This window comes from Herpailurus yagouaroundi, unplaced genomic scaffold (genome assembly GCF_014898765.1).
Source record: "Herpailurus yagouaroundi ecotype Mexico unplaced genomic scaffold, PumYag 77, whole genome shotgun sequence".
In the NCBI taxonomy this organism is placed as follows: domain Eukaryota; kingdom Metazoa; phylum Chordata; class Mammalia; order Carnivora; family Felidae; genus Herpailurus; species Herpailurus yagouaroundi.
In genome coordinates, this window is record NW_024412388.1 from 11,826,496 (window position 1) to 11,895,088 (window position 68,593).

Sequence of the window (68,593 nt, forward strand, 5' to 3'; positions counted from 1 at the left end):
TACAAAGCTGCGCTGAAAAGTGGTATTTATTGTGACATAATAAGCCCTAATGGAGATAGAATTACCCCATAAAGGCCCCAAAAAGCCCGCGGGGCCTGAGTGCCACTGCAGTAGGCAAGGCTTCGGGTACAGGCAGGTTGAGCCTGAGTGTGTCTGTGGGTGGCTGCGCGGGCCTCACCTGCCATCCCCACCTCAAGCCCAGCAGCCTGCTCAGGTGTCCACCTTTGCTAGGACTTGGCTGTAGGCTGGGGACAAGCTGACGAGAAAGAGAAACACGAGACAATAGCTTCACCCACCCCACCTTTGATCTGTGCCTGAGAGCAGCAGGAGAAAAAAATCATTGTAGCCCACGCTTCTTCTCAAGTGCTTAGGGACTCCTGGGTGGCTTGAGCTTCTGACTCTTGGTTTCAACTCAGATCATGATCCCAGGGTCGTGGGATCGAGTCCTGCATCGGTCTCTCCACTGACAGCACGGAGGCTGCTTGGGATTCTCTCTCTCTCTCCTTCTGCCCCTCTCCCCTGCTTGCGTGTGCATGCTCTCTCTCTCTCTCTCTCTCTCTCTCTCTGTCTGTCTCTCAAAAGTAAACATTTTTAAAACATAAAAAATATTTAAAAAATTTTTTTAATAAAATGCTTAAGTGCCAGGCCCAGTTCTAGGTACTTGACCCACACTGACCCCCTTAGTTTTCGTTATAGCCCCACAAGGTAGGCACTGTTACTGTCCCCATTTTGCAGAGGAACAAACTTTAAAAGTTGGAGCTGGCATTCTAGCCCAGGCAGTCTGGATCCACACACCCTCACAGGTACCTCCCTCAGCCCCTGCTTCTGGAAGCACTAAACTCCACAGAACCCCCAGAGCTGTTCCCTGGCCTGGAGTGACGTACCTGCTCTCTGCTGCAGGCGTCTCCAAGGCCCGTCTGATGACTGATGGCCTTCCCTTCAGCCCCTGGCGCCCCCATACCCAGTCACCCCCCACCCCCGCCCCGGACCCTGGCCTCAGCCAGTTGAACCTTCTGTTGTCTTTCTCAGACTCAGAACCGTCTCCCCAACCAGACTGTAAGCTCTCCAAGGCAAGGAAGGAGCCTGCTGCCCTTTGCCCTCCTGGAACCAGCTAGAACAGTGCTCTGCACCAGGAATCACTCAATAGATGCTCACATGTGATGATGACATTTCACTTTTTTTTTTTTTTTAATATCTTATTTTTAACTGATCTCTACACCCAAGGTGGGGCTTGAACTCACAACCCTGAGATCAAGAGTCGCATGCTCCACCGACTGAGCCAGCCGGGTGCCCCGATGGTGACATTCTAAATCAGTTCCCTCCATTTGTTTTGATTCATATTTCTTGAGGGCCTACTATGTGCCAAGCCACCTGCACCTAGGAGAACTCATTAATCCTCCCAGCAGCCCAGGAAGGAAAAGGTAATATCGTGGCCAGTTTTGCAGGTGAAGACTGAGGCTCAGAGAGAACTGACTTGTCTAAAGTGACACAGCTAGGACACGGCAGAGGTAGAACGAAAAAATTAAATGTGTCCATCTCACCGCAGAGCCCCGTCTCCCTGCTCTTTCCTGAATACACCATGTGTTTTCAAGCCTGCGTGCCTTTGTCCAAGCTGTACCCCTACCCCCACCCCACCCGCTGTGTTCCTGGTGCTCTTTCTTCCTCCAGGATCCCTACTCCTTCTTTAAGACTTACTTTGGAGCAACTCAGGAGAAGGAACACTGGAGCCCCAAGTGTAGGGGAGTGCCTGGTCTACAGGCACTGAGACAGATTTGGGCAAATAACCGAATGGCTGGAGGGTCCAGCAGACCTGGATTCTGCCGCTTAACCGACCGCCTGGCCTTAGCCAAGCCTTATACCCTCAGCTGCCTTATCTGTAAAATGGGCACAATAATAATGGCTTCCTCCCTCTGGTACTGTGGCGGGATTAGTTGAGAATACATCTGTAAAGCCCTTAGCACAGTATCTGGCACACAGTGGGCATGCACTGAATCTTAGCTGTTACCTTCCCAATCAAAAGTTACTTCTGAAAAGCCGCTGGGCTCCCCCAGGCCAAATTGTTTCACCCTGGAACAAACCTCAGCTCTCACACTGTTATAATTACTTCCTCACCTGCCCTCCCCTTCAGGCAGGGAGCTCCTTGAGGGACAGAGGCCGGTTTATTCCACCTTGTCATGCCCAGTGGAGCCCGGGATGCAGTAGGCGGTCAGTAAATGCTTGTGGGTTGCACACACATCGCCCACCCCCCCCCGCAGCCACAGGTGGACTCCACGTTCAGCTTTTCAGGTGAGGTTTTTGGGGTGAACCTGCCTGAGCAGAAGTTTTGCTGAGCTCCGCTGCCCCGATGAAGCGGGTTGAGGTTGGGAGAGGGGTACTTAAATTTGGAGTGGAGGCCGACAGCGTGGGAGGAGGCTCCCCTCCCCTCCCCCCACATAATTGCGGGGCTTCCCCCACTCCCAGAGCTGGGTTAGAGGCTGTGCCGCTTCCTTTGGGGCTTGCTCAAGCTTCCTGGGACCCTTTGAAGTGGCTTCCTGGCAAATCCTCCCCAGGGCCTGGATACGGGGCGGAGCTTCGGAGTGGGGCGGGGCCTCAGCCTGGAGGCGGCCAGCAGCGGGAGGGCAGGGGGCTCCCCGTGTGTCTTGGGGCCACCTCCTGCCTGGATTCAGAGCCCCTTCCTCCCAACTCTGGCTTCCGGTTGTCACCCCTCATTTTCTTGACTTTCCCTTCCCTCTGTGGCCACATCCTCCTTCTCCCCTTCCAAACAAACTCAGCTTAGATGCTCCACTCGAGGAAGCCTTCCCTGACCACCCCCGACCACTGGTATTTCTCCCTTCTCTGAGTGCCAGTTTTTAACCAGGTGTCTTAAACATCAAAGTAAAAGCAGGGCTCACTTGTGGAGTCCCAGTGATGAGCCAGGGTCTGGCTTAAAGCTTTGCAGCACAGCCTCACCTCATGCACACAAACACTCCCGAGTGAAGCAGGGATGCTACTCCCATTTTACAGATGAGAACTTTGGGGTTCAGAAAAGTCTGAGTCACTTGCTCAGGGTCAGGAGCCTAAAGGGGCAGAAGTATCTTCCAAAGCCCTTGCTTTGCTGTCCCCCCACCCCACCACACACACACACACACACACACACACGCACGCACGCACGCACACACACACACAGAAGCCCTGGACCATGCGTAACTAGTCACAGCATGTCCTATGAAAGGGAATCTTAGCAGATAAAGTCCAACCTCTGTATTTTACAAAATTGAGGCCCACATACATAGGGGAAGGATCTTGCTGGAGGTCCCAGAGACAGCATGAAGACTAGAACCCAGGCCTTCTGCCTCCAAAGGCTGTCAGATGGGGTGGAAGGTGCCTCATCAACCTTTGCAACAAGAGAATTTGAAAGATGGAGAATGGCAGGCCTGCCTCAGGGCCTTTGCACTAACCTTCCCTCTGCCTGGCACTCTCCCTCCCACCCACCCTCCCTCACCTCCTTGGGGGCTGCTTGAAGTTCAGCTCATTGTGGTCAATTGCCTGACCATTCTAGTAAAATGGCAACACCCTAAGCCATACCTAGACTCCCTATCTCCTTTCTTTGCTGCATTTTTCTCTATGGCACTTTCCCGCCCCACACTCTACATATTGTCTGTTGTCTACCCCATCAGCATGCAAGATCCGTGTAAGGACCCCCGGGTTGCGGCCTGTTTTGTTCATGGCTCACCACCCCCCAGCTTTGAACTTTGTTGAGCAAATGGGCAAAACACGTGGTGGCTTCTGTCAATCTTAAAAATAAAACAGCCAGTTATCTCACCAGCAAAATGGGTTTATTCAGGAATAGTAAAGAATCGCGATTCAGGAAAAGCAAGCCAGAGGCAAGCTTAACAAGCAAAGGAGAGGAATGTTACTTTGTCGAGAAAAAGGAGGAAGTGGGGAGGGGTTGTCCTGAACAAAATCCACTGGAGGAAATCAAGGGTTCAGGGTGGTGACGGCTTCTCATTGGCTGAGTTGCTGAGCAGGAAAGGAAATCTTCCCTCTTGCTGGAGCGGAAAGTGGTACCCATTTGCAAGGCGTGTCTCTTCCTGTCCGGGTCTGTGGCTGCCATGGGGAGGTAGAGTCATAGTGCACGAAGGCTCCCCCTTTGGGCTTCCCGGCTCCATTTTATTTTTATTTTTTTAAATTTATTTTATTTTATTTTTAATAATTAGAAAGAGAGAGAGAGAAGGAGAGACAGTGTGTGTGTGAGCAGGGGAGGGGCAGAGGGAGAGAGAACCTCAAGCAGGCTGCATGTTCAGGGCAGAGCCTGACGTGGGGCTTGATCTTGCGACCCTGAGATCATGACCTGAGCCAAAATCAAGAGTCAGACGCCTGAGTCACCCAGGCACCCTGCCAACTCCATTTTAAATGAGGCCCCCCCTTTATTAATATTTATACTTCCTACCACAGTGGTAAGAGAACTCCCTCAGTGTGATCTGGGCCATTTACTTCTCTCCCTGACTATTCCTCACTGGTACAGGTGCACCATGGGGAGAGCAGTGGCCCCTCCTCTCAGAGGTGTGTCAAGGGGGGCACGAGCTACCACACGCCACAGGGCTCAGCCACAGCCAGAGGCCCAGGATGAATCCGGGGGTCAAGGGGCCAACAGGACTAGTGGGAGGGGGGCGGATTCCCACCGCTGCAGAAGGTGGGGGCCTTCTCTGAGTCCCGGATTCCCCCCCAGATTCCCACATGCCCCATGGCCCCAGCGCTACTCAGCTAAGCATGGCCTTTGGAGATCACTCTGGTCTTTTCTCCACCCTGGTGTGAGTTGTGATGATCCAGCCTGACAACCAGGGTCCTCTGTGCCGTGGGTGGTGAGGAGCTGAGGGCACACGTCTGGCTTCCCACGGCCACACTTATCGTGAGCCCTGGATGAGAAGCCTCACCTCTCGGAGCTTCTGTTTTCTCCTTGGTCAAGTGGGGATAAAAATATTGTAATACCCACCTTGTCGGGGGAGCCATGAAAGTGTGAAAAACTCTTGGCACGGTGCCTGGCATATGGCAAGTCCTCCGTAAATGTCAGCTGTGATTATTTTTATCACTGACACCATATTTGGGGGCCGGGGCTGGCACAGTACCTGCCAGGTGCCGCCACCCCCCCTTCCCGCATCCTGACAGTTTGGCAGCTGGCCTGGTGTAGGCTCTGAGGAGGAAGGGAGGGAGGGCAGGGGAGCTGTTCTGCTTGTTTTCTGAGAACCTCCAAGTCTGACCCCAGCCCCTTCCCCCTCCTGAAGGCACGGATGAGAGCACAAGGCCCAATTCACTGAGAACCCTGCCTCTGGTCCCCTTCTGGCCATGCTCCCGGGGGATAACCCCCCCCCCAGGATCCCATCCAGCCCCAAAGGGAAGGGAGGAACCCCACACTCCAGGCCCTTATTCCCACGCCCAGCATCAGGTCTGAGCCCTCACAGTCTACATACACACTAGGAAGTGCTGTGAACACAACCACAGCCTCAGCACCAGACTCATTTGTGTGTCTATGTGTGCGAACACACACGCACGCACGCACACGCCTGTCCAGGCACACAGGTCTCTGCAGGGATCACTGCAGGACAGACAGAGGCTCCTATCCCACGGCACCCCTGCCCCTCCTCCCTACCCTGTCTCCCTCCATCTGTCTATCCATTTCCATCAGCCAGTCCCAGGGAGGCCCCGGTCAGTCGTTCCTGACTCCCCTCCCCATCTACCCACCCACCCATCCACGAGTCCATCTGTCTGTCCTGCCGTCTGTAGCCAGCCCGGTAGTAACCCCCTCCTATGCCTCATCTCTGTCACAACCTCCCCAGCAAGACCCTGTCCCCTCTCTCAGCAGGGTCTCTCATCACTCACCCCCTGCCTCACCCAGCCTTCCTCCACCCCCTCATCTGTCTCCCTCATCTGTCAGTCTGTCCATCTATCCATCCTTCCTTTCCATCACTTCCCAGACGGTCTTTCCAGCCAGGTAGTCACCTCTTGGCAGCTGCTGCCTGTCTGTCCGTCTGTCCATCAGCCCATCCATCCATCCGTCTGCCATCCTATCCATCACGCCACAGCCACTTGTCCACGCTTGCCACCGGTCACATAGTCCCTGGCTGGGGCCGCTGAGGTGCCCCTCAGCCAGCCCTGCGTAGGGGGTGTGCGTGCATCTGGACTCACGTGCTCACTTGTGTCGCCACCTCCGTGACCTGGGACACGCATTTGTGCTGAATCCTGAGGGGCCCAGAGACCTGGACACAGCCCTGCCTTGAGGAGCCTGTGCTGGTACCAGTGTGTGTGAGAGAGTGAGCAGAGAAACTAGGAACCTTGCTGGTGGCCGGGGGCGCGAAGGGGCGGCTGTGTGACTGTGGGTCCTTCCTGTGTATTGTGTGAAGTCGGCCCCTTAGGCATCAGTGAGCTATTCAGAAATAAAGTACCTAATTTGAAAGAAGTACCCGGCCTCTATCCTTCTCCCCATCGCTGAGCAGGGGCCTGACCTGGGCCCCAAGGTGAGGGGCCCAGCCCCCCACCCCCACCCCCGCGCCCGGCAAGTCCCTGGGCCGTCCACCGCCCTACACCCCCCCCCCGCCCCCCACCGCTGTCGCCGCTACTGAGGGACGAACTCGGAGACGCGCAGAGCGGGGGCCCAGCCGGCGGGAGAGCGCGGAGAAGGCCCGCGGGAGCTGGCCACGTGGCCAGGGAGAGGCGCGGGGTGGAGGGGTGGAGGGGTGGGGGGGTGGAGGGGTGGGGGGGGGGAGGGGTGGCGGCGGTGCGGGGGGGCGGGGGGGGACGGTGGGGAGTGGGGGGCGGGCAGAGGCGCCGGCGGGCAGGAGGGGGCGGGGGCTCGGGTCTCTGCCGCGCGGGCTTCCCACCTGCCCGGAACGGGGCCCGCCGACCCGCAGGCCCGCGGCGGGGGGCGCCTGGAGGTAGGGGGAAGGGGGCGGCCGCAGCCACCCCGCGCCGTCTCGCGCCCCGCCCGCCCCCGCTTCCGCCCCGCAGGTGTCCTCCTTGGAGGGTCGCCGCGAGCACTTTACGGCCGGGAGGCCCAGCCCCTTCCCCGCTGCGAGAAACCGCCCCTGCGCCTCCTAAACGGGGTCGAACCCGGGGAGGGGCAGCCCCCGTCGCCATGGAGACAGAGGCGGCCCCGGGGACGGCGGCGGGGGACCGGGGCTTCTGGGGGCGCGCGGTGGGCGACCGGCGCTCCCGTGCGCGTCTTGCCGACACTTTGCTGGTTCTTCGCCTGGAGGGCGAGCCGCCCCTCCTCCCCATCACCCCGCCCTTAAAAGTCGCCTCCTCCAGAAAGCCTTCAGCCACTACACCTGACCTGGCGGCCTCATAACAGTAATAATTAACAATAATCACAGTGGGCGTTAGCGAGCTTTATCTCGGTGCCAGGCACCGGGCTACCGCTTCTCATTTTCCTCATCGTTTGTCCTCACGCCGACCCTGGAGGGGAGGCAGACGAGAAAACTGAGGCTGGCAGACGTCTGCCTGAGGTCTCACAACTAGAAAACTCCATCCTCCTTCTGGTCTCAGTTTCCCCGTCTGTGGAAGGGGAAGGTTGCACCTGGGACTTGCCAACTGACAAGGGCAGGAGGGAGACCACAGACTTGCTTGGGGTTGGGCTGAGCGTAACACCGCGGCTTTGAAGGTCTGTAGCCGGACATGCACAGTTTGTCCCAGCGGATGTCTCGGGCACTTAGGTCCCCGCTGCCAAATTGGCATTTCCCTGGGTGCCAGGGAAAGAGCCTGCGGACCTCGCCTGGGGCTGGGCTGACTTGGGGTCCGCCCTGGAAACGGAATGCTGTTGATGGTGGATAGTGAGAGCTCTGTCTGGGGTCCTGGGAACCCTGCCGTGGCCCCCAAGTTCATATCCGCGTGTACCAGCCGCGGGGTGATCTTCCAGCTGGGATGTGTGGGCACACTGCGTGAGAGGGAGTGGGGGCTCTGAGCAGGGCTGCATGGGCGTAGGTAAGTGCCCAGGTGAGTGTGTAGGAATGCGTGCGTGCCCGTGTCTGTCTATCCTGTCCCAGTGCAAGGGCATGGGGTGGGGGAGGGAGGTGCTGGCCTCTGCACATACTGCATATCCAGGAATGCTCACTATTAGGATCCCCAGAACAGCCCAGGAAACCAAGGCTTGGGGAGGGGGAGGGGGACTTGCTCCTACAACTAAACTGTGTGTCTGCATGTGTGCGCAGGTGTGTGTGTGTCTGTGCCTGGGCGTATGTGGGGGGCAGTCAGGGTGGGGTGGGGTGGGAGGGCTGCCTGCTGTTCCAACCCTGTAATAGAGCCTCCCTGTCTCGCCGGGCCCAGAGGAGCAAGCAGTAATAATTGTTTTGTGTACGGGATTCACCTCATGTCACAGCCTGAAAATGTGCCTTGGGGCCAGTCTGACAGAGACCCCCCCCCCCCCAGCCAGGCCCTGACCCTAGGCTGATCCCTGTGGGGGTGAAGGTATGTGTCTCTGGGCCCTGCCTTGCCTTCCTCACCTTCAAATTGGCCTGATGAGGCCCAGCAGGTACAGAGCTGGACTCTCAACAGTCCTGCAAGTTAGCAGCCCTGCCTGCCTCTGTCCTCAGACTGTGAACCCCCCAGGGGAAAGGGCAGGAACTCCTCCAGCTGACTGGGGGGCTTTTCCAGGTATAGAGTGGATGCCTCTGATCCGAGTAGAGAGAGTCCCAGGACAGAGGCAGAGCCTTCCCCCATCGGCCTGGATGGGGGGTGCTCCTCTCCAAGGAAGTATCACAGACACTGCCCCTTTCAGCCCTAACCCCCCAAAACCATTGTCTTCTGTTCCAGTCGCCTCCCCCCAAGACTGACAGAGGCTCCAGGACAGTGGGACAAAGCTGCCAGGCAGGCTGGGGGTGGGACATTTTTCCCCAGCCCTGTCACCTCCCAGTCCTTCTCTTATCAAAAACCACCAAAACCAGACATTGAAACTCCCAGCTTTCTGACCCCCACACCCCACCCCGCCCCACCCTGTCTCCCCCATCCTGGCGCCCAGTGCCCACCACCCACCAGGAAGTCCCAGGGGAGCAGAGGTTAGCATCCGGACCCCTCTGAGTCCTCGGCTCCTCTTGGTGCCGGTCCCTCCACCTGTCCCTTTCTGCACCAGATGACCGAGTGGGGTGGTGCCCGGGGGCACCGCTCATAAAGATAAAGAAATCTGAAGGCAGGCGCCAGATCAAAGTCTGGCCCGGAGGGTGAGACCCGCTAGGGGAAGTGACTTATCCCTAATCTAGGAGGAGGTTGTAGGACCTTCCACTTTCTCTTCCTTCTCAGGGCTCGGGGAGACCCTGGGCTGGCGCCAGCAGAGAAGGGAAACCGAGGCCCAGGGGGAAAGCCTAGCCCAGGCTCATACAGCCAGGCCTGGAGGGTCTCTCCCCGCCCCTGGCGTGCTGAGCACAGGTCTGGTTCACAGGCCTGTCGGAGCCCTTTATTCACTAAAGACCTGGCCGCACCTCAGTTTCCCCATCTGAACAGTGGAAGATATCAGTAGTGAATCACTTTTATTATACGAGATAAGGACCTGGATGAAGCAGCCAGCCGGCACCGCTGCCTCCCTTCTAGTCTAAAGTCCCTCCCACCCCCACTGGGCCCCCCCCCCCAGCCCCACTTCCCCAACTTTCTCGAAGGGCGTGTCTTACCTCCCCCAGGCACACCTCAGACCTCCACCCCGACTCCCCCCACTATGTCTAGCCGGTGTCCCCAGATGTGAACCCTAAGGCCGCCCCTCCTCCTCCAAAGGGAAGTAGAACTTCCTCCTCCCCTCCAGCCACCACCGTGCTGGTGATTCGCTGGGAGGGACAGGGCTGCCCGGCCTGCTGACTCAGCGCCTGGAGCTGGGGCTTGCTTAGCAACGGGCACCAGCCCGGGGCAAACAGCGCCCGGGGCGGCCACACCCCCACCACAGGAATGCAGCGGCATTCCCCGGGGGTGCCGTGGCTCCACGCCTGCGGCTGGGGTGGGGAGGCAGGTGGGCACCTTCCCCTGCCACCTTGGCACCAGGAGGGAGGGGACCGCACGCTGGGGGCCCAGCCCACAGCCAGGGCCCGGCATCCTGAGGAGAGAGGGTGGGAGTAAGGTCGCGAGGCTCTGAAATCTTTACAAGCCGGATGACCTTGGACAAGGCCTCTCTGAGCCTCAGTTTCCTCGTCTGTCAGGTGGGGGAGACATAGCGGCAGCCTCCTGATGGCATTGCCAGGGGGACTGGTGGAAAGAATGCCGGCCCAGAGCTTAGCACCAGCCAGCCCCACTGCAAGGATTCGGGGAAAGGACCCTCAGTTACCAAGCCTGCGTCCCCATGACAGAACGAGGGAGGTCTTCTGAGCCTGGGGGCCTAGAGAGAGATTGAGGCCCAGAAAGGGATCTGTTCCTCCCTGAGGCCACACAGTAGGGCCACACTCCAGGGACCAACGGCCCAGTGTACTGCTCCCCCTAACCCTCTACTCCCACCCAGAGCCCTCACTAGCGAGACCCCCGTTCCCTTCTCTCCTGGGCAAGTCTGAGTCCCCAGACCCCACTGCTCTCACTGGCCCGGGGCCCCCAGTGCCCCCCTCGGGTGGTCAGGGGAAGGGGCTTCCCACAGGACACCCTCTCTCTCCTGTGTCTGCCCCTGCCAGCCAGGGTCTCGTTGTCCTCTCCGTCTGCCATTGGAAGAGGCCACGGGACAGGGGTGTCTTGGGCACAGAGGAGCCTTGTTTCGTGAAGAAAGCCCTGACTGGGAGCCAGGTTACCTGGATTCACACCCTGGTTCTGCCTCGGCCTTGCTGTGTGACCTTGGACCAGTCCCTTCCCTTCTGTAGCCTTCCTTTTCCCGTCGTCACCCACATTGCCCGTGGCCGTGAGGAGTACCCAAGACCAGGAAGGGCCCAACACATAGTAGGGAGCCCCGTGGGGCTGCCTCCAGCCCAGCTCCCCCAGCCTCCCACTGCCTCCTGTAATCCCCCTAGATCTGCCGGCCTTTGATACTCCTGTCGGGGCTGAGCCGGGGTTCTGAATAGGAAGCTGAGGGCTCAGGGGCTCTGGGGAAGCGGCAGGCGCAGAGCCTGCCAGGCCGGCCCGCGGGAGGGGGCTGCGGGCCCCTCGGGCCCCTCGCCATTCACCACTAAGCCTGGATCCGGACTCCTTTGTGCCAAGAACAAAACCCAGGGGATCAGCTGTTCTCAGACCTGCCTCTCTCAGCTCCGGAAGGGACAGGAGTCTGGGCCTGAGGGTGTGGACTGTGCCCCCTCCGCGGGCCCTGGGATGCGGGGGGGGGGGGGGGATTGGCCCCACACCCCAGAAGTTCCTCCTACCTCAGGGCATGGGACTGCATAGGTGAGCAAACCTCGGTTCAAATCCAGCGTCTTACTGGTGACGCTTGGGTAAGTGTATTAACTCCCCTGAGCCTGAGTTTCACGATCTGTAAAGAGAGCATTATAATGGCTCCAGGCCTTGTGGGGCCTGAGGATTCACTAAGACGATGCATTCAGGGCTTGGAAGGGCCCAGGGCCCAGCAGGTGCTCTACAAATACAAGCTGCTATTAAAGTACTTTTATTCTTGCCCAGGTACATGGGGTTTAGGCCAGATCAAGTCTTGGCTCTGAGTGCATAATACGTGTGTGTGTGTGTGTGTGTGTGTGTGTGTGTGTGTGTGAGAGAGAGAGAGAGAGAGAGCGCAGGAGAGAGAAAGCGAGAGCGAAGAGAGAGACAGGGGGCTCTGGGCAAGCCTGGCCAGGTGTACTGGGAGACAAGGCCCTAGACTCACCCACCTGCCTACTCTTCCTTCCAGAAGGCCCTCCAGAATGCCCATGGCGCATGGCTCACTCCCAGCCTGGTGCCCTGGGCCTGGGGCCACAGGCACTGAGAGGAGGGGTGGAGAGACCCTGAGCATCTGGGTGGTGCTGGACCCCCGCTGACCGGGCCCCAGGTTAAAGTCTGAGCTTGTTCCCTCTCAGGCTTCCCTCTGGCCCTCAGCCCCAGGCCTACTGGTGGCTGGTTGCTCCCCGCCTGGAATGGCCAAAACGCTCTGGCAGAGGCATTCCCCTCGGTGGTATCTGAGAGAGGCCTTGGGGGCTCTTCCGGCTCTGGGGCCTCTCCTGGGACCCTCAGGCCTGAACCACTGTCTGGGGACAAGGCTCTGTCGGAGGTGGCTGAGATCAGGCCCCAGGCAGTCATTATGTGAGTTCCAGGCAGGGGGCCAGGAGGCCGGTGGTCACACTCTGCCTGGGGCCTGGGCTCCGGCCAACCATCAGCCGCTGAGATTGTTGGTTCGGTTTCATTTTAAACAAGAACTTTGAGTGGAAACATGTGTCTCTCCTTCTCCCCCTCTCCCTCTCTCCCTCTCCTTCTCCCTCCATTTCATTCTCAAATATTTCTCTTTTTTTGTGTGCCTCCTGTTCTGTTTTGTTTTGTTGTTTTTTTTTTTTTTTTGGTTTGCCCTGTCTCCCCCTTTGTCTTTCTATCTCTTGACTTCTCTGTCTCTCTCTGTCTCTGTCTCTATCTCTCTGTCTTTGTCTTTCTATCTCTGACGTCTCTATCTCTCTCTATCTCTTTCTCTCCAGCCTTCCAGGAGACTGGACTAGCACCTGACTTCCTCCCTCAGGGTATGACCCAGGCTCCTGGGATCCCACCCCACCCTGCGGAAGAAGCCCCCCGTGGGTTCTGTGGTCCCATGCAGGGATTCTGCCCAGGGAGGGCTGAGGGTCCCTTCCAGGGAGTCCAAATCCTCGACCCTCCTGTGTGTCCATGTTCTGTACCAGGCATTTGAAAATAATTCTGCAGCTGAGCTGTCAACCGGTGGTCTGGGCCAAACCTCCCATTTTGCAGCCAGAGAGGCTGGTGCCAGGAGGGACTGTGACTGGCCCAAGGCATCAGGGAGAAAATGGAAGCAGAGCCGGGCAGGCCTAGCTCCCCGCTCGCGGGCAGCATCGCCCCCAAGTCGGGAAGGGGAGCGGCCCACCCCGGACTCACAGTCACCGCACTTCTCAGGCCCCAGGTGTTCCAGAAGCGGGGGGCCTGCTTCCTAGGGGGTGACAGATCTCCCCGGAGCGGTCACCAGCACCCCCTGGGAAACGGCAGGCCTTGGCTGGTCACCCCTTTGCCCCAGGACAGCCTGTGACTGGGTCCCCACCTTCTGGCCCCTCTGCCACTCACCAGGTAGCAAAGAAGAGAGACTGCACATCCAGGGACCGGGTCTGGGCTCCAGCTCAGCCTCTCAGTCCTTGTGTGACTGTGGACATGACCTTTTCCCTCACTGGCCTCAGTTTCCCCGTCTTTGTAGCAGAAGGCTCATTTTCACTAGGCATCGTCTTGCCCTAATATTTTGTGTTCTCATCTCTTTTCACGGAAAGAAAGTTCTGGAACACCTGTTCAGCAATGCAGTCTTCCCTCTCAACGGACCCTTCTCAACATGACCACCTCCCCTTAACTTCCAGGCTCACTAGTCCCTGGCTGCAAATGCCTTCGATGCCACAAGCAAGAGGAGAGATGTGGAGTGGGGACCGTCCATCCCCATGACCTGGCACCCCCTCGTCGAAGCTGTGCCCCTTTGGGTGCCCAGGGTCCTGCCAGAGCTCAGGTAGGAACAGGAGGTGCTGCCTGGGTGGCAGAGGGGAATTTCTCCCCTCTCCATGGTGCCAGGAGGTAAGCCAGGGTACATGAGGGGGATTAGCCAGACAGGGGCGGGTAAGCCTGTCTTTCCAGATTTGAGCAAACTCTGTCATCACCACTGGGCCGCTCTGCCCTCCCTCTGCCCACTTCTGAAAGTGGCCCGAGGGGCCGGGCGGGACAGGGGGGGCTACACGGTCACCTCCACTGGGCCACTCTGGAATCCTTGGGCCTGGGGCCAGGGAGGAAGATCGGGCTGCCCAGGAGCCCCGGGTGGGAAGGGGGTGCGGTGCCAGTCCCCCCAGCTGATGCTCCTTTCTGCCCTCCGGGTCCCCGCCAACATGCGCCAGCCAGGGGCTCAAAGGTGTCCCCTTTGCCTTGCTGATCCCCTCACTTCTGGGCTGGAACATGGAAATGACTCACTTTACAGATGAGGGAACTGAGGCACAGAATGGGGAAGAGTCTTGCCTGAATTATGCAGACCTGGCTCCTACTGGCTCAGAGAGAGGGGGCTGTTAAAGGCTCATGGATTTTGCAAGCCCGATTTCATTGGCGCTTTGAACTCAGCTGCAAGTGTAAGTATTTACACCACGGCAATTGGCAACTGACGCAAACCAAGATTTTGTGGGTTTTTTGTTTACTGGTTTGCTTTGTTTCTTCCTTTCAGGCAGCCGGTGGTGAAACATTTACCAGCTCACCACTGACTGGAGGCCAGCCACAGCTTTTAGGGACAGTGTCTCTAGAAGGGTCCCTAGCTTAGAAAGTTGCAGAGATTTGCAAGACCGCACCCTCGTCTCCAGATCTGTCACGGATCTGAGGCTGACGCCAAAGCCAAAGAAATTTCTTCCTTCTCTCGTGATGCCAACAGCTAGCTTCTCTCTCTACTCCACCATAATAACATCCCATCCTGTGCAAGAAGACTGTCCCGGCTGTCCCTTGGGGCAGGGATTAAAGGTATGACAGGGTTCAGAGCGCCTGGCCAGCTTGCCCTAACCTCTGACACCGTGTGATCAATTCCATAAATATTTACCAAGCTCCTCACTTAACCTCCCTGAGCCTGTCCCTTCAGCTGTAAAAAAAAAAACAAAAAAAAACCAAGAAAAACTCATCAGCCTGTGGGGTGCTTGGTGGCTCAGTCGGTTGAGCGGCCGACTTCTGCTTAGGTCATGATCTTATGGTCCGTGAGTTCGAGCCCCGCAACAGGCTCTGTGCTGACAGCTCAGAGCCTGGCTCCCGCTTCTGATTCTGTGTCTCCCTCTCTCTCTGCCCCTCCCCTGCTCGTGCGTTCTCTCTCTCTCTCTCTCTCTCTCTCTCAAAAATCGGTAAACACTAACAAAAAATTTTAAAAAGAAAGGTTCATCAGCCTAACAGCATCCATCCATCCACTCAGCCAGTGACTCCCGTGTGCCAGTCAGGGGGTAGTTTGGAAAGATTTCTGCTCGGAATCCTGACTCTTTCACCGGCTTCCGGTGTTAACCTTGGGCCTCAGCCTTCCCATCTGCACACTGACATCGTCTATAAGGTTCCCTTCTAACCTCTCCCCACCTCGGGGCTGCTGCAGGATCGCAAGGGAGGACTTTGGTGAAAGAACTCTGGGAAAGGCAAACGTGGTCATCAGGGTAACTAGCCTGGCTGGGGACACAAAGGATCAATGGTGGCTCACACCCTGGAGACAAAACACACCCATGTGATTCACACCCACAGTGGTCCCCGTTTCTGTTTACTTGAATGCAGAGTTCAGAAAGCAGGGAGGTGTGGGACGCTCGACTTCCCCTTCCCGATGGGGTAATAACACAGTAACAGCTAATATTTGATGAGCACTTACTGTGTGCCAGGGCCGGTGCTAAGCACACACTTTATCTCGTTTGATCCTTTTGACAAACTGGTATGATACCCATTTTGTAGATGACACAGCTAAAGGCCAGAGCAGGGGAAGTGACTTGGCCAAGGCTGCTCATTTGTTCAAAACTGTTTGTTGATGAGGAGTTACGGTTTCATGGGGCCAGAGTCTGAGTTTGGGAGGTTGAGAAAGCTCTTTTTCTTTTTAAATATATATATTTTTAAGGTTTATTTAAAAAAATTTTTTTTAATTTTTTTTTTAAATGTTTATTTATTTTTGAGACAGAGAGAGACAGAGCATGAATGGAGGAGGGGCAGAGAGAGAGGGAGACACAGGATCCGAAGCAGGCTCCAGGCTCTGAGCCATCAGCACAGAGCCCGACGTGGGGCTTGAACTCACAGACCGTGAGATCATGACCTGAGCCGAAGTCGGACGCTTAACCGACTGAGCCACCCAGGCGCCCCTATTTAAAAAATGTTTTAATGTTTATTTATTTTCGAAGAAGAGAGAGACAGAATGTGAGGCGGGGAGGGGCAGCGACAGAGGGAGACACAGAGCAGGCTCCAGGCTCCGAGCTGTCAGCACAGAGCCCGCTGCGAGGTTCAAACTCATGAGCTGTGAGATCATGACCTGAGCTGAAGCTGGCTGCTTAACCACCCAGGTGCCCCAGTGTTTATGTATTTTTGAAAGAGACAGCATAGGAGGGTGAGAGAGAGAGAGAGACAGACAGACAGAGGATCCAAAGTGGGCTCTGTGCTGATAACAGAGAGCCAGATGCGGGGCTTGAAAATTAATTGAAAAAGTATCTGTCGATCCCCAGCTACGTCCTAGGCACCGAACTGGAGCCTGTGGACAGCGGTGAATAAAGCAGTTATCTCTGCCTTCACGGAGCTGACATTCTAGAACGGTGCTGTCCAAGGGAACGTTCTGCGGACGGACCGATGGCTGGATGGCAACGTTCCACATCTGCTCTGTGCCACGTGGTGGCCACCGGCCACAAGTGGCTGCTGGGCACCTGAAATGCGGCTAATGCCCCTGAGGAACCGGCTTTCATTTCATTTCAATTAATTTAAATTTACATAGGCACCTGTGGCCGGTGCCTCCGGAACTGGACAGTGGAGCTCTAGGAGGCCAGTTGCAGGGCAGCTGAGTGCTAGAGCTGCCGGAAGAGGCCAAGTTTGCTTGCCTAAGCCAGCTGAAATCCAGCCGTGTGGGCCTCCTGCACCGGACTCACCGGGGAGGCTCAGAGGATGGGGCCCAGGAGGCTGCATGTTTGCCAGCGTCCCGGGTGATTCCCATGGGTAATAGTTCCGGTCTGAGACCCACTCGCCCCGCTGGGGTGAGTTGGACTTAGGTCTGCCCTCTGCTGGGCTTCCGGGCCGGGACCAGGCCTGCTGGGGGCGGGGGGCGGGGGGGGGGGGCAGTGCCCAGCTCAGGGCTTCCCCAACCCAGCCAACCCCGCCCAGAAGATAACCAGTCCTGGCTATGGCTGAGATCCCTTACCACTGTTCCCTGCAGAGAAAAGAGTCTACGCAGGGGGGCTGGGGAGGGCGCTATCTCTCATCTCACCGATGTCAGCCCGCTCAGGGCTCTGGCCCTAGCTGGTGGGCGGCAGGAGAGACTTGGCCTAGCACCCCACTCTGGTCAAGCAAGGAAGCAACGGCAGCCCAGCCGGCCAGGGACCAGTAGGGACAGGGGTGGGGGTGACGCAGGCCTCAGGAATTTGAAAACAAACATTTAGCCAACGGAGGAAGAGGCTGCTGTGGGTCGCTGAGCCAGGGCGGGCCCAGTTCCCTCCCTCCCAGGGCAGAGGCGAGTCCCAGCCCTGCTGACAGTGGCCGCCAGTTGAAACCAGTGCCCGGAGAGTTTCCACTCCGGCAGGATGGGGAGGGCTTGGGGAGTTACAGGGACCCCATGGGCTCTACCCAGACACCGGAGCCTCCCGGCTGGAGTGACGAGAGGAGGCGGCAGAGAGCAGGGAGTCCCCAGGAGGAGGCTCAGTGGCGACATTTTGCTCATGGAGCCTTTATTGAGCACCCGGGGCATGCCAAGAATTCAGAGACAAAAGCACCGCCCAGCTAGGGAAGGAAGCAGACATCAGGGGAAGATAGTACTGAGGGAAGCCCAGGAGCCTATGAGCCCTCCGCAGAGGAAGTCAGAGAAGGCTTCCTGGAAGCGGTGGCACTGAAGCCAAGCCCTGACGGACAAATTCCGCCAGGGCAGAACAGAATCTTACTAATCTCACCCCTCCTTCTCCCAAGGCCAGCATTCGGGAGTGGATGAGTGAGCAGACACCTGGAATGAATGAATGAATGAATGAATGAATGCCGTGAAGCCTGAAGCCTCAAGGTCCAGACGCAAAATCCGTCTTTCCACCCCTCAGCTACCAACTTCCTGTATAGCCCTGCGGCTAGGCGCCCACTTACTACCCAGAGACTCGAGCCAGCCTGCGTGGGTTCAAGTCCCGACCCAGTCACATACCAGCTGTGTGACTTTGAGCGATTGACTTAACTTCTCCTGGGGTGCCTGGGGTGGGGGTGGGGGTCCCTGCTCCACGAAACGGAAGTAATAATACTGTCTGCATCATAAAGTTCCGGTGAAGACTGAGTTCAGACAAGTAAAGCGCTTTGTACAACGTCAGGCAGGCAGCAAGTGCTGCATAAGTGTTTGCTAATACGACTTGGGCCTTAGCTTACTCACTCGCTCATTCACTCGCTTACACACTCACCGATTCACTCCCTCGTGGATCCACCCCACACTCACACGCCCCTCCCTCTTTACCGGTCATTCCCCGAGCCCTCCCCAAGCCCAGGCCCTCTCCTCTCTGCCTTCCCAGGGCCCCCTTTGCCAGTCCTGGAGGGTATCTGCCGCACCGCTTGCCTGCACTCCCCCCGCCCCCAACCCAAAACAAGCAAGAAGAGAAACAGACCCCTGTCTGGAGCAGGGGTGATGTGCTACCACCACCAGAACCAGGATGTGGGCGCTAAAGCCTCCAGCACGGGCTTCTGGGCCAGGGGCTCGCCCCTGGAGCTGCCCCAGAGGGGGGCCAGGCTTCCCGGGCCTCCACAGGGCAGCCTGGTCCACTCCCCCCTTTGGCAGGCCGGATTCTTCCAAATCCCAACCCCCCCCCCCCCCCCCAGCCCGTGCCCCCACCCCCACCCCCTGGCGTTGCCTACGCCCCTCCTACATCTCAGACCCCGTTCCCGCCCAGAGCCCCGGACCCTGGTACTCGAGCCAGCCGCCCCCCGAAGCCAGGAGCCCAGAGCCGGCTGACGGGAGAGCTTCGAGGCTGGAACCCATTTCACAAGTGAACAATTCGGGCTGCATGTTGAGCATGATGATTGCATGCTGATTACTGTTAGATGGGCGAGCTGAAGATTCCACAGCTTCCTTCTTTCCCACAGGCCCCGGGAGAACAGGTCATGCTGGGGAAGAGTCGGACACACATTTCCTGAACACCTCCAGCGTGCCGGGTACCCCGCCCGGCACTTTCTATGGTTTAACAGCACGGCACGGGGGGCACGACACCTTGCATGGGAATCGAGGCTCAGAGACGTAAAGGGACTTGCCCGAGGCCACACAGCCAAGACACCTGGTTTTGGAAATCAAACCTGTACCAAGACCGGGGCCCCTGGCATTGACGAAGCTTGAGGTGTGTGTGTGGAGGGTGGGGAGTGGGCAACTGCCGGGGGTCCTGGCACCCCATCCTGCCTCAGGGATGAGCAAGGCTGGCGTCTGGGGAACTGGAGAGGGGCTGGGTCTGGGCATGAGGTGATGTTTGGGCCAGAGGGTGGGGCGGGAGAGGAGGAGCCAGGTGCCCGGCAGGAACAATAGTACAGGGCGGGTAACGGGGAGCCCGGCCAGGTCCGGGCTCTTGGGCAGGCCCTTCTGGGCCCTGGAAGCAGCAGGCTCATCCTGTAGAGCCGCCAGGGTGATACCAGCCTCGATCAGCCAACTCAGCGATTATATCGGCCTCTTCCTGGAAGACTGCAGACGCAGTGGGGGAGCGCGGAAGGGAGGCACCTGTTTGGGAAAGAGGGGGTGTGGGCACCCTGTCCTGCTGCAGCTCCCTCACCAGCATGAGCGTGTATTTGCCGCCCCCCCCACCCCACCCCCAGGCGCTCTGGCCGGCCTCCTCGGGCCCGCAAAGCCACTGGATCCAGCCGTCAGAGCTGGCTGTGGTGGGGGCCGAGTCCAGGGTGCTCCAGGGCCTTGAGTGACCAGTGCTGCTGGCCGCTACCTCAGCCAAGCAGTACAGCGTCCCAGGGCACGTCCACACCTGCCCTCTACGGCGCCTTGTTTCGCCCCACCCCGAAAGGGGCAGGCGTAGACGGGTGTTAAGGCAAGGTTGATGTCACATCATTTGGTGTCCTCTTTCTTTGGAGAATGTCAGGGCCATTCTGCCACGGGGCACAGCTTAAGGGGCACCAAACAAAGGCCTCCGTGGGATGAGGTCTGAGGCATCCCACCGCCGAGCATCACCTGGAGTCTAGACGAGGGACTGGGGCAGGGGCGGGCAGGGCCAATCGCAAGCATTTGTCACGCCTTATAGGGGATAACAGGATCAGGGGACGGGCCACTGCAAACTGCATTTTCCCCACACCCAAGCAGGGCACGAGCAAACAGAGGGAGGGCAGAGGCATCAGGGGGGCCAGGCAGAGGGGCTTGAAGCCCGGCCCGGAGCAGAGAGAGGCTGTGGGCTTCTCAACATCATCGCTCCCCCAGAGATGCTGCGAGAACTGTGGCTGGTGGACAAGCACAGGCTTCGCGAGCCAGGAATTGCTGCAGAGCTGGGAAGGAGGCGGTGGTTATAGGAAAGGGCTTCAGGGAGTAGGCCCTGCTTCCCGTGGGCCCGGGCTCAAAGAAGCTCTGCCTCTCATTTGCTGTGTGACCTCAGGCAAGGCACTTCCCCTCTCTGAGCCTTCCTTTCCTCCTTTGTAAAGTCTGGATGCTACAAATAGAACCCGCTCAGAGGGCTGTTACAGGGGTTAAAGGAGGAAATTGACGCTGACGAAGTGGCAAACAACATTTACTACCCGGTGGTAGGGATTTTTATTGTCCTATTATGTAGCCAAGAACTCGGCCTAATGCCTGGGACCATCACAGGCCCGTGGGGGTAGTTTCCAGAGCCTTTGGGGATAAGCAAGCATCTTTCAGTCTGAGGAATCCTCCCCTGCCCTCCAGTGCCTTCGGGGCAGTCTCAGAGGGAAGGGACTCTGGACCCAGCGCTGACACACCTCCACGCGTTTCGTCAATAAACCTGAAGCAGCCCAGAGTGACCCCGTCTGTGCCGGGATCCCTGAAGGCATCAGAGCCCTGCTCTCAAGGTGCCGACTCTCCAGCGGGAGCAGGGAGCCCGCGACGGGCCCTGCGATCAGCTGATGCCCGGGAGGCGTCCCTGTCAGGGAAGGAGGCGGCCGGGACCCAGCCCTGGAGTCAGCACTGGGGGCTTCTTGGAGGGGGAGGCACAACCAACCGCCATCTTAACGCGTCAGACCTCTTCCTCTCAGAGTTGAGACCGGGGCTGGGCACGTGCTCCTACTTTCTGGAGACTGTGCCCTCTCTTGACCCCTGCCCGCCCCGCGTCCCTAACCTCCCCTCCCACCCCGCACAGCGGAGCCTCAGGTGGGCCCATCCCTAACTGCTGGGAGGAGTAGGCAGGGCACCGCCCCCGGGACCCCCGCGTCCCAGCCCGGGGCTCTGCTGCCCCCCGGTGGCAGGACTGAGGAGGACGCTGCGCCCACTAGGGGAAACCAGGCAACAAACAGCAATTACCATAAAAAAGAAAACGGTGATGAGGATATTCACCGCGTTACGGTTTGTAAAGTGCCTTCTCCGTCAATCACAGGCTGCAGGATACTGGACCGAAAGCAGATGGGATTTCAGTCCTGAGTCAGGTTCCAACTGGCTATGTGACCTTGGACAAGTCCAGTCACCTCCCTGAGCCTCAGAGTTCTCTATAGAATGGGTGACCACATGGGGCTGTCGTATAAGGATTCGGTGACCCAACGCCAGGTGCACAGGTTGCCCCGAGAACGATAATAGCGCCATTGTGATCGTGACACTGGCCCAGTCCGCCGAACCTCGCCTCCCTTTTGAATAATGTTTTTTCGCAAAGTCCTTTTTTGAAGCGTCCCCTCCTTTGCTCTGCACTATTATTCCCGTTTCGCAGATGAGGGGATTGAGGCTCTCAGAAAGGGGACGTCACTTGCCTAGAGCCTCGTGGCTTGTAAGTGGTAAAGCAGGACTCAGGGCCAGGTCGGCCTGACTCCAGTCCCAGCACTCGCGCCCCACACCCTTCTTTGGAAACCAGAAAGCACCTCAGCATCCCCCGTATCCTCACGGCTTCATGTGAATAAGCCGGCCCAGCCTCTGCCCCCGTCAGCCTCTTTCTCCACCTTCTCCCACAAGGCCCAGCAGCTGCCCGCGCCCCTCCTTCCCAACCAGGTCCCCAGCCCTCAGGACAGCTCGTGAGCCGGGGGCTTGAGAGTGGCTTCCAAAGGTCACCCCGTCCACCCCCCTGCACCCCGCCCAAGCAGATGACTGTTCATCCTGTTCTCCATGCTGCTCAGGAGATTCCATAACTCGGCCTCCTCTACCCGCCCAGTTGTTGCAGTTCCCACGCTCGAGAAGTTCTCTACCTTCTCAGAGAGTTCCTCCTGCTGGTGGCTCAGCCCCTTTCCTTCTGCTCTTCCCCCCCAGGAGTGTCGGATACACGGTTTGGGGAGGACACTTGAGACCTGGAGAGAGGAACCCCGGAATGGGGAAGGGTCCCTCGAGGACAGGAAGTGAGAGCTGAGCCCCGGTTCAACCCCAGGTCAGGGCGGCAAGAGTGGCCAAGCTGGTCTCCTGGTGCCCAGGACAGCCTCAGCCCAGGTGGGGCAGCCTCACCCACAGCCTGAGGCCGCCCAGGCCCACCCCCTGCCCCGCTGGCATCGTGTGGCTCATCGGCCTGGCATGGGACCCGAGAAGCAGAGCGTGAAGGCTCAAACTCAGGAGTCGTGTGGGGCTGGGTTCAAATCCCCTCAGACCCCTCTAGAAACATTTGCTGCGCCTCCCCTCTGAGCCAGGCACTGCATTCCGCACTGAGGCCAAAGCCAAGGTCCCTGCCCCACGGAGCTCCCGGTCCAACGGGGAGGTGACAATGAGCGAGTCAATAAGTGAATAAACGAGAAATCCCAGAGTGGCAGGAGGGAAGGTGGGGAGGCCACATATTTGAGAGTGATCAGGGAGGTCCTCCAGAGGAGGTAGCGTTTGGGTCACGGCCGGAACAACGAGAAGGAGCCAGACCCGAGGAAGGGACCGAGAATGCCCCAGGAAGAGGGAACCGTCTGGGCAAAAGCCCTGAGGTTGGAACGAGCTTGGAAAATGGCCAGGGCGGCAAGCCTGTACGGGGCTCCAGTGTGTGGACGCACACACTGCCTTTCTCTCTGAATGTCCGTGTTCTTATCTGTGAAATGGGTTCAACAATACCCGCTGAATATAGAGATGGGCATACAGTCCTTATATCAGGGCCGAAGTGCCCTCTCTCATTGCTCTAATAACAGGCCCATCGGTGGCATCATTCAGGGTTCAGTTTCAACACCATCCCCCAGGCCCAAACTCCCCCCACCGTGCACACGGGGCTGCCCGACACGCTAATTGGTTATGGAAGGGTTCTAGGCCTTGTCCAAGGGCGCTGCATTTCACAGCTTATAGAGCGCCTCCTCCCGCCCTCCCACTGCCCTGCAGAACACGTGGTTGAGGAAATCCTTGGAGCCATTGATAGCAAAGAGTCTGGTCCCAGGCTCACAGCCGGTGCTCAGAAAGTGTCAGGTACAGGCCCTGTCGCTCCTGCTGTCCCCATGACGAACTTCCACATTCCACAGCCTTTTCTTACCAAACTTCCTTCATTGGCAAAAAGGGTCATTTTCCCGTCCACCCCCCCCCCCACCCCAGATGGTTCTGGCTCACAGCTAAACTGTTGGAATCAGAAGGCAACTCTCCATCAAAGCCCAGATCAAATATTGGAGCGAGGGTCCTTGGGCCCTCCCAGCTGGAAGCAGAGCAGGAGGAGGCCAAGGTCAAGGTCAGATCCAGGACTTGAGCCACAGACTCCTTCTTTCTTCCTGAGTGGAAAAGACCTTTTGTAAACTGCTAGTTCCCAGAGGAAGTTTCACCCCGAGGCATCAGGGACCCAGATCTTACGTGTGCAGCTCAACGAACTGTCCCCCAAACGAGCAGCCTGTGTATGGGGCACCCTCAGACTCCTCCCCCACCAGGGGGACAGCCCCGCCCTGACCTCTACACCCTCAGTGAGTTCCGGCTGCTTTTGCACTTTACGCGAATACAACCATCTGAGGAGTCCTCTTTGCGTCCGGCTTTTGTCGCGTTGTGTCCAGATTATGTCCTTACACAGACTTGCAGATGGTTTCTTCTCATTACTCTGCAGGGTCTCCCTTGGGAATAGGCCACACGTTATCCTTTTTGCCACTGGTGAGCCTTTGGGTCGTTTCTAACATTTTGGTCATTAATGAACAGGACTGCTATAAACATTCTAGCTCGTGTCTTTCGGGGCATACGCGTACACGTTTCTGTTGGGTACATACCCAAAGAAAGGAGTGGATTTGCTGGGTCACTGGGTAGGCATGTACTCAGCCTTCGCAGATGCAGCCAAACTACTGCCCAAAGTATCGTGTCAGTTCGTACCCTGCCGACAGTTTAGGGGAGGTCCTGCTGCCCCATTTTTACCAACTCTTGAGTCTGTCTGGAAGCCTCCCCCTGCATTGTGTCCAGTGTCTTGTCTGTCTCATCTCTTACAGAGAGTGGATGCCTCTGTGCCCCCTGTCCCCCGTCCATGGAAGACACAGATGAGAGAGGAGAGTGAAGGGGACGGGAAAGGAGAGAGACAGAGAGGAAGGAAGGAAGGAAGGAAGGAAGGGAGAGAAGGGGGAAGAGAATCAACAAAGACACAAGAGGCCATCTCCATGATGTGGGGCTTCATGCTGCTGCCCCAAAGGTTAGTGCCTGGTGGGACTGAAGCTTTGGCTCCTGGTTAACCCTGAAACCTCAGCGTGCCCTGTAAATGAGCAATTGAATAAATTTTATTCTCAACAGTTTCCTTTGAGGATAAAATCTTTGAAACAGTAGTTTGGAGCCTGGGATCTATCGGGAGTGGCGGAGGAAAGCAGGATCCCCTAGGTCACTGTAGAGAAGGGGTCAGCCCTGGGTGGCTTCTTATGGACCCCTGGGTGGGAAGGGGGTTCCGGGAAGCCTTGAGATTGGCTCCCAAAGGTATGCGGCTTGGACACTGGCCGAGCAGACAGCCTCGGGGGCCAAAACCCCTACCCCAGACATGCCCGCCCCCATCTGTCCTGCCAGACCCATCCCAACTTCCTCCCTCTCCCATGGCAAGCAGGGGCAGGGCCCGAGGTCTTTGGCCAAGGCCAGATACGGAGGCCAGGCCTACCAGGCAGAGGCACATACCGCGGAGAGAGGGGCTACGTCAAGATGCCTTGCCTGGATCTACCTCCTGGGTAGGTGGCAAACGAGAGAAATGGGCCTGGTGGGGTCTTGTGCAGCCCTCGCCTCCCTCGCAGAATGGCCCTAAAGCCAGCCACCACCCCTCAACCCCAGCCCCCAGCAGCCTAGCACAGACTTGGGTGTCAGCCAGAATCCAGATATGCCAGGGCAGGCTGAATGAGGAGAACTTGTTTCCTCCGCTTTGCCAGTCTGGTGCCAACTTGGCTCTCCCAGTGCAGATTCAGCACTGGAAGAAGCAGAGAGGCCCTTTGGTCCTTACCCAATGCAGGAATCCCATTCCTGGAGTTCCTTAAGTCTTTAAGGACGGAGGCCTGATCGTCTCACAAAGGCCCCCACGCTCTGGTTATGTAGCTCTGACCCAGTAGAAGCCATCATTTTTGGCAACTTCTTGTGGACCAGGCACCGTGTCGATTCACAGAGACTCCATGAAGCAGGCATTACTATCACCACCCCCATTTTGAAGATGTGGCAACAGAGCCTTAGAGTTATTAAGCATCTTACTTAAAATCACATGATATAGATAGATGATAGAGAGAGAGAGAGATGATAGATGATAGATTTCCTACCTCTGTCCAATGGGAGGGCCTAGAAGCAGTGACACCTCAATAGCAATGAGCACACGCAGTGCCCAGATCTTGGTTTCTAAATACCACTCTCCAATAGAAGACACTATACTCCTTAGAGAAATGGCTGATTCTCGCACTCAGGCAGGTAAATACAAGGTGATCCCGGAGCATCTCATAGTGCCAGGAAGTAAGGCAGTGCTCAAGAAACAAAAGGAAAAGGGGGTGTCAAACAGACACAGGAGCCTAGCCCAAAAAGCTCCCAATGGCCAAAGTTGGAAGAATTTGAATAAAATACATAGCTTAGTATTTAATTATAACTCAAAGGAAAGATGAATAAAAGCATAGGTACATGCCTTTATAACAAATGACTGATTACATAAGTAGAGAAAAGGAACAAATCTTCCTTACAGAAGAACCCCAAGTAATACATGTAGATATATCCACCAGGAATCGGGAGCATGCCTTGAGTGTGGGTTCCACTTGCTTCCAAAGAACAGAGTATGGAAAGGGAAAACAGGGGTGCCTGCCTGGCTTAGTCCGTAGAGTGTGTGGCTCTTAATTTCGGGGTTGGGGTTCCAGCCCCATGTTGGGTATAGAGATTACTGAAAAAAATAAAATCAGGGCGCCTGGGTGGCTCAGTTGGTTAAGCATTTAACTTCAGGCTCGGGTCACGATCTCACGGTTTGTGGGTTCGGGCCCCACATCAGGCTCTCTGCTATCAGCACGGAGCCTGCTTCTGATCCTCTGTCTCCCTCTCTCTCTGCCCTTGCCCCTTTCACACTCTCTCTCTCAAAATAAATAAATAAACATTAAAATAGATAAAATAAAAATCAGGGCGCCTGGGTGGCTCAGTCAGTTAAGCGTCTGACTCTTGATTTGGGCTCAGGTCACGATCTCACGGTTCAGGAGTTCGAGCCCTGCATTGGGCTCTGCACCGACAGTGTGGAGCCTGCTTGAGATTCTCTCTGTCTCCCTCTGCCCCTTCCCCCTGCTTGTATACTCTCTCTCTCTCTCTCTCTCTAAATAAATAAACTTTAAAATTTTTAATTTAAATTTTAAAAATCTTTAAAAAAAAACACAAAAAAAGGAAAGGGGGAAAATACTAACTTCACGATGGGAAAGCCTAGCAGGCACCAGCTTAACCATATAGTCAAAGTTAAATCACCAGGACTAAGTCACGTGGACACGATGTGCCTCCTGAGATCATGTGACGAGAAGAACACTCTGCCTCTGAGGTATTCTTCCCTCAAACCCATAACTTCTGCCCAGTCATAAGAAAAACATCAGATAAACCCAAATAGAGGGACAGTTTAACAAAATTCTGACCAGGACTCCTTAAAATTGTTAAGGTCATGGAAACCAAGGAAAGATGGAGAAAGTGGTGTAGACCGGCCGACACCAAGGAGACACGAGGACAACGTGCCACGTGAGATCCTGGACTGGATCCTGGACCAGAAGAAGGACATTAGTGGGAAAGCTGGTGAAATCCGAATAAAATCTGGAGTTCAGTTAATAGTCATGTACCAAAGTTGGTTTCTTAGTTTTGACAACTGTACCATGGTAATGTCAGATGTTAACAGCAGACGAAATGGGGAAAGAGACCATCTCTGAAACTTTTCTGGGAATCTACAATTATTCCAAAGTAAAGGCTTTATTTTATTAAAAAAAAAAAATCATATGGATTGGGGCACCTGGGTGGCTCTGTCGGTTGAGCATCTGACTCTTGATTTCACCTCGGGCCATGATCCCAAGGTCATGAGATTAAGCCCCACATGGGACTCTGTGCTGAGCGTGGAGCCTCCTTAACATTGTCTCTCTCTCTCTCTCTCTCTCTCCCTTTGCTCCTCTCCCCCACTCACACACGCTTTCTCTAAAATAAAATAAAATAGGGGCGCCTGGGTGGCGCAGTCGGTTAAGCGTCCGACTTCAGCCAGGTCACGATCTCGTGGTCTGTGAGTTCGAGCCCCGCGTCAGGCTCTGGGCTGATGGCTCGGAGCCTGGAGCCTGTTTCCGATTCTGTGCCTCCCTCTCTCTCTGCCCCTCCCCTGTTCATGCTCTGTCGCTCTCTGTCCTAAAAATAAATAAACGTTGAAAAAATAAATAAATAAAATAATATAATATAAAATATAAAATAATATAATATAAAATAAAATAATATAATATAAGATATAAAATAATATAAAATATAAAATAAAATAAAATAGAATAGAATAGAATAGAATAGAATATATAAAATAAAATGAAAAATAAAATATAAAATAAAATAAAATAATATAAAATATAAAATAAAATAATATAATATAAAATAAAAAATAAAATAATATAAACTATAAAATAAAATAATAAAATATAAAATATAAAATAAAATAAAATATAAAATAATATAATATAATATAATATATAAAATATAAACTATAAAATAAAATAATATAAAATAAAATAAAAATAATCGCGTAGGTATAAATGTCTGAACCAGGATTCAAATGCAAATGTGTTTGCCTCCTTAGCCCATACACTCCACCCTCTCCACACCACTCATGTTAACTTTTTTTTTTAATGTTCATTCATTTTTGAGAGAGAGAGAGAGAGAGACAGAGTGTGAGCAGGTGAGAGACAGAGAGAGAGGGAGACACAGAGAGAGAAGTAGGCTCCAGGCTCTGAGCTGTCAGCACAGAGCCTGACACGGGGCTCGAACCCACGAACTATGAGATCATGACCTGAGCTGAAGTTGGACGCTTAACTGACTGAGCCACCCAGGTGTCCCCAGGAAGATTCTTTTACTTATTAGTTTCAAATTATTTAAATGTTTATTTGTTTTTGAGAGAGAGAAAAAGAGACAGAGCGCAAGCAGGGGAGGGGCAGAGAGAGAGGGAGACACAGAATGCCAAGCAGGCTCCAGGCTCTGAGCTGTCAGCATAGAGCCCGATGCGGGGCTCGAGCCCACGAACTGCGAGATCATGACCTGAGCCAAAGTCAGACGCTTAACCGACTGAGCCACACCCAGGCGCCCCTACACCACCTCATGTTAGAAAGTCATCCCCCAAATCTTCTTCATGGCTCTGAGCTTCTCCCCATCTGCCCACGTTTGTCTTCTAGGACCACCCTGGCTCATAGTTTCTTTGCCCCACGGCCTCCTTTTGAGGGATGAGGAGGCTCTCGTCCCCCGATGTGTGCTTACATCTCCAAGCTCATTCCCAGGTGCTTCTCTCTCGGGTGATTTGGGTTTCCATGAACATTGGCCTCCCCAGCAGCTACCACTCCTGTGCAGGAGCCATCAAACTCCACTTGGGAATCCATGGGGTTCCAGGAAAGATAACTCCCCAACCTGGCTCCAGGGACAAAACACATGACCTAAGCTAGGTCTGTCAACACACACCACCCCCCTGGCCACTGTGATCAGCCTAGAGGCAGCCACATGATCCAAGCTGGTCTCATCAAAAAGCATCCCAGGACTTTGACTTGGAACGCTGGGACAAAGACAATTTCCTCCTCCCGTGTTGGATGTGAATGAAGAAGCTCCTGGAAGCCTTAGGATGAAAACAATACCAAGGACCGCAGAGTAGAAAAAAGGAAAGAGCTGGGTCCTCAGTGACATCAAACCTTGCCTGAAGCCCAACCTGCCTATAGACTTCTTAGTTATGAGAACTGTGGTAGGCTGAGAAATGGTCCCCTAAGAGGTTATCTACATCCTAATCCCTGGATCTTATGAATGTTATCTTATATGATAAACAAGGGGGCGTGGAATAGATTTTTTTTTAATGTTTATTTATTTCTGAGAGAGAGAGAGAGAGAGAGAGAGCAGGGGAGAGGCAGAGAGAGAGGATCCAAAGTGGGCTCTGTGCTTACAGCAGAGAGCCCAATGCAGTCTTAAACTCAGGAACCGTGAGATCACGACCTGAACTCAAGTCAGATGCTTAATCAACCGAGTCACCAAGGTGCCCCACAAGGTGGGGGATAGATTTTTCAGGTGGGATTTGAGTTAAGGATTATGAGATAGATTATCTGGGCGGACCCCAACGCAATCACATGTATCCTTATACTTGGGAGGCAGAGGGAGATGTGACAGAAACACACAGAGGAGAAGGCAATGTGACCACAGAGGCAGAGACTGGAGTGATGTGGCCACAAGCCAAGGAAAGCTGGTACCCACCAGAGCTGGAACAGACAAGGGACAATTCTCCCCTGGAGCACACACCCACTGCAGGACAGGGGACAGCCCTGCCAACACCTGGATTTTGGTCCAATGACACCAACTTCAGATCTCTAGCCTCCAGAACAGTCAGAGCATAAATTTCTGTTGTTTTAAGTCACCTAACTTGTGATCATTTGTTACAGAAAGCTATAAGAAACAAACACAAGAACTAATAAATTTTCTTTAATCTCTAAGCCTATTTGAATCTGAAATTTTGTCAATTGCAGTCAAAAGTAGTCTAATTCACCACAGCCCTGCTGTCACCCTCCTCTGGTTAAGAGGTGAACTCTATGGGGGCTCCTGGGTGGCTCAGTTGGTTAAGCACCTGACTTTGGCTCAGGTCATGATCTCACAGTCCGTGGGTTCGAGCCCCGTGTCGGGCTCTGGGCTGACAGCTCGGAGCCTGCAGCCTGCTTCGGATTCTGTGTCCCCCTCTCTCTCTGCCTCTCCCCCATTCGCGCTCTGTTTCTCTCTGTCTCTCAAAAATGAATAAATGTTAAATTTTTTTTTTTTTTAAAGATGTGAACTCTATGGAAAGACAAATCCCCACTGAGAGGCAGCCAGAGACCCCCCCTGACCTTTAGTTGGGGAAGTGGGGCAACGGGTGGGGATGGGGGGCAGCATCAGACAGCTCACAGACTCCAAGCAAAGGCATCATGGGCGTTTATTTACAGAAAAGCCACAGCAACCAGGGCCCATGCAGGCTGTGGCCAGAAGATCCCAGATAATATATACATATATACATACAAGTCCCAGCACCCAACAGCACCAGAGCCAGGCCCCTGCCAGAGGGACTAAGAGTCTGGCAGGGTGAAGGGAGGGGGCCCCAAGTCCTTGCCATATGTCACCTGTGCAGTCCCTATGCCGGGGGAAGAAACCGGCATTGGCCCCAAAGCGTGGACTTTCAGGAACGTGAAGACAGGCTATACTCTCGATGCCAGGCCAAGGCGCAGCCGCGATGGCCTGGGGCACGGGACACAACAGGCCCCTCCAGACCTGTCCAGGAGCCGGGCATGATGTCCCAGGCCGCGGCTGCCCATCACACGGAGGGTTCCCCCACTTTGCTGGTGGCGCTTGTGATCCGCTTATTCTCCCGGAGGTTTCGAAGGCGGGCACTGAGGCTGCTGATCTCTTCCACGTAGGCCTGGGGCACCCACCCCTTCTCACCATCTGCCAGGCGGACCCCCTCCAGCCAGCCTACAGGCACACAGGCCAGGAGCAGCATCCGTGAGTGGCATCGAAGGGACACCAGGGCCAGGTCTGCAAGGGAACGCCTAGGCCCTGATGCAAGCCTTGTCTGCACCCCCAGGGCCGAGGTGACATCATCCCAGCATCTCCCAGCTCCAGGAAGGACCCTGCCTCTGGCAGCCTTGCAGATGAACTTCTGACCTGTTTTTCCCGACATCCTCCACGAAGGGTATTTCCCACTCTCCCCCCATCAGTCACTCTAAATCCTACACCTTTATGAGCAGGAAGTTCCTCCTCTTGTCTAACTCGATTCCTGCATGCTGTGGTTGATCAACACTTGCACAAGCTTCTCCTGTGATATCTTAGCCATCTAGCTACCTCCTACCCACCCAAGCCCCATCAGGGAGGCCTTCCCAGGAGGCCCTTCTCACCGTCGCTGGTTTGGGTCCTCACTGCCAGGATGTCAGTCTTTTCCAGGGTCAGCTCATCTGGCTGCAGTGCCTTGTATGTCCTGACACACTGAACCTGGGGGCGGTCTGACAGCCCAGGGGAGAGTGAGGGAGTCCCCAGGGGAATGTAAGAGGGGGCAGGGAGGGGTAGGAGGAAGAAGTAAAGGGGTAGGAGGGTGGCCACTGCGGCTTCATTCTGACTTGAATCCCAGCTCTGCTACCCATGGGCTACTTGACCTTGGGCAAGTTACTTAACATTTCTGAGCCTGTTTTCTCAGATATGGGAGGGGGCACGGGGGAGGGAGGAAGAGTCTACTTAACAGGCTTGTCATGAGGATTAAGTAAAGTAAATGCATATAAAAGCCCCTAATACCAGGCCTGACACATGGCAGGGATGGGTAGAAATGAGTTCCCTTCCACTCCCTTCGTTAGCTCAGCCCTAACTCCCCTGCTCAAAAGCCTTCAATAGCTGCCTGGTATCTGCTCCCTCAAGGTCCTCTGTGATTGGGCAGCACTCTGGCTGACCAGCCTCATTCACACCCCAGAGAGAAGCCTCTACGTCACCCCCCACCCCCTGGCCATGCCGGTTCCTGTCCTCTTTACAACTAGGGCAGAGACGGAGACAGACCCGGGTTCCAGTCTCAGCTCCGCTACCTACTTGGACAGGTCACTCTACCCCTCTGAACCTGTTTTCTAGCTTGTAAAGTGGGTTTCTGTAGGGACGAGATGGGAGGATATAAAAGGCTTTGTCATCTCCAGGGTGCTGCCTGTGCACATGGCTGAGGGGGGGGCGGGGAGAGGAGGTCGGCCTGTCGTGTGTAAAACCCGCCCCTCCTTCAAGGTTCTGCACAGCCGCCCCGACTGTCCCGGGGTCAGCTGATCTCTCTCCCTGCTGGGCCTGCGGGCAACATGGCACCAGGGCTGGAGGAAAGGGAAGGACCCAGCCCCAGGGGATGTGGGCCTAGAAGTGGGTGATGGCGGGGGGGCGGGGGGTGCAGCAGGCTGCTACCTTGGCCTTCGCTGAAGACCTCCTTGTCCTCCTGGGAGCTGGAGGGGCACATGGCCGAGATCCACCGCTGCTTCTCACTTCTAGGGAGGGGGAGGCTGAGCTGTCACAAGGCGCAAAGTGCAATCTCCCAGGGCCAGAGTGGTGAAACAGGGCTGGGAGAATCAGGTATGATGTCCAGACTCAGGACCCACCCCAGGGCCCACCCCACAGCCCTGTCCCCAAGCCTGTGCCCCACCCAGCTCTGAGCCTAAGGACAGAGCAGGCCCAGAAGCCCCCCCCCACCCCATGCCAGCTCCGCCCGTGTCCTGCCTCAGGCTACCGTCCTGCAGCCAGAGGTCAAAGGCCTCATGCCCTCCTAGGGGTCCTCTCTCCCCACACCCAGGCCCACTCACTCCGTCCGGGCCCTCAGCAGGAACTGGTGCTTCGCGTGTTGCCCGTGGAGGAGCTGCAGGAGGAACACGTGGCCGGGGATGCCCTGGAGCTTGAGGCTCAGATCCTTCACCTGGAGCTCGGCCATCTTGGCATGGACGAACACGGCGAATTTCCCTAGCCTGCAGGGCCCGGGGAGGTGAGGTCAGCCTGGCTCATCCCCAGGCTCCCAGCCCCACCCTCAGGACAGGTGAGTTCTGATCCGAAGGAGAACTCCGGCTCCCTCCCCAAGGAAACTTGGCTGTGCAAGACATCACCTCCCTAACAGCCAGCACCGTCCCCACCAGGAACAGGGACCCCGTTCCTGCCGGCTCCCTGACGGAAGTGGAGGTGACAAAAGCCGGTCGCTGCCCCAGGCGAGCTTCCAAGTTCTCTCTGCACCTCTCCCGTGGGTCCCTGTTCTAAAGAGCCCACGGACAGCCACTCGGAGGAGACCCTGCCCCGTTTAGGGTCTGCCTCTCTAACTGGTGTAGAACCTGAACTTTGTCTCTTGTTTGCCCCACTCTATCCCAGCGCTTTGTCCCGCCTGGCCCACAGTGTGGGTTCAACAAACACTTGTGGGAAGAAGGGGCAGGTGGGTGGGTCAAGGATGTCCCACGGATTCCTTCTTCTCAACCCATCTAAACCGAAGTCAGTATGCCTAGCTCCAAACCGGATCGTTTCACTGTTCCCCATTCCGGGGAAATACTCCATCAGGGTGCCCAGGGGGAAACTCAACCGTCATTCGCACCCCTTGCCTCCCTCTCCCTGCCTCTTCCCTCCCTCTCCCTGCACACCCAGCCAGCAGCTCCATCCTAACTCCCTATTGTTCCTGGAATCCATTTACCACAAGTTCCGGTCTCTCCCCTTCCAGTCCATCCCCCAAATTGGCCGGGAGTAAGACGTCACTCATCTGTTTCACTCTCCACACTCCCCATGGCCCTCAGGACGCCCAACCTCTGTACTATGACTTTCAACACCCCAGCTTCCTTCTCCTGCCCTTCCCCTCTACAAACCCAGCCAGAGCAGGCTTCATCATCCCCTGAACACAATCTGCCGTTACGCCTCACTGTGACTTTGCTATATATCCTCCCAAACTCCTCCTCTACCTGGCAAAGTCCTATTTATGCTTCAAAACCCAGCTCAGGTGTCCCTTCCTCTTTGAAGCTTTACTGATTCTCACCCCATGCCAGGGGATGCTTTCCATCAAAACCCTAACCAGGTGGTTATCAGGATGTATTTGAATTGTTCTGAGAGCTCCTGTAAGCAGAAAACAAGTCTCATTCAGCTTTATGTCCCTGGCACCCAAGAGGGCCCGGGAGAGAATAGGGGTTTGGGGACATTTGAACGAATGAGTGAATGAGTGAATGAATGAATCAGGAACGAACCCTGCCCATAGTGCAAGGAGTCCATTCTTCATCGCATGCAGCCTTAAGGCTTACCTCCCTCGGAAAGTCTTCTCACTCATCCCAAACTTACCACTCACAGCTAATGCTGAGCGTTCACCATGTGCCAGGTACTGTGCTATGGCCTTTCCACGTATTATTGCGACACTGAGTCTCCCTACCTGGTAGTCTCTATCTTACAGACGGAAGACAGGATAATACAACGGTTAAGGCCTGGGATCCGACATCAGACGGACCCGGCCTCCTGGCTCCTGCCTTTACTAGCTCCACGACCTTGAGAATAATAAGGGAGCCTACTTTCCAGGGAGATGTTTAAAGAAGTACAGAGAATAATCCACACAGCATGCCTGGCACAGACTCAGCAAATGTTGGCCATCACCATCATGACTCAGGGCGGAGCGGGGGCTCCGGGATCGAGCTCTTAATCTCTGCTCTACTTGGCTTAGGTTCAGAGTAGCGTCCAGTCCTCCACATACAGTCCAGCCCTTGGTTCTTAGGTCTGGAAAATGGAACGGACTTGCCTCACATCTCTGCCTTTCCTGGGGGAGTCTGCAAGGCTCGGGGTGCCTGGGCAGCACAGTCTGACCTGTGGTTGTTGAGCCCAATGGTGGCTGTGGTTGTGAGCCCAATGGTGGGCAAGAAGGGAGCTTGGCTCCAGTCTCCTTCCCCCCACCCTGCCCAGACTCACTCCTTCCGCCGGGAGAGCAGCAAGCAGTCATTGAAGAGGTGCAGGTAGACTGCCTTGCTGGACAGCTTCAGCTTGGCAGGGGGTGCCGCGGGCAGCGGTGCCAGTTCCACCAGCTCCCCGTGCCGAACCAGCCAGCGGGCCTGAGAGATCAGTGGGAAGATCTGGAAGGAAGGAAGAGGCAAGGGGGAGGGCAGGTCAGGCCCAGGACAGCAGGGCAAAGAGCACAGAACAGAGAATGGGAGGGGGTGGGCAGTGATGAACTGGCTCCCAGTGCCCAGGGGGGAAGGGAACAAGAGTTGCCCCTTTGTGGACCCCATCCCCCCAGCTGTGGACACGCACCTTGCCCTCAAAGTGGATCTTCTTGCTCAGGTGGATGAGCTCCTCTGTCCTCTTCATGGACTGCACACTGGCATTGCACTCTTGCACCAGCTGGGGAGGCCGTGGGTGGGTCACCTGCAGCCCCCCCACCCACCCAACCCCGGCTCCCAGAGCCTAGCCTCAGACTCCCTCCTGGGGACCAGCGGCTCTGATGGCGGGGGCTCATTCAGAGATATGCGGGTGTTTGGGGGAGGCCCTCGGGAGCCGAGCTCACCTCCTTGAGCGCATTGAAGGCTTTGGTGGCCACATCTTCATCTTCTGAGCCCTGTGCTGTCCTCTTCAGGATGTTCTGGAGGGTGGGGTCGGTGCGGTGAAGCAGGCCATGACCTCCACCTATAACCCTGCCCACCCGTGGGTACCCGTGGGCTGTGGAGGGCACAGCACCATTTTCCTCACACGGCCCTCGCTGTAGCCCTCTAGGTACCTCCACGAGCATCTTGAGGCGGGTGATCCTCTGAAATGGCAGGATGAGGAAGGAGGTGAGGGGCAGACGCTGACATATGGGAGACTCCTCCAGGCGAGCCAGTATGCCAGGGAACTTGGGATTCTCCAGACTGAAAGATGGGGAGGGGGTTGGAGTCACGGATGGGTTCTTGGTCCCACGAACGGCCAGGATCCATGACCCCAGCCACCACCTTGGTTTTTCAGGTGCCTTCTCAGCACATCCCTCCTGCCTCTGGCGCCTGGATCTAACCTCATCCTCGACAGAGAGGCCTATTCAGGGCCTCCTCCCCTCCCAGGCCACCCTTCCTCACCCAGTCCTCTGTACCCACTCCTGCCTAAGACCCCCCTCTTACCCTCCCTCCCCCCCCTCCCCGCCTCCTCCCCCGCTCTTCCGAGCCTCCCGCCCTACAGCAGGCGCTGGTATGTGCGCTCCTGGTAGGCCTGGTTGGTGACGTAGGGCAGGTAGACTCGGCGGAAGGCTGGGCAGTGGCGCAACACAATGTCGCACACGCTGAAGCGCAGGACATCGGCTTCTAGCCGCTGCTCCAGGTCCTGCAGGAACCTGAGGGGTCCGGCGAGGGGTCAGGGTCAGGGCCAAGGAGAGAGCCCAGACCTGGGCCCCCCCTCCCCCGCCCCCGCCACACCCCTGACCGGACCACTCCCTCACCTCTCGCTGGTGCTCTTGACCTCAGGCAGTTTGGAGAAGAGCCACTGCTTGTCCTGCACCCCTAGACATTCGCTCAGTTCAGCGGAGCCCAAGAAGTGGCCCACGGCCACCGACAGGCTGTGGATGTATGAGGCCTCGGACGTGATCAGCTCGAACTTGGCCTGAGTGTGGGTGGACGCGGGGCTGAAAGAGCCGGAACGGCCCATCCCTGACCTCACTTCCCTCCCGCCCTCCTCCCCCTCCTTGCCCCTTCACCCCCCCACCCCCCGGCTGCGCCGGCCCTGGCCACCACCGCGTTAGACGCCACACCCTCGTGTCCCCGCCCCTTTTCCAGCCCCACCTCCGAATACCTGGGGGCAGGCGGGTTCAGGGGACCCATGGCCAGCCGCGCGCAATTGTTCAAACCCAACCGAAGACCGAGACTGAGCCCCTGGCTCCACCCACTGGGCGGGGCCCTAGTCCTCCAGTGGCCCTGCCCCTCCGCGGGGAGCCCTGCGTTTAGCCCCGCCCCCGGTCCCAGGCCAGCAGAGTCGCTCGCGCACCACGCGTTTTCCCTCCCGAGGGCTCTGCCCCTCCCCTGTCCTCGCTTTCTCGATCCCACCTCAGCCCGCCCGGCCTGACTCCGCCCCTCACCCCACCCCTTCGTCCGGCTGCGGCCCTCGCCTCCCGCCCCGCTCCCAGCCCGCCGGCAGCCAGCCCACCCAGTCAGGTCCCGGCACCCACCTTTCTCATGGACGGTCCCGCCGGCCCCGCCCCCTTGTGGCCCCGCCTTCCCCGCTGAGGCCCCTGCCCACCTCCCGCCGGTCGCAGTCCCACTGGCCGGGTACCCCAGGGCCCCGCCGAGTCCCGGGACCTCGTCCTCCCGGCCCCGCCCCCCGCGGGCCCCAGCACCACCTCCCCGGCGGGCAGCCCCGCCCACCCCGCCCCGCCGACCCCCGGCGCCCACCTCCTGCAGCTTGCAGTCGCGCAGGCTCAGCGTGGCCAGGACACCGCTGCCGCGTACGTCGGGGATGTCCTGCCACAGCGAGAAGGTGGAGCCTCGCGCCGAGCGCTGCGCCCGGAAGGAGCTGCTCGGGGAGAGGTTGGCGCGCGGCGGCCCGGGCCCCTCCTCCGCGCCCTCCGCCTCGTCCCCCGGGCCCTCCTCCTCGCGCTGCTGCCGCCGCAGTTCGCGGGCGCTGGCCACGTCGCTGTATTCCTGGTAGAGGACCGCTGGGCGGGGAGAGGGGCGGGGGAGGGCCGTGGGGCGCCCGCCTGCCCGGCCCGGCTCCTGCCCGGCTCCCCGAGAGCCCGCCTCCCTAAGCGCGCCTTTCGGAAGGTTCGGGCACGCACTCCCTCCCTCCCTCCCTCATCCGTTCCGTCAACGCGGCTGGCGCGCCCCCTGCGTGCCAGCCGCCGCGTGCTTGCTGCTGACATTCATTTCCCTCCCTCTCTCGCAAGATGCCAACCTCCGAACTCCCCCAACCCCCCGGGCCCCCAGCCCTTCCTCCCACGTACTGTTAAGGAGAAACCGGGACTGGCGCCGCTCGCTGGCGCTCCTGGAACCCAGAGCCAGCTCTTCCTGCGCGTCCAGCCTAAGAAAGGGACGGTGTCAGGGCCCTTCTTCGCCTGCACCCCTCCTCGGGCCGAGCTCGAAGTAGGAGATGGTACCTGGGCTCGGGCCAGCCGCTATGGCCGCCGCTCAGCTCAACAGGGGCTGGCATCGCCGCCGTACCGTCCGCCCTCGTCTCTACACCGCGCGACTCCCTTCCGGACACCTTCCCTGGAGAGAGCGAGAGCTGAGGGCGGGTGGCTCCAAGAATGGCGCTGGGCACCTGGGGTGCCATCCTCCAGCTGTCCAGCACCCAGTCTCAGGTGTGGGCCGGGGCCCCTGCTGCATCTGGCTCATGGCCTGCTCTTAGGGCCCAGGGGAGAAGCTGGTACCTTCCCGAGCTGCTCCAGTGCCTGACCCTGGGGTCAGCACCCTGGCTGCTGAATTTCGCCCCAGGCGCAGGGAAGAGTGCAGCCGGGTCATCAGTTCAGAGGCCGAGAAGCGCCTCCGCTCAGGCCCCTCCAGGCCTAACCGGGAGGGCGCAGACAGCTCCAGGGGCCTAGGCTCCTCTGTGCTCAGGGCTTGCTCTGCTGCCTGGCCAGGCTCCAGGAAGACGGCATGGGCCTCAGGGCTGCCAGGGAGCTCTTCACGCTGGTACACCCGCATCTTGCGCCCTGCAGGCAAGTGGGGTGAGAGCACAGGCTGGCATCCATCCACTGGGCGCTCTCTCTACTCCTGCCTGCTGCTACCCTGTGGCCCTGAGCATCTGAAGGACACGCCTCAGGGAAAGGCCAATGTTTTTGCCAGGATGTGGGCCCCCCCCCAAAAAAAATGGGATCAGCAAGAGGGGTAGAGAGAGCACAGTGCCTGACTGCAGTGGGCAAGGGGCCAAGGAGCCCAGGGCAGCCGCTCATTTGCTGTGCAACATCCAACAAGTCACTTGTCCTCCCTGAGCTCCAGTTCCTTCCCTTACCACTAAAACCTACCACTTGTCCTGCCTGTTTGGAGAACTCAGGGGCTTAAGAGTCCCGAAAGAACCACCCAGCCTCTCCCCTATCTGCCCCACTGGGCCACCACCCAGAGTGACTCACAGGCTGACTTCTTCTCTGAGCCGTGGCTGGCCCGGCGCTGTGGCTGTGGGTGCTGGGGACTCCAGGGTCCCTCCAGAGCTGGGGGCTGGGCACTGGGACAGTGTGGCCAGCTGCCAGCCCTGCTGGGCCGCATTCCCCCACTGGTGGAGATCTCGCTGTCTGAGACTCCTGGGGATGGTGGCCATAGCAGCCCTTGGAGAGGAGCAGGGGTCCCCAGGGACCAGCGGCTGCCAGGAGCCTGCAGCTCCTCTGGGCTGACGGGGAAGAGATCCAGACACACAGGGCTCGGGGGCTGCAGGGTGGGCAACTCTGCAAAGGACAGACTCTCCTGCTGGCACACAGCTACTGGGCGGCGGGCAGTGCCGCGTGGCCCGGCCAGGTGGGACTGGAGGGTGGCAGGTGGCCCACAGTCCATTCCTCCTTTGCTCTGCCACCCACCTGGACCTGTAGGGGAAAAGGTGTCAGAGGCGGACTTGGAACTGCAGGGCTGGCCAGCAGGCCACCTTTGTCTTGGAGGCCTGGACAAACCCTTGTGCACCCACATCTGTACCAGCACACTCACACGCCCAACTGCATGGCAATAGCTCCCACTGAAGCTCCTACTCATTTGACACTTACCGAATGGCGGGCCAAGTGCTTTGGATATATTATTGCATTTGCACAACAACCCTGAGCTGATGCTATTATCATCCCCATTTTGTAGGTGAGGAGAGCGAGGCACAGAGGTCCTTTGGTATGTGGTGAAGCCAGGATTCAAAGCCAGGCAGCGTAGCTTCTGAGGCTGCGCTTTTAACCACCTCGCACACTTCCAGCTCTCGCCGACACAGGCTCAGACATACAGGTACCTACGCTGTCACACAAACACACGTATGTTCCATGGACTTGCACACACGCTTTCTTCCAAGGACACGCACGGACATACACACTTTCACAGATACACTCAGACATTTCACGTTCGCAGGCTCTCACATTCACACACTTTTTACCCGACTACATACATTCACACCGACTCTCTGTCTCTCATACACACACACACAGACACACATGCCGACCCATCAGATACTTGTGTATCCACTCGAGCTCTCACTCCTGTTCCATTCACACTCACACACCAGGATCCAGACACAAACACACGGGCCCAGAAGTCCTTGCCTTGGTGTTACCCAACCTCCTCTCCCGTGCCCAGAGTTACAGCCTTCAACGCTGAGTGGTGCCCACACCCTGCCAAGCTGGCTGGGAGGGTCACGGACTGGCAGGCGGGCCACCACCCAGATCAGGCTAGGCCCTCCCAGGAGAAGGGCAGGGAGATGTCCCCGCTCCCCGGCTTGGGGCGAGAGAAGGGGTCCTTCCCTGCCCCAGCCCCCAGCCCCCGGGATCAAGCCAGCTGACCGGGTCCTCTCTGGGCAGGAAGTCATGCCAAGGAGTCCGCCGGAGCCTCGGGACAGGCCTATTGATTGAGGGATCGCGGCCCCCACAGCCCTTCCCCCGTGGCCCTCCTCTGGCTGCCCTCCTGCAGCCCCCTCACCTCTCGAGCCGAGGGCCTCTGCTGATGTTGCTCTGCTCCGGCAGGGGAAGCCCTCTCTCTGCCCAGCTGGCTGGGGGAGATCCCACCCAGACAAAGAGTTTGATTCATCAAACCCTGTGGTGAGGCAAGCGGTAGGGAGGGAGGGAGCAGGCAGCGGGCTGGGCGGGGGCCTACCCTAGCCTGGCCTCACTGTGGGCAGGCGGGGCAGCATGGACCCCCACCCCCCCAGGGGCCCCCTCAGGCCAAAGGAGCAGTGCCCAGCCTGGCAGGGCAGGGAGACCCAGAGGACAGAGACAGAGATAGGGACCCAGAGATACAGAGACCCCTTAGGCAGCATCTCGGAACGGAGACCCCAAAAGACTCAAACCCAGAAAACCACAGACGCCAAGACATTCAGGGACCCAGAGATGGAGACAGAGAGACAGAGACACCGAAAATTTCGCAGACCAGATACTCAGAGAGAGATGAGAAGCACAGAGAAACCCGGGGAGACAGATGAACAAATGTTTCGTGCCCCGCGGGGTTGCCAGTCCAGTGAGGGAGTTGAAACTGAAAACAGTTACAATCTGGGTTGGCAGGGGCCCAGGCAGAGGAACCATCGGCGCTCAACTTGACCTGAGCATTCCAGGAAGGCTTCCTGGAGGAAGTAATGACAAACTGTTCCAGCCGAAATACCCAGGGACCCGGTAAACATAGAGAGGGAGAAAATCTTGACCTGAGAGGAACAGTGACAGTGTCAGTGACCTTGGGAGAGAGGGATGGAAGAGGACCCAGTGGGGGACCACTCTGCACAGGCGCCCAACTGCTCCCCTGCTCTCTTCAGTCCCTGCCTGGGGCGGGGTGGGGCTGCTCCCGAGAGACAGTTACTCCTAAGGGTCCAGGCCCTCCCCACAGGCACAGCTTTAGCTTGTACTTTAAACCTCTGTCCATCTGAGCACATCTCTGTTCCCTCATCTGGTAGATAGGCTAGTCGTGCCAACTTTAAAACACGCATGTGAGGGGCGCCTGGGTGGCTCAGTCGGTTGAGCGTCTGACTTCAGCTCAGGTCATGATCTTGCAGTTTGTGAGTTTGAGCCCCGCGTCAGGCTCTGTGCTGACAGCTCAGAGCCTGGAGCCTGCTTCGAATTCTGTGTCTCCTCTCTCTGCCCCTCCCCTGCTCATGCTCTGTCTCTCTCACTCTCAAAAATGAATAAATGTTAAAAAAATAATAATAAAACACGAATATGAGAATTCGTGATAGCATGTACAATGCAGCTAGCACATAGTGGGAGCTTTGTAGTTGATAGTCATTCTACTGAGTATTGTGATTAGTCTTTCTCTAGTCAGGCAGGTGGCTTGACTGCCCCCATCACACAGATGGGGAAAGTGAGGCAGTGAGGATGAGATCCATCTTCTTTGTAGGAGCATGAGGAATGAGACACGAGACCACTGCCCACCAGAGAGGTCTCTTTCTCTCCAGGAATCTGAAGTCCTCAACATAGAAGTCCTACTTGCTTCTGTAAGGACTCACAGTATTCTATTCCCTTGCATTCTGGGTGAGCCTCTCCACTTGGATTTTGGAAGCTCCTGGAAGGCAGGGAGCACACATCCCCTATACCCTTCTGAGTTACAGGGATAAATGGGCAAAAACATGGAAGCCTTGGGGCAGGAGCACCCGCGTATTAAAGACTTAGAGGAGAAGGCTGGGTGAACGCTGAGGGAAAGGCGGTAGAAGGCTTTCTGGAGAGACAGGCTGGAGGTAGGTCCCTGGGGGAGGAAGTCAGGAGTGAGTCAGCCTCCACCTCTGTCCAGACCAAAGGGCAATGGGAATGACCCTGGGATACCAGGGGATACACAGGCTGAGATACCAGCGCTGTGGCCTTCCAAAGATGTGGCCCACTCAACCTCAGTGCTGGGGGACCAAGGAGGAGTAGAGCTCTGTTCATATTACGTGTAGCTCATCTCTGCTGGTGGCGGGCGGGCCCCCCCCCCCCCCGCCCCCCGGGGGGGCGGAAAAAGCCACAGGAAGAGAACTGGCCCCAAGTAGCAGGGACATTCCGTGCCCCAGACACGATCACAGGATATTCCAGTGCCAACAGTCATTCTGGAACCCACAGGGGAAAGCCACTGCCAGAGTTCAAGCCCAGTGTTGACCCTGACTGGCTGTGTGGCCTTAGGCAAGTCACAGCCTGTTTCTGGGCCTCAAGTGTCCCCATCTGTAAAGTAGCACATAAGGGCCCTCCTGGCTGCCCTCTCTAGGAGACCCGTGTCATCATGAGTGTCTCTGCAGGCAGAGAAGGATGGGCAGGGGCCAGGGAGGGTCCCATCCAGTGGGCACTGCTAATCACACAGACAATAGGCCCACTTGGCAAGGCTGGCAGAGAGGGTCTCTGGATACTACCATGGTCCAGGGAGAGCACCTCTGGCTTCCTGTGCCCGGGTTTTCCCTGCTCCCTCTCTGGTGCCCCTTGTCCCAATGCCCAGAGCAGTAGGGCCCTGCCACAGCCCCTCTGCCCCTCAAGGGACAAAGCCAAGTGGCAGGTCGTGGCTGGAAAGGGGATCTAGGCCAAACGGGCTGTGGAGCCCCAGGAGGCCATAAGTGGGTGGGAGCCAGGATCAGAGACCAGGCAAGCAGCACAAAGGACTCACTCTGGAACGACTGACGGGAGGGGTGGGGCTGCAGGCAGCAGGGTGGGGCCCTACCTCAGCCAGGGAGCTCCGTCCAGCCTCCGACACGGTCCAGGGCTCCAGACCACCTGGGGGCTCTGGGGTTGTAGCCGGGTCCTCAGGGGGCGATGTCGGCATGGCCCCCGAGCCGGGCAGTGCAAGCTCCTGGGTATTGTGTGGGGCGGGGAGGGGGGAGGCGAAGGCGGAGGGAACCTCGCAGGCGGGCAGACGGCTGTCTCAACGTGCCTGCTCCCCGCCCCCCTTCCTCAGAACCGGTTTGGCCAGTCTGGGGTACTAGAGGGGGGCTGGAACAATAGGAGTCCTATGCCCCGGAGAGGCTCCGAAGGACCCCAGACCGATGTCCTAAAGATGGGGGAAGCACTGCTTTTCCTCCTGGGAAACATGTCACCCCCTTTTCTGGAGCTTCCCAAACGTGAGACACGCCGGGAGTGGAGGGGCTTCACAGAGAACCTCCCGAGCCTTGGACTCCTCAGGGACCCTGAGAACTCTGCAGCTCCCCCTCTGCTGACCCTCTCTGAGCTGGCTACCGCATCTATAAAATGGGAATGCTCATCTCTAGGGCGGGGAGATGGAAATCGTGAAAGTTTGGTGACATGATACATCCAGGACCATCCTGGCCGGCCCTTCCAGCATCACTGCTCTCATGAATGACCCATCCACCCCGGCTGCCTGGAATGACCCACCTTTGCCATTTCCAATGGCCTCCTCCACCAGGAAGCCTTCCCAGACTCTAGTCCACACCAAATGAGCCCTCAATAAACCAACAGCCCAAGTAGAACCAGCCTCCAGTAAGGAGGGCCTACTCTACGGCCAGCTGCTTTCTTCCTAATACTCTCTGCCATTCATTTAAGCACTCGGTAGTTGCCAGGCACATAGTAGTAATATGAATACGTACACAAATACCAATACTCGTGTTGCTAATAACTTACTGTCCACTATGTGCCAGGCACTGTTCCGAGCACTTCACACACTGATTTACATGTTCCCTCCCTATCCAAAAGTAGAGCGCTCCTGTGAAATCTTTCCTAAGCCAAAACGACGTGCAGCGAAGAAGCAATCGTCATTCATTTATTTGGAAAAATGTTTTTAGCACTTCCATACCCCCCAAAAATAACCTCTCTTGGGTTTTTCTGATACTTTAGGACATATCTTGCTAACAGATGCACAAAATAGATGGAGATAAAGCACAAAGCTCGGGTGGCTTGATAATGACATGCTGAGGGTCGCACCAGGGCAAAGCTTGGTGGGGCCAGGCTCTCTGCTCGGGGGGTCGCTGCGTGCCAAATGCTATTTTCCCTTTTCACCTTTTTCCGTAAAAGCAAAAACGTTATTTGGATTTCTTCCGGTTAGCAAAAACACGTAGTAATACAGATCTTCGGGGAAAGCCAAGTCACAGAGCTGCAGACTTTTGAAAAGTTTCATTTAATCTCTGCCACGACCCTATGAGGTCGATACTGTTACTGCTCCCGCTATCACATGAGGACAGGAGGCTTGTACGGGTTAAATCAGGGGAGGTATCACATTAAATGCGTTAAATCTCTCGTTGGCTCTATGAAGTCTCTATTTTACAGATATGAAACTGAGGTTCAAGGGATGAATAACTTGCCCAAGGTCGTGCAGCCAATAGGTGTCAGAACTAATATTCAAACCCAGGTCTCTGACCCAACCACCAACCTGAGTCCTTAACAAAGGAGTGCATCACCAGGCTTTGGGGGAGGATCTGGCGAAAAGTGTGCAAACATCCGTGGGGAGGTGTCTCAGCTCTCCCTACTAAACCCTTTACTCTTAGTCGTACACTGCAGGCCTCCGTGAGCATAATGGGCAGGTGTCCTGGGCCCAGATCCCAACGAACTCTCCCCCACCAACTGGTGACCATTCAATACCGAGTGATTAGGGTCCCTCCACTCCCTTGGCCTCCAGAACATCCCGACATAGTGAAGACACACTACACAGTGTGTGCGGGAACCAGGCGTCTATGGGGAGGTGCGGGAACCAGGCGTCTATGGGGAGGTGGCACGCTGGGGGGCAGAGAGAGGTTTATTGCCCGCATTGAACACAGAGCAGGAGACGGGGACAGGGAGAGGAAGGCAATGCAGGACTAACGGTCTCCCTAGAGATATCCCAGGCCAACCTTGGGGCCGCTGGCCAAGGTACTGCCCAAGACCCCAGCCGGAAGCAGAGGACCCCAAATGGAAGGAAGCATCTGGGGAATCCACGTTTTTGGAAGTCCCCTCCCCACTCGCCCCTGTTCCTGGGCTCTGGGGACAGAGCCCCTGCTGCACAGGACAGAAAGCATGGTGGCTTGGTCAGGGTGAATAGGCGGGCCTTCGAGAGCAGAGGGGACGCAGGTGGGGAGAATGTAATAGAAGGGGCGTGGCGTGGGCGGGGTTTGGTGAGGGGCGGGGCCAGGCAGAAACCGTAGGGACTCCCGGCCAATTCTCTCTCCAGGAGAGGCCAAACCAGAGGGCGGAGCAAGAGGGGGCGGAGCTAAGGTCTGAGGGCGGGTCGAGGGGGAGGGCAGGCTCAGAGGGGGGAGGAGCCAGGATCCGTTAGCAGCGCGGACCGAAAGCAGCGACTCCCGGTCGTCCGCAGGCTCCTGCTCCGCCGGATAGCGCTTCGCGCTTTACCTTGGCAACCAGGGCGGCTGGCACGTCGGGCTCGAGCCAGGCGAGGAGGCGCACGGAGAACACCGCATGCTGGGGGGAGGGGGAGCCAAAGAGAGAATGAGTCCCTTAGCTAGCTGAACGTATAAGTGCAGGGCACCATTCTGAGGGTTTCCCGGGTATTAATTCATTCAATCCTCCAAGCAACACCAGGAGGGGAGTACAATTACTGTTCCCGTTTTACAGGTGAAGAAACTGAAGCATAAAGCAGTTATCATTTGCCCAAAGACACAGGTATAACACTAGGGACCTGATGGAGAGGCAGGGCTGGAGGAAGGATCCTGAGCAAAGCTGGAGGGGTCAGGCCTCCTCGCCTTCGTCCAGCTCTGTTGCCTAAAGATAATAGTAGTCGTGCTAATTGCTGCAATGTGCTGGGCGCTGTGCAAATGCGTGACACCGAATCTTCACTACGACCCTCTAGATTCTATTCTATAGCATAGCCCCGTTTACAGCTGGTCGGGTCTGTCCGATACACAAATACCTGGAAGGAGATGGTGAAACCCAGACGCACGGCCAGCAGCTTTCCTGTGCGTCGCGCGAAAGGCCGCGTACCTGAGCTGAGGAGCGCGCGGGGTCCCGCGAGGCTCTCCCTCCCCAACCCTCCCTGGAGCCTGGCCCCGCCCCCTCAGCCCGTACCCCCTCAGCTCGGCCCGGCAGTCCGCCGCGCAGATTCAACTTCCGGTCCTCCCAGTTAGGCCCCGCTCCACCCCTCCCACCGGCTCCCCGCTCGGCCTCCAGATTCAGCACCCCGCCCCCCAGCCAGGCCCCGCCGGGCCCCGGGCTCCGGAGCCCCGCCCCTCCCAGGGAGGCCCAGATCGCAGCCTGAAGGCTCCCAGGGCAGTGGTCCTCCTGGGCAAGGTAGGCTGGAGGTGTGGGTGCAGGTGTGAAGTTGACAAAGCTGTACATACAGCAGGCTGTAGTGTTCGTACTCGTACAGGAGACGCGTTAAGTCCGAGGTGAAGGCGACGAGGAGGAAAGCCTGCAGGGCCAGAGGGATTCCAGGGCCCAATCTCCAAACTCACCTCCAGCTGGGCCCACACCCACTTGTGTGGGCAAGATGAGCCAGCGCCCAGAACCCTAGCCCCCTGCCTCTATTTCTCTATCTCTGACCCTGGAATTCAGCACCCGTTTCCCTATTCCTAAGCCACCTTTCCCAGTCTCTAATCTCCATTTCCCCCTCTGCCCCTGTATTCCCCTCTTCCGCCCCATGCTCACATTCATAATGACCAGAAGGTGGGCCGGAGCCTCAAGCGGAAGCAGACAGGTTCCAATGTCCTGTGCCTGCTTAGCCACCGGCGGTGGATACTCACAGCGAACTTGTGGGTGTCCAAGTCGGATCTCCACCCAGTTGTTGAGCACAGCAAAGAGGGGTGCCAGCAGGAAACCTGCCACAGAGATGGCAATGAACACAAACGGCAGCGCTGAGAAGTGGGGTGTCAGACCTGGGCCACCTTGAGGGCTGAGTGAATGATGAATGCAGGTGTCGAAGTTTCATATTGACCCAATGATGTGTTAGCACATTACAGTTGAGAAAATTGAAGCCCAGGGAAATCGAGGACCAATTTCAAGGTCAACGGCAAGACCTTGGTAGAAACAAATCTGGAGGTTCAAGGATGATGCCACTCTGTCGGCCCACTTTGTTGTGAGGCAACAGCCCCGGGTGGGGTAGGGGGTCCTCCCCTGCCTTTGAAGAATGCCATGTAGAAGGAAAAGTAGAAAATCGACAAACTCAAAGAAGAAGACTCTGAAAGTGAAGGTCTTCGTGGAAGGTCTGGGTTCTGTGCATCTCTGGGCAAAAGGTAGAGATGGTCAGAGTTCTATTGGCTGTAAGGGGGAAGGCACAGCTTAGCAGGGTCAGTCCATATGCTTCTGTCCCCAACCCACTTGCACTTAATGCCAGCCACGCGCCCCTGGCCATCTTCATTTGAGGATGGCTGAGTAGGCTGGGGACACCAAGATGGGAGCTGAAGGCTTTGAGGTGTATGGAGCCTTGCCTCAGGGCTCCCAGGACTCAAATGATTCCTGGGCACCCCTGTGAGCCCCTGCCCTCACCCACCCCACCCGGTGAGCTGCTCAGCCAGCAAGTAACAGACCTGACCCAAGAGGAGGATCAGTACCAGGTTGAGCACAGTTCTGCTGATTGTGGCAGACCTATGGCCATCACCTGAAGCCCAGCCTGGTGGGTAGGGGTAGGAGGAATCTGAAGACGAACCATATTGTGCCTCGAGTCTAGAACAGTGCCCCCACCCTCTGCTACCCCCAAAGGGGCACACACTCAGGTCATGGACATGGGGTTACCTGTGTGAAAAGGCATCAGCCATTGCTGATGATGGCACAGTAAAATGATGACTGACACCAGGAAACTCATCACCACACAGAGCGGGGGGCCAGCAAGGAGGGTTGTCAGAATTGGAGGGCAGGCCCCCAGGATCCCAGCCCACTCTGGAGGGTATGGTCCTTCCAAAGCAAGGGCCCAAAGCTCCCTCACCATGACAAGGATGACTGAAGAGCTGGGGACTAGGTGGGGAAGGCGGGTGCAGTCCTTGAAGGACTCCTTCAAGCCTATGACTGGGTCCTGGGCCCAAAGCAAACTCTTTGGGCCCAAAGCAAACACACACATTCCTGTCCAAAGAGGCGATAGCTGTGCTTCCTGCAGCCTGACAGGCTGGGTGTCACAACCCTGGGGTGGGGGGAGCCCCCATCTTTTTCCGCCTGTACAGGGAGCTCCAGAAGTACAGGAATGAGGTTCCATTTATTTTTGTTTCTTCAGGGCCTTCCTCAACCCTCAAGGGCCTGGCTAAGAGCCTGTGGATGGATGGATGGATGGATGGATGGATGGATGGATGGATGGATGGGAAGGTAAAAACAAATGTAAACAATAAATGGATGTACTTGTGGGAGAGGGCTGGATAGACTGACAGATGGGTGGGCAGTAGGAAGACAAATGGGTGGGTAAAGTGGACAGGCCAACAATTGGCACGTGTCTGTAAGTGGGTGCACAAGTGGGTGAGTGGAAGGGCAGGTGGGTGCATAGATGGTTGGATGGCTAGGTGGGTGAGCAGATGAAAGCCGGGTGGGATGGATGCTGGATATAATGTGTAATAGATCATGGATTAGTGTGTTCGGTAACTTATAACTGACTGCATACTATTCTACAGTAGATACTGGATGCAATGTGATAACAACCTGGACAAAGCCCGAGCCCTAATGGACTTTACAGTCTAGTTGGGGAGACAGACATCAAACAAATAAGCACAAATACGTAATTGCGAAGAAGTCCTATGCAGGAATGATGCTAAGTAAGAAGAAGGTGGAAAGACAGTGTCCCACAGTGGTGATGGTGGTGGTGGTGGTGGCAGGGAGGAACCATGTGTGCAAAGGCAGGGCCATTCTTTAGGTCACATGAGCTGTATACCGCACTATTCTAGGGGGCACCATTCACACTGTTACCTCAATGTTTCCTTCCTGCTTTTTCACTCCCCCCACATCTGTTTAACCTAATGCATCCCATATGAGAATGCATCCTACTGGAAGGCTTTGGGAAGGACAATGCACAACATGATTTGTGTTTTCAAAAGATCACCCTGGCAGCTGAAAAGAAATTAAGTAGGGCAAGTCCAGGAGCAGGGAGACCTTTGGAGGGCTACCACAGTGGTTCAGGTGAAACGATGGTGGATGGTGGCTTGGACTGGGGACAGGGGGCAGGGGAGGGAGTGGCAGTGGAGGTGGAGAGAAGCAGATTCAGGATCAATGATTAGGTGTTTGGATGGGCTGGTGGGTGGCTGGCTGGCTGGGTGAGTGGAATGCTTCCCCCCTTCCTCCCTGTGCCAAAGTTTCTCTTTGAGACCCTAAATGCACCCAGTCTTTAACCTCACCAAACCTTATATCATCTTGATATCAGGGGCAGGTGGAAAAGTAACCTGGGAGGTGTAGGAAGGAGCCAGATTTGGATCCTGGAATTTTGGACTCCAAAGTCTAGTCTCTTCCCATCATGCCTTGTGGTTTGTGAGAACTCTGGGAAATGGAGTTCTGGGCCTGGCGGGCTGAGCTGGGCCTCACCTCCTCTTCCTGGAAGTCACTGCGGTCCCAGTGGGGGACAAGGGTGATTCTCTTGCACTTCCGGTGCTCCAGGAAGGCCGTGGCCCACAAGGACATAAAGATGCTGAAGAACACAGTCCCCAGACAGAGAAGTAGCCCAACTGCAAGAAAGGGCGAGGGGACATACTGCAGGGCCAGCACTGCCTCCCCACAGCCAGACCCAGGTGTCCCAAACACCTACCCATTCCCTTGCTCTTGTCCCTGTCTCACCTTGCCATGGGGCAGATCTTGGAATTATTCCATAAGGCACAGGTATGGCAGAGTGGGCACATGAGGAAGGTACGCTCATGGCACAGGTCTGTTCCCTATGGGCAAAAAGTGCCCATCCTGGGAGAGTCTATCCTCAACCAACCATCTGATCTGGCCCACCCAGCCCGTCCTCCTGCCCCTAGCTCCAGCCACTCATGCTGGCATGTTGGTGCCCATGACAGTAAGGCCAGAAATAAAGACCGGGGTGCCCACAAGGGCAGCAGGCAGGCAGCAGCGAGGCTGTGCAGAAGCCTAACAAGACGACGAAGTTCGCAAGCCGCCATCTTTGTACTTGACCCCAGCTCCCCGCCCTCCCCCCCCCCCCCCAGTGCCAGGTAAAGTAGATGACCTTCTCCCCAGAGTACTCTCATACAAGGTGCCGGGGCTGGTACTTGTGCCAGCATCTCCAGCAAGCCCAGCAGGAGCACAGCAATTGGTGAGGGGTGGAGTCTGCATCAGGCACCTGGTACCTGGGCGGGTCAAAGGGCCCCAGGCAGATGAAAGGAGGGAGGGCTGCAGGGTTCCCTCCTGATGCCCCAGCAGTGGGAGAGAGCTGAGCTTGGGTCATCTCCAGTTCATGCAGTGGGAAGGCTGCAGGGTCAACTCCCCTGGCCAGCAGACGGGAAGTGGCCATCTCTGTGCGTTTCTACTTCGCATAGACTGCCACCTGCCAGAAAGAATCCTGGTGTCAGCTCCCTCCCCTTAAGGTCCCTGCCCCATCCCACCCCCCGCCCCACCCCCAGGCAGTTGTCTCACCACCTCTGCCTCTTTGTGTTGGAGAAGTAGGAGTCGTGGGAATCCCTGCCTAGGAATCTGTGAGCAGAGCTGGGGTCAGAAGCCCTCTGCCCAGTGCGAGACCTAACACAATGGGAGTGCAGAATCTAGCCTCTAGGCTGGGGACACAGGGTTGAGATGCGCCAGTTGCTAAAGCCAGAGAGCCCATCTCCCCACAAAGCTCAGCCTGGGCTGGTGTGTTCCAGCCAGATGAGCACCTGAGGGGGACCGAACGGGTGGGAATCAGGCACTGGGAGCCGCTAGGACACCGACTGGCTGAAGACCTCAAGCGAGTTAGGCAGGAGTTGCCTCTGCGAGGAACCAGGGAGCCAAGCGCCCCGCCCCTCTGCGGAAGGCCCCGCCCCGCCCCGCCCCGCCCCGCCTCTCCCGGCTCGCGAGGAGCTGCGGGCTGGGCTCCTGCAGAAGTCCCGCGGCCGCTTGGCCACGTGTTGCTGCAGAGAGTTGCTCAGGCGCAGGCGCCGCGGCGGCCCCGCAGAGCGGTCCGAATCCAGGGTGGGTCGGGCCTGGGGGAGGAAGAGAGCAGGGTGACGCGCGCCTGGCAAAACTCGGCGACCCAGCCGACCCCTCCCCACTCCTCTCATTTCCTCCGCGTGGAACAGGAGCAGCTCCCAGGGCGCGCTCAGCTTGGCGAAGTGCACGGCGGGCCAGAGCCCCGGGCCCCTTCCCTTGCGACCCTGGCTGGGAGGTGGCAGATCCCGTTCTGTGCCAGGGTCCTTTCCGGCCTGCAAAAGCGCCTTGACCTGCAAAAGCGGCTTGCCGGACGCGCGTTTTCTCGTTTGAAATTCAAACGAGGAGGGAGCTAGCACCTCCGGTGTATAAACGTGGATGACGCTGAGCAGGCCGGCGTCCTAGAGTCGTGGCTGCTGTTTCTCGTGTATTGGGCATCTCCAGGCCCTGGGCTGGGCGCTGGACACACTTCGCCCGCTTCAGCATCACAGACCCTCTGGGTTGGGGGTTGGGGGGGGGGGGGGCTGACACCACGGTAAAGCCAATTTTACAGATGAGATGCTGAAGTCGCTTACGCAGGTCGAAGAGCGTATTAGGGGAGCCCGCGCTCAGCCTCGGGGACAGAGCCCGCGCTGCCCGTTCCCGCCGCGCGCGCAGGTTCCGCTGGCACTTACAGTGTCAGGGCCACTGGGGAATCGCAACTGCTGTGACCTCCAGCCCGCGGGGTGGGAGGGCAGTTGGGAACTGTCTGCCTCACTTCCCTCCTGGGCCTATCAGTCCCAGCGAAGCCGGAATTAAAGGAAATAATTTGTGCTGCAGCAAGAAGGATTGGGTTTAGCTCCAAGGAGGAACTGCCCGTTGCAAGAAATGGACGAGTGATGCCACGGGATTGCTCGGCCGAGGGAAGAGGGGATTTAAGAGCGCGATTGTGGGTTGGCTGCTCGGGCCTCGGGGGACGTGTCTCACCGATTTCGGTTTTCCTGCCGCGGGAAAGGTTGCCCCCGGAGTCGGAGGCACAAATGTTGACGCAGGACGCGCAGAGACGGTCGTCGTTGGGGTCCTCGTCCACGGCGATGGCACAACAGGACGGGAGGGAGGGCGAGAGGACCGGAAGCGGTTACTGGTGCCAGGAGCTTCTCCATTCTCCGTCGCCCCTGCTGGGCTGCCGCTCGGCCCGCCCACCCCTGGCTCAGTGTGCATCCAACTGCCCTGGCGCAGTCCACCGGTCTCCCTCCTCTCCAGCCCAACCGCCACCACTACCATAAGAACAACGACGAAGAGAACAACCACCATTTATTGTGCCCTTAACTTGGTGCCTGGCACAGCACTAAACATTTCCCACACATTTAGCTACAATCCAGAGAAATGCGTGCTACTGTCCTCTTCATTTTACAGATAAATGAATGCATGGGAATTGAAGTGAATGGCCCAAGGCCCGAATTCTCCCTCACCTTCCTTCTGGACCCCCTCTCCACCCCCAGCCTCAGTCAGTCCTCTTTGCTTCCAGAATCCACCCCAACTTTCTAGAATAGAGTTGAACACCAGCTTCCTCCATCCCCACTGCCCCAGCCTCTGGGTCTGAGGTCACAGGGAGGGAAAAACCTTCACCACTTCCCAGCTTCACTCCCCATCTCCTGGTTGGCCCTCTGGGGGTCTGGCCCCAACCTGTCCTAGCCTCTGAGCCCCCTGCCTCCATCTGGGCACTTCCCCCCCCCCAAGCCTGTGCCTGGCACAGGGGCATCACAGCTGGCACCAGGCTGCCTAGGGAGTAAGGAGATCCAGGGCAAGACCAGAAAGCCCCAACTGGAATCTGGACTCAGCCAGGGCCCGGGAGGCCCAGCCAGCAGCCTTTGCAGGGAGGGGGGATTCCTGCAGCCCCTTCCTACCCTGGGGCCAGCTTCCTCACCTGGGGTCCTCCCTGCTCCCCAAGAGGCCAGCCAGCCTAGGCTGGCAGCGAAGAACTCACTTAACAGCGGGACCTGGGAAGCTTTGGGGGCGGGGTGGGGTGCGGGGAGGAAAAGGGAAGGAGAGGGAGGGGCCAGCACTGCATTTCCCCTCCTACAGGCAGCCCCAGGCTTCACAGTTGGAAAAATTGGGAGGACTGGGAGAGGGCCTGTGAGGGGCTGAATCCTGAAGACCGCATTAGGGGATGAGGGGGAGGGATGGTCCAAGGGAGGAGAGTGCTGAGGGCTGAGAGCATCAGGGCTGCTTCGTGGCTCTGCAACCTTGGGCAAATGCTTGTCCCTCTCTGGACCTCAGCTTCTCTGTCTTAGTCTGTTCGGGCTGCTATAACAAAATACCACAGACCAGGTGGCTTATAAACAACAGAAATTTATTTCCCACAGCTCCGAAAGTGGGAAGTCCAAGATCAAGGCTCCAGCAGGGTCCTCAAGGACCCTCTTCCTGGTTTATAGTCTGCACTTTCTGTGTCTTCATTGGGTGGAAGGGGCTACAGAGCTCTGTGGGGTCTCTTGCGTAAGAGCACGAATCCCATGCATGGGGCTCTGCCCTCTTGACCTCCCAAAGGTCCCTAAAATACCATCACATTAAGGATTTGGATTTCAAAGTATAAATTTTGGGGGGACACATTCAGACCATGGCACTCCCCATCTGTAGGCTCTGTTGAGAGCCTGTTTGGGGAAGGAAGAAGCAGCTGATAGATCCTGACTCTGGGAACAGCAGTGGGGCCAGGCCACAGCAGAGCTAACCCCCACCCTCGCCTCAGGAAAAGATGATGGCTCCCAGCGGCTTCCCTCCAGAGCCCCAAAGTTCAGTGGCTCCAGGGCCCTCCAGGACCTTTTCCCAAAGTCAGGGCCCACCCCTGACCCAGTCTGGGGCATCATCACTACCCCTTCCTTCCAGGGAGCCCCAGGGCCCATGGAGGGGTGGGGTGAGTGGAGAGATACTTGCCCTGAACTGCTGTGAGGCTTAACCTAACGGTGGAATTTGGGGCACCAAAGCAGGGAGAAAAGATGGCCTTGTGACACTTCCCCGGAGTGGCCCCTCCCTCCAAACCCTGAGAGAGGAGCTTTATCTGGAGCCCAGACCCTCTCCCTGGATAACACACGCAGGACCCGCTACAGACTGTGCGGTGTCCAGAGTTTCAAGATGGCCAGAGCAGAGCTTCAAACCAGGTGGGAGGGCCCCTCTGAGGGCCGTGAAGCTGGCTCGAAACCACACGCGTGTGTCCGCACGCTCTTCTCGCTCCCTTTCCACGTGGCCCTGCCCAGGGAACACACTGTAAGTGCAGTCACCTTCTATTTTGATAATGGCTCCCAGCTCTGCACTGCCACGGAGGAGGCCCCCCGGATAAGCAGTCTGCTAAGTGCTGAAGGGACACGGCGGCAGGGCTCGCAGGGGCACAGAAAGTGGTGCTGGGAGGGCAGGTGGCCAGGCTCCCGGTCCCAGTCCCCCTGGCCTCCCTACCTTGTCCTTACGCAGGAAAACAGCAGAGAACTGTTCACCTCCTTGGTTTGGGGGGAAGGTGGGTGACAGGGTGATTCTCTGATTGGGGCAGGGCTAACCAGGAGAAAACTGGCCTGCGGGTACAGAGCGGGGACCCAAGAAGGATCCAGTAGCTTCCTTTCTGGGGGAGTTTCAAGCCCAGAGATAACTGGCTGGTGCTCACAACACAGGCACCTGTAGCTAGAGCATCACATTCAGGCCCAGAGGTGACCTTCACCGGGTCCCACTCCCAAGCTTTGCTGTTGCCTCCCGGGTACGGTCTACTGGAGCTAAGAACAGAAAAGAATGGGCTGAGCCGGCTGCCCGGAAGCAGAGCTGAAGCCCGCAGGGGACCGTTCTATGGCTCAGGAGCTCAGGAGCGGGAGCCAGCCCACCGGCTGTGCCATCATGAGGCTTAGGGTCCCGCACAGGGACGTTCTTTCTCTGGGGTATGGGACAAGCTCAGGACTCAGCTCTGAACCAGCGCTGGTCTTTTAGGCCCTGGAAGGGGTGACCGACGAACCTGTGGGTGGTGCCCAGGGTAGCAGACATGGTAAATGCCATCAAGCAGGTGGTCAGCGTGCCCAGGACGGTGAGCCAGAGTGGGTTATGTATGAACGCCCTGGGTGTGCCAGCAGGGGGGGTGTGCACATGGGTGGAGGGCGGTGTTTTAGGACAAGGGCTGGTATGTGTGAGCATGTGATCATGCCTGTGAGGATGTGGTATACAAAGCTGCCAGGGCTCCCCTCTCAAGAGGCGGCTCCAAGGGTCCGCTGGCTTTGGGGGTCACATATCGGGGCCCCCAGGTCCTTCCAGCTGGCTCAGACTCAGGCCAGGCCTCAACCCAGGGTTCCAACCAGGGGGTGTCCGAAAGTATAAAGGCCCTCTGCATCAGCACCACCCCTCCCCCCACCCCATACTTTAGCCTGCATTCACGAGTGTCTCTGGTGGATGGGGCAGGGGTGAGACACAAGAATGGGCACATTCCCTCACTTTCCTGCTCCTGCACTTGCTGGCTTCCCACAGGGCAGAGCTGCCAAACAGGGCACCTCACTCCCTGACCCCACCTGGTCCAGTCCCTGGCCCTGCCCAGTGAGCTTTCTGATACCCCAGGCTGGCGGGGCCCTGCTTCCCAAGCCTAGCCTGACACCTTCATTTTCAAGAAAGGTACTGCACGGAGGGCTCACCCCCTGAACATGAAGGTGGACTACATTTCCCAGCCTGCCCTGCAGCTCCATGTAACCATGTGACTGGGTGCTGGCCAATGGAAGGTGGGCAGAAGGCACACCCCCAGAGGCCCAGTCCCGGGAAACCTCCTAGGTGACCCTCCACCAGCAGTCACTCCCCCTCTGCTGACTGGATGCTGATGCCCCAGGGCAAACCGGGAAGCCATGTGTTAGAGACCTCAGAGTCAGGGTTCATTCAGCAGAGCCCCCAGATCCCTTCACTTCCAGTTGAAGTGAGGCTGAGCAAGGAAAACACTTCTATAGAGTTAAGCCACTGAGATTTCAGGGTTTATCCGATATAGCAGATGGTGTTGCCTCAAGGAATACAGGCTCTTGATTGAAGTCACTTGGGGTCCAGGGCCCGGCTGGGATGCCCCCCCTTTCCAGTCACCCTTTCTGGGAGGACAGCAGGTGGGGGGTGCGGGAGAAGCTTGAGCCCTAAGGTTCTGCCCCTATACTTCCTCAGTTTCCAGAGCCCAGACCCTCCAAGGCGGAGGGAGAAGGCCAGGGGGCCCCCGGATGCCCTTAGGCCACTGATGCACAGAGCCTCGTGTCCCCACCTCACTGCTGTGATTTCTGCAAGGAAGGTGCCTCCTCGTCCTCCTGACAGGCCCCTCTGGCCAGTCCTCAGGATGAGGTCAATGTTCCTGCCTCAGCCTTAGGACCTGGTCCTGCCCTCTGCCTTGGGTCACGGTTGGGAGTAGAGATCAGCTGGGGGAGTTCTCTGAGGTGTCGGGGAGCAGGCCAGCTGCCACCTGGTCCTGGTGCCACAGCTGTTCCGCCAGGCCGTTGAGCACGTGGGCAATGTCGGCCAGCCCAGCCCACCCATCCAGTGTGCGCCCATCTGCCAGCCGCCGCCCCGGCACACTCTTCACCCGCAAGAGGGGCAGTTCCCAGGCCTGCCGGAAGGCCGTGAGGTCACGCTCAGGCACATCAGTGTGCATGTACTGGTCAAATCTGGAGGAGGGTCAAGGAGCCTGGCCGGGTCTCTGCTTACCACCTCGTCGCACCCAGCCTCAGCCCTCTTCCCCGGAGCCCCATCCGGTGGGGGCGGGTGGGGGGGGCGGCTGCTGCAGCCTTTAAGATACTGTCCATGGGCGTAGAGCCCACAGCTAGGCAGAGGCAGAGTCCCTGATCCCCTTGCTCTGTGCCTTGCCAGGTGTGGCCTCAGACTGTCCTAGGGGCCACCCAAAGGATACTTGGAGCCGATGACCATCCTGACAACACCAGGGGTGTCGCCTGCTACTCGGGCCAGCTGTCCAGGGAGGTCTTCAAAGGAGGCACGGTCGGTGAAGGAGAAGAGGAAGAGGAAAGCATCTGTCTTCTCCTTGCAAGCCTGGGGAGGGAGAGGCCGATGTGAGGCTTGTAACCAGGGGGCCAGAACCTCTGATCAGCCGCAGGGCCCTGAGAAGTCTCAGCAGATCCCCTCCTTCCACAGGCCCAGAGCAGGGACTGGCTGGCCCAGGGCAGAGCTGGGGCTGAGACCCGGTCCCCACGGCCAGCTCAGCCTTCTCCCACCCGGGGCAGCACCCCCCAGGCCACGCCCAATTCTGCCTCCTGCAGACCGGGAAGGTACTCAGAAGCCCACCTCAGACAACCAGCTCCTCCCGGCCCCTCCCAGGCCCACCTGTCTGCTCACCGGCAGCATGTGGTCGAACTTTTTGAGTGCAGACTCCCCGCAGTCCCAGAACTCAAAGCGGAACATGACAACACGGTCACTGGCCTGCAGTTTGGCTGGCCAAAATACCACGGTGGTCTGGATGCCTGGGGGAGGGTCAGCTATTCAGCATGGGAGAGGCGGAGTGGAGAGGGGCCAGGGGCCAGGAAGAAATAGGAAGAAGATACATCCCCGGTGGGTCCACCAGCCTGGTGCGGAAAGCACAGTCGCTGACCCGGGAAAATTCTCAGGCTGATGGGGGGAAACCAAACTGCTCTAGAAGGGTCTCCAGCCTGCCAGAGAGATGCAGCCCCAGCCCTAGCCATGACAAAGCAGTTCACTCGTACGTACGAGGGGACCCAGACGTACTGGATGCTGGAGGATCCAGTTGCAACCTGCTGGTCAATCAGCATCCAACGGAAGGAAACCAGAAGAGAAGATCGGTGTTCCCTGAGCGCCCATCTTGTGCCAGCTCGGCGCGAGGCATGTTACCAACACGATCTCTAGTACCAATCCCACAATACACTGGGGTTGGAACTATCATCTCTGACGAATAGAGGAGCCAGTGAAACGCCTTTCCAAGGTTGCGGAGTAAACGATGGGTCAAGGGCCAGTCTTTCCTCCACCCCAGGGAAGGCCTCCCGGGATGCACTCACCAGCGGTCTCATGGTGTACCACGGGTACCTCTAGGCCAGCCAGCTTGGCCACCAGTGCTGTCTTGCCCACGCCGCTCTTTCCAGACACGAAGATCTTGTAGCTGGCTGTGTCAATGGCCACGGGAGGGGGCAGCACTGGTCGTTCCAGAAGCCCTGGGACAAGAAGGGAGCCAGGTGGGGTCAAGAGGTCAACCTGCGCTTGCCCCATCAGACCCATCAGCTCTAAGGGCTTTCTGGTGCCAGCTATCCATGGTTCTCTATACTCGGTACGGAGGCCTGGGACACGGGCAGGGTCCCTGGATGAGCTCTGTTACAAACACCTGTGCTCTGTTAGGTGCACCAAGGCCCATTCCAAATAATACCGAATTACTTTTCTTTAAAGTTTGATGCATGAGGGGCACCTGGGTGGCTCAATCAGTTAAGCGGCCCACTTTCGGCTCAGGTGGTGATCTCACGGTTTGGGAGTTCGAGCCCCGCACTGGGCTCTGTGCTGGCAGCTCAGAGCCTGGAGCCTGCTTCGGATTCTGCATCTCCCTCTCTCTCTGCCCCTCCCCTGCTGGCGCTCTGTCTCTCAAAATAATAAGTGAACATTACAAAAAAATAAATAAATAAAGTTTGACGCATGAGATTGTTTTTATTGATACTATTATCACCTGTTCTAGATTTCCCACATGTAAAGGCAAGGTTCTTCATAATTCTTTCCTCAATGGAGAAATATCAGCAAAAATATTCTCAGTTACTATAAATAAACTTGTTAGAATCAATACACTGAGATCTTTATGAATGCTTTTAATTTGCAAAAAAAAAAAAAAAAGTCTGAATTATGATACATGCATAGGCTTAGCATCTGAAAGTCCTCAGCTGTGGGTTGCCCTGAGCTGAGCTCTCACAGCAGATGCCAGGCCCCTCTGCTGACCTGTCAGTGCAACGCTGGGTGAGGTGGCTTCATCCTGGGAGATGTGAATGTCTCGTCTTTGAGACTGTAGGATATGGAAGAGGCTTGCCTCTACTTACCAGGCTGGGTCTCGGACAAGTCTGTAAGGTGTGCTGTTGAGGGCAGGCGGGAGTCTGTTGTGCAACATGCCCAGCAGAGGGCCTGGCACAGAGGTAAGAACTCCATCAACAGCCTCTCTGGTGACAGTGTTCTTGGCAGGGTTGGGGCTGTTTCCATGCTCCTGGCTCTGATGGTGGAATTCGCTCTAAGGAGATTCAGGGGCCCCAGGGATAGGGCTTCCAGGGGTCTCCAAGGTTGAGGAGTGTAGTAAAGCAGGCCCTCACTGCCCTACCGCTTTGCCACCTTCCCCACCCCTCCCAACAGGTGACACTGTTCTTCCAGGGGAGTGACAGGCTTGGGGGCAGGCACTTACCAAACACCCGTCTGCGGTTCTTGCGCAGGATGCAGGCTAAATACTCCTTGCCCTCGGCGCTCTCGTGCCAGTCTGGGACAATCACCGAGCCCGGGGCGGGTGGTCTGGCCATGGCCTGGCACCGCGACGGGGTAGAATGCTGAGTAGGGGGAGGGGAGAGGGTAAATGTCCTGAGCTGGACCTGCGATCCCTCTCAACCTGCTCTCTGACTCTTCCTCAAACCCCCAGCTCCCCCCTGGGGGGGGGGGGTGGGGGGGGCGGGCGTCATTTACCGCACCTCACCCTTATTATCCCCATTAGCGCTTTTGGAAGTCCCAGTTTCCTTTCATGGTCCTGGGGGGTTACACACTCCCCGTCTCCCTCTTATTACCCAGACGGTGCAATTCCATAGTCCCTTCGTCCCCATACTGCCCCCTGGACAGCCATCGCATTATTGCCCCGGGGGGCACTTACACAACCCCCTCTCCCTTGTCATCTCGGGGCAGGAGCGAGGGTTTTTACACAGCCCTGTTTCTCCTCTGCCTCCTCGATCCCAACTCCTGGGGCCACCCAGCCCTCACCATCAGAAGTCCCCGTCGGCGAACGGGCTCAGGCGGAGCTGGTCCCTTTAAAAGCCCACCCGCGCTCCCGCCGCCCAGTCCGCCCGGGTTGCTTCCGCCCGGCCAGCGTCTGGCTTCGGAGCGCTCAGCCTGCCTCGGCGTCGGAGCTTGAGGCGCATGTGCGGAGGCTGTTGTCAAGGAGACGCCGGGGGCGGGACTGGTCCCTCTCTTGTCTGCCGCTACCACCACGCGGGGGCACCCCGGACTGGGCCTAACCCTCCGGGCCGTGGGTCCTTTCTATTGCTCAGTCCGATTCCCAGGCTTTCTCCCCAAACTCCTCCCAAATCAAATCCCCCTCCTCCAGGAGCCTTCTCTGCCTCAGTGACTCAGTTCCTTCTTCTATAAAATACTATTACCTCCTAGGGTGGTTTTTGTTTTTTTTTTTTTATAACAGTGCTCAGCCCATAGCAGTGCTCAATTAGTTAGTGTTGCTTATTATTGTTATCGCTCTATTAATTCTGCTCAGCAGGACCTAGAGATGAATTAAAACACCTATGGCTTCGTAAGTGGGGAAACAGCAGCTCAGAGAGGTTAAGGGACTTGCGCAAAGTCTTAAAAATGAGTCAGAGGGCCACAGGAATCTACCGGCCATTCATTTATTGATTCATCCCATCCATTCAACAAATAATTACTGAGCACCTATTATGTGTTCTGCCCGTTCTAGGCACTGGCAATGGAAAGACAAGAAGTACTACCCTTCTGCGGCTGACATTTCAGCACTGAGGCCATGAGCCCCCCTCCACCCTTCCAACAATGGGCACCGACCTGTTACCAGAAGGTGGGGGTGCTCAGTAAATGCCTGTTAGTTGGACAGGATGCAGGTGGGTCCTTGCTGAGAGGTTATCTAGTACACTTAATTTTTACCCGTATCTTCGTGCAAGTAGCACGAAGATTTGTCCTTCAAGTAGGACAAATTTGTCAAGTAGGACAAATCACTGCTTTGTAAGGAATAATCTGTAAGTTAACCTTTATTGAAGGCCAACTCGGTGCCAGACAGCGGGGGCTTTACAGAGGTTAACTTCGTTTAATTCTATAAACAAACCTGTATGGGAAATATTATCATCTCTCTTTTCTTTTACAGGTGAGGAAACTCAGACAACACATCACACGGCTGGCCAGTGGCAAAATTAGACTCAGAACCCAGGATTCCTGGACTCTGAACATCTGTTCTGCCAGACTGGGTCTCGTGTTTTTTTAAACTTTGTCCCCAGCCACTAGGAGGGCCCTTCTTAGTCATGCCGAAAGCAGCCAGAGGGCCATCAACCCACAAAGCATCGAGGTCCATTATGTCCGAGAGAGTAGAGGGGACGTGGCTGTATAAGACAGGGTGCTTGCTGTCAGCTGCTTCCACTGCAGCTAGGCGGAAACATAACAAATGAGCACTGATTTCTCCAGGATTCTGCAGCTTGAAACCCCTGCCCACAGTCCCAGGTTGCTCAGCTCCCTTTCCTGCCGTTCTTACCGCACCTGCCCAGACTCAGGATTGGTCACGCTGTGTGGAGCGCCCTCTCTCCGTGGACCTGAAGTGCCTCCATGGCAGGGCTCAGATCTGACTTATCTCTGAGTTTCTGCACTTCATCGTTAGCCGTGCCCGGTCTTGACTCTTGGAGGGCTTGGAGGGCTCGGGGAGTGTGAGGAAATGAAGCAGCTTGGCAGGATGAGCTTGCCAGTTATCCTGGAGGCCAGATGTGAAGTCCTCTTGGACAGAGGGGGGAGGCCGGTGATCAGAGGATCTAGGGGCCAGAGGTTTTTGGGGGAATCAGCCTTCACCGCCCTCAGGAGCTCATGGAGAGGACACTTGGGGAGCATCAGGAGCCTGTTCGAAACATGGGTTCTTGGAGTCCATCCTCCAGAGACTCTGCTCTGGGGGGCCAGATGGGTCTGTAAGCTTGCATGTGAACACGGGGCAGTTCAGAAGTTGGGTTCTGTATCAGTCCGCTGCGGCTGCCGTAAGAGACTACCACAGACTAGGCGGCTTAAACAGCAGAAATCTATTTTCTCGCAGTTCTGGAAGCTGGAAGTCCAAAATCAAGTTGCCAACGGGGTTGGTTTCTGGTGTGGCCTTTCTTCCCAGCCTGCAGGCAGCCGCCTTCTCAGTGTGTCCTACAAGGTCTCATCTCTGTGCACACATACCCTTGATGTCTTTTCCTTTTATAAGGACACCAGTATTATTGGATTAGGGCCTTGCTCTTATTACCTCATTTAACCTTTATTACCTCCTTAAAGGCCCTATCTCCAAGTAAGTCACATTGGGGGTTAGGACTTAGCATATGGATTTTGGCCGGGGGTGAGGGGAGTCACACACAATTCAGTCCATGGCAGGGTCCACAGACCTCACTTAGACGTCACTGCTGGTGAGAGAGCCAGTCAATGGTTAGAGCCTGGGAGTGAGGTGGTCAGAATTTCGTTTCAGAGGAGGCTTGTGGACCATTTTGGTCTAGTGAGTTCTGCTGTCCTGTGCCCCCTCTGACCATTAAACTGAGTGTCTCTCTAAAGCAAAATGTTTCTCCTCTCAAGGCCTAAGGTGAAGCAGGTGGACCATCTATCTAAAGGCCCATATGGTGTAAAACTTTCTGATTCATCTACTCATTTGTTCATGGTTTGGTCTCCCCCCATCCCCCAGATTGATTGAGCACCTTCTGGACAGGGCACCATAAGGCCTGGATGGGCAGACACACAGGCCTGAGGCCCTCAGGGGCAGGGGTGGGTGGGATGCCCAGGAGGATGAGTGGAGGAGGGACAGTCAGATTTGGGTGTCCCTCTCTTCTCTTGCCTGGACACTGCAGCTGTTTCCTGTAGGTTTCCCTGCTTGCCTTCTGGAATGCCACGGAGGCACCAGAGTCGTCTTTAGGCAAAGTAAATCCAGCAATGCCACACCCATGCTTATAGTTTTCCAATGGTTTTCACTGCACTCGGAATAAAATCCAAACGCCATGCCGTCAAGGCCATCTGTGGCCATCTGACCACCTCTTGCTTTCATTTCAATGGTCGCGCTTTTCCCCTTGCCCAATGCCCTCCAGCGAGCCCGGCCTTTTGTTCCCACACAGGCCTCTGCCCTCCAGTGTCCAACACCCAGACCTCCCTGCATCACCCCCACAACCTCCCGTGGATGGCTGCTTCACCTGCACAGAGGCCTTCCTCCTCCTCCACTCAAGGATTCGCCCTTACCCTCCGAGACTCACTCCTTCACGCCCTCCTGTTCTTGATTCTGAAATTTTATTTTTTAAAAGATTTTTAAGTAATCTCTGCACCCAACATGGGACTTGAACTTACAACCCCAAGATCAAGAGTCGCGTGCTCTACCAACTGAACCAGCCAGGCGCCCCTTGATTCTGAAATTTTAAATTTATTGTCTCTCTCACCTAGAACATAAGCTCCATGAGGCTAGGGGCCTTGTCTTTTCATTCTGTTATACCCCTGTATCGGTTTCCTACACCTACAGTAACAAAGTACCACAGACTGGGTGGCTTAAACAACACAAATGTGTTTTCTCAGTTCCGGAGGTTAGAAGTTATATATCGATGGGTCACCTGGGTGGCTCAGTTGGTTAAGGGTCCGACTTCAACTCCGCTCATGATCTCACGGTTCACAAGTTTGAGCCCTGCATCAGGCTCTGTGCTGACAGTTCAGGGCCTGGAGCCTGCTTCAGATTCTGTCTGTCTGTCTGTCTCTCTCTCTGCCCCTCTCCTGCTCATGCTCTATCTCTCAAAAGTAAATAAGCATTAAAAAAAAAATTTTTTTTTAAAGAAATACATCAAGGAGTTGGTAGGGTTGGTTCCTTCTGAGGGGCAGGAGAGAAGGATCTGCTCCAGGCCTCTCTCTTTAGCTTGCGGGTGACCATCTTCTCCTCACGTCTTCACATCACTTTCCCTCCGTACAAATCTGAGTACAAATTTGCTGTTCTTAATAAGGACACTAGTCACAATGAATAAGGACCCACCTGAATGGCCTCATTTTAACTTAATCACCTCAGTAAAGACCTTATCTCCAAATATGATTACATTCTGAGGTTCTGCGGGTTAGAACTTCAATATGAGAAGGGAGGGGGGCAGAGGGACACAATTAAGCCCATAATAACCCCTACTAGCTAGAATATCTTGGACATACAGTAAAAACTCAATAGAAACGTGTTGGCTGACTGGCTGTGGCTGCAGCTTGGGGAATGGCCTGAAGAGGGTGCCTGGAAGAAGCCACCAGTTAGGAAGCCCGGCAAACATTACGGGCACGAGTGGGTGAAGACATGCACTTGTCAAATACGTATGAGCACTCCCCGTGCCAGGCCAGACACTGGAAAGACGACTGTAAAGGAGATACAGACCCTGTCCTTGTGCATTCCATACTCCGCTGGGGACAATAATCCAATAACCAGGGAATTGCACTTATAAGCAGGGCGGGAGGGTAGATTAAAAATGTCCAGATTCCATTTAAATATAGGCTTTGGGACTGGAGCTGCCAAATCATCCCAGGGAGGTTTTTTTTGAGCCTGGAATGTGCCAGGCCTGTGCTTGGCAGCAAGGTTGGTGTCCTTGACCCGGACAGCCTCGTGTGTCACTTCCCTGCTTAAAACCCTCTAATGGCCTCCCACTGCACCTGGAGTCTTGTCCACCCCTCCCTCCCCATGGCCTACGAGGTTCACTGGCGCCCTCTGCCTTCACTCACATGCCCCAGGCACTCCGGCGTTTCCTCTGCTCCCTGAATTTGTTGAGTTCATGCCTGCCTCTGGGCCTTTGTTCCTGCTGTCTTCTCCGCATGGCTGCTCTTACATTCAGGTCTCAGCTGAAACGTCTCCTCCTCAGAAAGGCCTTCTCTGATGAGCCCAAGCCCATCACACTCTGTCACATCCCCCTTTAATTTTCCTCGGGATACTCATCTGGAATGGTCCTGCTTAGCTCTTTCCACGTTTGCCCCTTCTCCGTCACCCCCCACTGAAATACCACCTCCACGGGGAGGGCCAGTGCCTGGCACACAGTGGCATTCCGCACTTGCTCCATGCAGGGATGAGTGCCGGCCTCCTCCCGCCTTGATCCAGGCAGCCACCAGGCCTCCTCTCCCTACACATTTAACATCCTGTCCTCTCTTGGTTGCCACTGCCTGGGCCCAGATCCCACTCCCCCCCCTGCCTCTCGTCCCCGTCTCCAATTCATTCTCCAGCTCTGCCCCGTGCACTCCAGTCTCACACTGACCTTCTCAAGATTCCGGAAGGGCTGGTCATACTCGGATCTCTTTGCAAAGGCTCTTCCATCTACGGGAATACCCTTCTCCTTTCTTCCTGTGGCACCGGCCACAGCCCCTCTCACCCTTGGGTCTTGGGGTTCCCTAGCACCTTATCTGACTTCTCTCCTTCTACTGGAGCAAGTACAAGCTTTTACCTTGGCAGACTCAGATGTTTAAGAAACAGAGCTTTGTTTCCTGGCTTGATTTAGTCTGTCTGCCGACATTTTAATCCAATAATTTCCTGGTAAACTTCCATTCAATGGATTTCTCGTTCTCTACTGTTTAAACTCAATCTCCTCGAGGTTATTTCTTTTCATCTCCCCCTCCTCCGGCCCTGGGGCTCATGTTCAGTGTGTAGGAGGTGTTGCCCAAATGCCAGGGAAGCATGTCTGTGGAGGGCACCCACTCCTTGGGTGTCCTCTGTCCCGGACCTTTGCGGGCCTCCCGCTACTGGGAGAACTCTCTGTCATCACTCTGCCATGGCCCCAGCTGTGCGGGCCTCTCCTCCCACTGTGGATTCTGCTCATAAGCTGCTTTCCCTGCTACATCGGAGGGGATGACCTCTGGTCAACAGATCCATATGGGCCACTCTGTACTGTCCTCAGCCCCAAACACCAGCCCCTCTGGATACACCAGACCTCCCACAGCCCTTCTCCACCTTTCCTGGACCACAGGGAGTCTGTCTTCCCAGGGTGAGGCCTGGAGGCCCGCCAACACCCTGCATTACTGACTGCCAGAGGCCAGGCCTGGGATCCCCCCAAGAAAGGCTCGATTCTCATTTCAGCGGGGTGAGGCTGGGGCGCAACGAGAAACCCATCTGTCTCTGGCTTCCCAACAACCGTCCTGCCTTTGACTGGCTATGTTGGTTACAGACAGTTCGGACTCTGCCTCCTTTGTATCTTTTTAGTACGACACCTGGACTGTCTTTGGCTTCTGAAGCTCAGGATTTGTCATCTTTGTTTAGCCCGGTGTGATGCCTCCCTGGTTTGTGATGAGGCTGTGGGCTCCTCCAGGAGCAGGCCTCTTTTCAGCCATCTGAGTCCCAGTGCCTCGGGGGTCAGTGTGTGCTCAGGTGTGCCGAGAATGACTGACCCCGAAGGGCAGTCCCGGGCTCTCCTGGCCTCGCTGATGGGTGGGCAGCAGCTTCCTTCTTCCTTCCAGGGTTCTGCCTGGTAAGGTCTGGTCCTCAGCCCTCTTTCACTTCCCTGCAGTGGGCGGGGGCAGACAGGTTCCCCGGTGGGGAAATGGCACACTCTGCCAGGCTTCTGAGGCATTTACTTGTAACATCGGCTCAGCTTTGTGCATGCTGACAGGGCCTGGGCCCACAGCCCAGCCCAGTGGAGACAACACTGGCTTTCCCATAGCTGGAGGCTGAGGCAGAGAGGGCGGGGGGGGGGGGGGGGGCGGGGGGGGAAGGCAGCCTGGGACGGTGTTCAGACATGTGGCAGAGGCCAGGGAAGGGGCCCTACCCAGGCTCTACCAACAGTGGGAGGGGAGAAATGGGCATTTTTCTCCTCCAGCCCATTCAGTTTCCCTCTGAAGTCAGCCTCTGATGCAGTGCCCAGGCCACAAAGCCTTTCACGGGGTGCCCCCAAGTGGTCTTTTGGGGAAGCGCACCCACTCCGTGGACCAAGTTACTGCTGGATCCAGCTAGGCCGCTCATCTGTGAGGCTAGCAGCATCACCGCCATTTGAGTGACAAAACTGAGGCTCAGGTGGGACCAAGGGACCCCCAGGTGCCCTCTCAGCTCTTGAGTTGTGAGATGACTTGTGTCAGCCCAAAGTGACAGCGCCAGCTTTTGAAACCAAGGTCTTTTCTGGTTCAAAGCCGGCCCTCGTCCCTGTCCTGCAGCCTCTCTAGGAAGTCCTTTCTGAGTGCAAAGGGGACGGAGGGGTCCCTTGGCCCCATTCTTGACTGGATGCATACCTCCGCTCTACCTTCCCTTCCCGTGAGAGTTAATCAGTCTCTGCTTGAGCACCTCCAGCAACGGCGACATCATTACCTCACAAAGTATCCACAAGAGCACTTGGCTGCTTTTGTCAGTGGTATATTGTGGGCAAGTGGGGACAGTTGTGGCCACTGACAGCAGAAGGTAGACCTAAGCTAGGGATGCTCCCTTGTTGTGGGGGGCGGTGGCAAGGCATAGAGAAGCAAGGGTCCGGTCCCCCATGGCAGCGTTACAAGCAGGCCAGCCTGCAAGATTTTGAGGTGATGCCTCCTGTCCCGCTGGACAACAGGGTGCTCAAAGGCTGGCTTTTTGCAGAGGCTCCCAGATGAGGGTGATGCGAGGCAAAGCCTTGGGCTGCAGAGCTGGCTGACGGTAGCGACCTGTGCGATGCCTTGGCCTCCCAGTCTGAGTCAGTGATTCCTACACTGCCAACCCACAGAGCCAGCTGGAGAAGAGTGGCCAAGGCCTGGGAAGGAGAGAGGGCAGTGTGGAGCTGCCCTTTCCCTGCTAGGTGCTGAGATTTACACCCAAATGTGCAAAGGCCTCTGGCCTGCAGACACCCAGGGGAGTGGCGAGGGAGCCTTGTGCTAGGCCTGCGTGAGAAGGCAGTGGTCGCCACCTCCGGTCAGGCCTTGGGAGAGTCACGGATCTTCTCTGTTCGTCTCCACATTAAGGTTTCTCCCCAGATTGGCATGTCCTCTCTTCTATGCTCCCACACACCCTCTGACCTGGGGCTGATCAGGCTGCTGTGAAGTTCAGGTCATCTTTGGAGCAGAAACATGCTCATCAGGGGGTAGGAGCATGGCCCTTGGCAGGGACAGACCGAGTTAGGATGTGGTCTGGGAGGCTGTGCAGGTCTGACCTATCCTGAAGACTGGGCACGGGGGGCCTTCCTCAGGCACCGGTGTTTGCCTCCTTCCCCAGGACCACCAATCAGTCACCCCTAGCACCCTACCCACCAAACACAGCCTCCTCCACAACATTCTGTACATAGACTGCCTGGGCAGTGCTTGAATTCCCCCAATGGTGCCAAACTGGTTCTACCTGATACATACAGTTCTGGCCATTGGGAGGAATTTCCCAATGATGC

At 56.8% G+C, this 68,593-nt stretch overlaps 2 protein-coding genes and 2 long non-coding RNA genes across 6 annotated transcripts; 1 reads left to right on the forward strand and 3 right to left on the reverse strand.

Moving 5' to 3' along the window:
- The first annotated feature begins 13,376 nt into the window (after positions 1-13,376).
- Positions 13,377-14,603, forward strand: LOC121021734 (uncharacterized). The gene is made up of 3 exons (XR_005786672.1): positions 13,377-13,543; positions 13,923-14,147; positions 14,240-14,603. It is a non-coding gene; the product is annotated as an uncharacterized LOC121021734 (long non-coding RNA).
- A 13,905-nt stretch (positions 14,604-28,508) lies between these two features.
- On the reverse strand, positions 28,509-43,376 carry ARHGEF19 (Rho guanine nucleotide exchange factor 19). 3 transcript variants are annotated; one of them, XR_005786667.1, is made up of 16 exons: positions 43,156-43,319; positions 38,949-39,392; positions 38,250-38,531; positions 37,977-38,088; positions 37,824-37,900; positions 37,276-37,538; positions 36,330-36,490; positions 36,072-36,224; positions 35,643-35,772; positions 35,433-35,507; positions 35,180-35,269; positions 34,841-35,001; positions 32,731-32,889; positions 32,339-32,418; positions 31,121-31,416; positions 28,509-28,519 (listed from the first exon to the last, which is right to left on the reverse strand). XR_005786667.1 is itself a non-coding variant. In XM_040462352.1 (16 exons), exons 2-16 carry the CDS (start codon positions 39,361-39,363, stop codon positions 30,732-30,734), a joined length of 2,421 nt encoding a protein of 806 aa, XP_040318286.1. In that variant the 5' UTR covers positions 39,364-39,392; positions 43,156-43,319; the 3' UTR covers positions 30,333-30,731. The 3 variants fall into 3 exon arrangements, 2 of the variants coding, with proteins under 2 accessions (XP_040318286.1, XP_040318301.1); XM_040462352.1 differs by lacking the exon at positions 28,509-28,519 and adding an exon at positions 30,333-30,889 and having other exon boundaries at positions 31,312-31,416; XM_040462367.1 differs by lacking the exons at positions 28,509-28,519; positions 31,121-31,416 and having other exon boundaries at positions 32,374-32,490; positions 43,156-43,376.
- A 3,902-nt stretch (positions 43,377-47,278) lies between these two features.
- LOC121018104 (uncharacterized) lies at positions 47,279-50,583 on the reverse strand. The gene is made up of 3 exons (XR_005785030.1): positions 50,500-50,583; positions 49,863-50,002; positions 47,279-47,627 (listed from the first exon to the last, which is right to left on the reverse strand). It is a non-coding gene; the product is annotated as an uncharacterized LOC121018104 (long non-coding RNA).
- A 5,749-nt stretch (positions 50,584-56,332) lies between these two features.
- CPLANE2 (ciliogenesis and planar polarity effector complex subunit 2) lies at positions 56,333-60,435 on the reverse strand. The gene is made up of 6 exons (XM_040462377.1): positions 60,303-60,435; positions 59,743-59,881; positions 58,376-58,528; positions 57,702-57,826; positions 57,262-57,398; positions 56,333-57,019 (listed from the first exon to the last, which is right to left on the reverse strand). The coding sequence occupies exons 1-6, from the start codon at positions 60,303-60,305 to the stop codon at positions 56,770-56,772; spliced, it is 807 nt and encodes a 268-aa protein (XP_040318311.1). The 5' UTR covers positions 60,306-60,435; the 3' UTR covers positions 56,333-56,769.
- Positions 60,436-68,593: the final 8,158 nt, after the last annotated feature.

Coding starts and splice junctions, on each gene's coding strand:
- CPLANE2 (XM_040462377.1), bottom strand. Junction 58,529..59,742: donor GAACCGCAGACGGGTGTTTG/GTAAGTGCCTGC, acceptor TTCTTGTCCCAG/GGCTTCTGGAACGACCAGTG. Junction 57,399..57,701: donor AGTTCGACCACATGCTGCCG/GTGAGCAGACAG, acceptor CTCCCTCCCCAG/GCTTGCAAGGAGAAGACAGA.
- ARHGEF19 (XM_040462352.1), bottom strand. CDS start 39,363: ATGGACTGTGGGCCACCTGCCACCCTCCAGTCCCACCTGGCCGGGCCA. Junction 38,089..38,249: donor CACTGGAGCAGCTCGGGAAG/GTACCAGCTTCT, acceptor CGCTCTCTCCAG/GGAAGGTGTCCGGAAGGGAG. Junction 36,491..37,275: donor GCGACTGCAAGCTGCAGGAG/GTGGGCGCCGGG, acceptor ACCCACACTCAG/GCCAAGTTCGAGCTGATCAC.